Below are 72,089 nucleotides of genomic sequence, written 5' to 3'. Positions count from 1 at the left end.
GGTTCTACCGACGTTTTATCAAGGATTTTTCCAAAGCGGTGAACCCCTTGTGTAAGATTTTGGAGAAAGATGCCAAATTCCATTTCAATGAGGATTGCATGAAGGCATTTGAATTGCTCAAGTTCAAACTGACAACTACTTATATTATCACCGCCCCGAATTGGAGCTTGCCTTTTGAACTCATGTGTGACGCTACTGATGTGGCAGTCAGAGTAGTTTTGGGGAAACGTGTCAACAAGATCTTTCATCCGGTCTACTATGCTAGTAAGACCATGAATGATGCCCAAGTCAATTACACTGTGACCGAAAAAGAGCTCCTTGCTATTATTTTTGCTATGGAGAAGTTTTGCCCATACTTGATGGGTACAAAGGTGATTGTCCACACGGATCATGCGGCACTTCGATACCTTATGAGCAAGAAAGATTCAAAGGCTCAGTTAATGAGATGGGTGCTTTTATTGCAAGAGTTCGATCTAGACATCCAAGACCGCAAAGGCAGTGAAAACCAAGTGGCGGACCACTTGTCTCGCTTGGAGGAGGAGGGGAGGTTGCATGATAGCCTTGAAATCAATGACTCCTTCCCCGATGAGAAACTCTTAGCCATTTCAATGAAAGAGGTTCCATGGTTCACGGATCTAGCAAATTTTCTTGTGAGTGGTATCATCCCTGATGAGTTATCTTCAAATCAAAGGAAGAAGCTCAGACGGGATTGTCAAAACTATTATTGGGATGAACCGTACCTCTTTCGGATTTGTACCGATGGCGTGATTAGAAGATATGTGCCGGAGGAGGAACAAGTTGAAATCCTTGGGGCTTGTTATTATTCATCCTACAGTGGTCACAATGGGGGAGAAAGAACGGCAGCCAAAGTGTTGAGTTGTAGATTTTATTAGCCTACTCTCGATAAGGACGCAAGTGATCTAGTCAAGCGTTGTGATGAATGTCAAATGGCCGGTGGGATTTCAAAGAAAAATGAGATGCCCCTCACCACCATCTTGGAAATTGATATTTTTTATGTGAGGGGTATTGATTTCATGGGACCATTTGTAAGCTCTTGTGGGAATACCTACATTTTGGTAGCTGTGAATTATGTGTCAAAATGGGTTGAGGTTGTTGCTCTATCCAACAACGAAGCTAGAAGTGTGGTGGCATTTTTGAAAAAGAACATCTTCACAAGGTTTGGTACTCCGCGAGCCATTATAAGCGATGGGGGTCGCATTTTGCAACAAAGCTTTTGATACCTTACTTAGAAAAGTATGGTGTCACTCACAAAGTCACGACCCCCTATCACCCTCAAGAAAGCGGACAAGTGGAAGTCTCCAACCGGGAGATCAAGAGTATTTTGTCAAAAACAGTGAATGCCAACCGGACGGATTGGTCAAAGAAATTTGATGATGCTTTATGGGCTTATAGGAAGGCTTACAAAACACCGATTGGGATGTCTCTATACCGGTTAGTGTTTGGAAAAGCTTGTCACCTTCCGGTGGAACTTGAGCACAAAGCCATGTGGGCTTTGAAGAAGCTAAATCTTGAGTGGGATGTCGCCTCCAACTTAAGGGTGGCACAATTGAATGAGCTAGATGAATTTCGGTACCATGCATATACAAGTTCATCCTTATACAAGGAGAAGATGAAGCACCTCCATGACAAGTACATTCGGAACAAGGAGTTTAAAGAAGTTGATCTTGTGTTATTGTTTAATTCTCGGTTACGAATGTTTCCGAAAAAGTTGAAGTCTAAATGGAGTGGCCCGTTTGAAGTTGTGAGTGTGACACCCTTTGGTGCATTGGACTTGAAGAATAAAAATGATGAAGTGTCGATCCTCCGCATTGTTAGATTCGTGGGAATCCTGGGAGGGATCGAATCTCGTATGTTTGCATTATTTGAAGCTCCTGACAGCGCCTGCTTCAACTCTGTCATAACTTGTGGCCTAGAATGATTGCTTCTTGATCTTGCAAGACCCTTATTGCGTCGACGACATGCTCTTCATCAACGTCATCGAGAGTGGTCCCCCGAACATATCGAGGATACTGTCTGTCATGCACTAGTATAGCGTCACTGATAAGTGCGAATTTTGACTACTTATTAGCGCATTTTAGATTTCGTTTTAGTCCAAAAGTGTCTAATTGTATTCCCGAAAACTGATGAAATATGCATACCTGCAGGAGTATTGAAAAATGAGCCACTACGATGAAATCCAACTCAAGGAGGAGTGATCTGAACAAGGACAAAAATCAGGCACAAAAGCTGAAGTGCGGACCGCATATTTCTATATGCGGCCGCAGAATGTGAAGGAAAATCAACAGAGCCCTAGTGCAAAGTGCGGACCACACAATTATTGTGCAGCCACAGAAGCTACGTAAGGGCCAACGTTCATAGAGTTTCATTTCAAGCTCAAGAAGAAATGCGGACCGCACAATAATTGTGCGACCGCAGAAACAGCTATGTGACCGCACTCAGGAAATGTGCGGTCCGCAGAAGAGCCCAGTGCGGCCGCACTCAGAATTGTACGGACCGCAGAATATGAGAGATGAGGTCGCAATCTAGAATTGTGCGGTCGCAGAGTCAAATCTTGTCAAGATCTGAAGAGAAGTGCGGACCGCACATATAATTGTGCAGCCGCAGAACCTCCGAAAGGGCAATTTTATCCGAAAATTCCAGCTTTATATGAATAGACTACTTTCACGAAATTAGGGCAAGTTTTGGATATTGAAAGTCCTATAGTCATTTTTACTTGCCTCTTTAGGCAACTTTAGCTTACTTTAGTGATTTAACATTGGATTTTTATCTTTTAATCTTGCAATATAAGTTTTATCATCTTTTCTTCTTTATTTTCTTCTATACCCATTATGAGTAGCTAGATTTCTAACTAGGGTTGTGACCCAACCCTAGTGTGTAAACCTAATGGGTATTTTATTTATGGCTTGTTTATGGTTGAGAGTTTATTATTTAGCCTTGTTCTTACTTTTGATTGTAGAACTAATAGTTGCAAACATTAGTTCATACCTATTTGACTTAGTCTGTTCTTGAGAAAGAAAGACTTAGTTTAGGAAAACTTGACTAACAAGAGTTTGAGATAAAATCAAGAGATTGATAGTCCCAATTAAAGGGTTGAACCTAGAGATAGTAAAATCCGATTTGAGCATTTTATCAATTATTTTGTTCAATACTCATTTGGACTTGAAAGTCAAATTGTCAAAAATCACTATCTTACCGAGAGGTATTAAGTGGGTACTTGAGTGTTGATAGCTATAATACACCCCGACCAACGAAACAAGCTTTACAGTTTACAACCCATTAGGCAAACACCTAGGTGAAGGTCATAGTCCTAGACCTTTTACACTATTTGAAAGCAACAATAAAAATAATTTCTTAGTTTTAATTATTTATCTTGCAATCTTAGTTTAAACTAGATCTAGAATCAACCAAATCTTGTGAAAGTGTAATTTAAGATAGTTCAAGCTCATTCACCATAATATATACTTCTAAATCTCATTCATATAGTTCCCTGTGGAATTCGACCCCGACTCTCTATTGGGTATTACTATTGTATCGACCATTTCATAACCTCAAGTAGAGGTGTGACTTGGACGAGATCAGTCACTCCCTTCGTTATGGTTGTCGCTGATTGAGTCCTTAGAATGAGGATGATCCCATCGAATCTCGGGGTTGAACATGTCGTTAACAGTGTTATCTGCCATTTCTTATGATTTTTCTAAGACAAAAACGATCAAAACACGTTAGTAAAAAAGGCAATCAATTTAATTACACGACTATCTAGTCCCCACGACGGGTGCCAAACTGTTTACATGTAAAATGATACAGTTGAATTTATACATAATTTCTAGATAAGTTAATTAATTTGATTCTGAAATAAATAAATAATTGAAGAGTTACGCAATACTTAGCCTTAAGATATAGACAAAATAGCAGAAGCAACAATTTCGGGAATAAGATTTCCGGGCACAACAAAAGAATCGAGAAATCATAAGTTAAGATTGGATTGAGCTTTGTATAAAATATAGTGTAAGTTTGCCAAAAAAAAGTCTTGTCCCTTACAATGACAACTAAGCTCACTATTTATAGCAATGAAGAAGGTCCTAGGGTCGTGCCCTTCTTTAGTGTTAATTATGAGGGGAATTGATGAAGATGTAACAGTGAACATAAATGTCAAATTCCTTGTAATGGGTAACTGCTCTTAATACTATGAATATTCTCTATTGAATGCTACCGGGAGAAGATCATTTATCACATCTTTATGAGCATTATTCTTCCTGGTGACAAATGAAATAGTTGTCTTCAGTCTTCAATCACCCCCATGTATCGACTTGTATTTGTTCGCGCAACGAATACAACTAAGGCGAAATATAAAAATACAGGAAAATAAAATGTTCTTGTTGAGATTTGAACTCAAGACCTTTGCTAGCTAAGCAAAGGCTCTAACCAATTGACTTATGAGAGCTTGTTGCTCTCTTATTTCAGTTCAAAAGAATTGTTCTCTTATTTCATTAATTTTCCATAAAATTCAAATATAGCTACGAATTGTTGACTATTTTAGTATAATGTCATGACTCATCTCACATTATTTTTATGTTATTTTCTTGATTAACATCTTATATAGTTTTATACTACTAGGACCAACGAAATATTGGAGTACAAGTTATATATTTTATATTATGAAGATTTTAATGGAAAAAAATCTGAAAACCTCGAGAAAACCGAAAAAATTCGAGCAAAACCGAGATTGAAAATCTCGATTTTTGTTGGTTTGATTTGGTTTAAAGATTTAAAAACCCAACATAATTGATTTGGTAATTGAAAAATTGGAACCAACTCGACCTATGTATACATTTGTTTGCTCTCGAGAAGAGAATTCCTTTTGTTAGAGGCTTCATTGAGCAAGCAATTCACAAGCCCGATTATCACCTCATTGTATAAAACAACATTGAATGAATATGAGAAGAATGGACTACTAGGACAATAAAGGGGGTGTTTGGTATGAAGAAAATATTTTTAAAAATATTTAAGCCAATTATATATGGAAAAATTGAAAAATCACTATAGTTTAGAGTCTAATAACTACAATTTGCATAATTAACATTTGTAGCTACTATATAAGGGTATATATAAAGGATACAATCAGTATTATTTGTTCGTGCAATGAATACAACTAAAGTAAAGTATATGAAAATAATATGTTCTTGTTGAGATTTGAACTCAAGACAATTCTAGCTAAGCAAAGGCTCTAACCAATTGAGCTATGAGAGTTTGTTGTTCTCTTGTTTCAATTCAAAAGAATTATTCTCTTCTTTCATGAATTTTTCATAAAATTCAAATACAATTACGAATGATAAATTTACTGAAAATACAGTATAAATATTTGAATGGTCGCATAATTTTCCCAAAATATTTTTCTCCCTACCAAACACATCAAAAGTCTCACAAATTCTAGAGCTTTACCAGAGAAGTGCAGCAAGCAAAAGCCCATTGAATTAAACAATTACACGCAACTAATGGTGCTTATAGTGTGATCAAGAAGTTCACAACTAAACTTTATTCTGTTTCCTTTTTAAAACTGAATAAATCTCAAAACCGCGAAGGTCCAAATATACTCTGTACTTTCGAAAATGATTTAAAAATACCCCTCGTTATACTATTGGATTATTTATACCCCTGCAGTCATACTTTGGGTTCAAATATACCCCTCATTTAAACGAAGGGACACGTGTCATCGTCCTGTTGGCCAATTCTAAATATCTCCTAATTAATTAAAATGACCCATTACCCATACCCGAAAAGCAATTTTCTAAAGCAATTTTTTTTTTTACTAAAAACTGAAAACAACGAAAATATTTTTTTTTCCTTTAAAAAAACTGAAAAATATTTTCTAAAACAATGTTTTTGTAAAAACCAGAAAAAAAACTGAAAAATAATTTTCTAAAGCAATTAAAAACCGGAAAAAACTGATTTTTTTAACTAAAAATTGAAAAAAAAGAAAATATTTGTTTTTTCAGTTTTTACAAAAATATTGCTTTAGAAAATTACTTTTCAGTTTTATTTTTTAGTTTTTACAAAAACAATTGCTTTAAAAATTATTTTTTAGTTTTTTTAAAGCAATATTTTTCTAAAAACTAGAAAAAAATATTTTTGATTTTCTCAGTTTTTAGTAAAAAAACATTCAGTTTTTTCAAGTTTTTACAAAAATATTGCTTTAGAAAATTGCTTTTCAGTTTTTTTTCTTCCAGTTTTTACAAAATTCAGTTTTTTTAAAGCAGATTTTTTGTAAACACTGGAAAAAAAATATTTTCGTTTTTTTCAGTTTTTAGTAAAAAAAAAAAATTAGTTTTTTCCAGTTTTTACCAAAAAAAATTGCTTTAAAAAATTATTTTTTGGGTATAGGTAATAAATTTTTTTAATTAATTAGGAGATATTTAGAATTAGCCAACATGACGATGACACGTGTCCCTCTGTTTAAATGAGGGGTATATTTGAACCCAAAGTATGACTACAGAAGTATAAATAACCCAATAGTATAACGAGAGATATTTTTAGACCATTTTCAAAAATATAAGGGTATATTTGGACCTTCGCCTATCTCATAATCATCAAGTCGAAGTAGTCAAAGTTTGTAGCTTTTGGTGGATGTACAAGGAAATGGTTTTCATAGTGGGTACTCCAATAATATTTATGCTTTTAGACCAGTATATCCCATTCAAACAATTTTCTACCTATCTTAAATGAAGTCTTGAGTAGCCAGTTTTGGCGACACCATCGGACTATTGGAGTTAGATGTGAGAGTAGGGGGCGGGTGGGCGGTGACGAAAAAAAAAAAAAAAAATCTGAAAAAAAAAAACCTTTTTGGAGAGGAGGGGCGGGGTAGGCGAGAGAATGGGGAGGGGTTGGGGTTAGATGTGAGAGTAGGTGGAGTTTTTGAAAAATATTTTACTAACTTTTTCTAGGGAAGTCATTTTCGTCCAATTTAAAGAAAATGTGATATCTAGTAAAACATTTTTCAAACTATTTTGTGCAACCAAACAATGAAAAATGGGAAAACATTTTCTGAAAAATATTTTTCGTCATACCAAACACACCCTAAATCACATCAACTTTTCATTATTAAATAAATGGTTTAATGGGATAAGAATACATATTAGTTAACCATAATTAAGTGACATAAGTTTATGCGCTAACACATTGATTTGATATAAACATGAGTGTGAATTAGTTCTTACTGTTGCACCTTTTTCTTTTTTCCATCAAAGATTTTAGTGATGGGGACTTGCAGCATTTCAAGTACAGATATATGTAGCAGTGTGAGAACAATCTGCATGTGTTTCATTTGATGAAAATTGTACATATCTATAACGTGAGAAATACAATGAATAAACCCATGTCCTACCTTAGAACGAATTTCAGAAGAAAAATGCTGGAGTATTTTCATAATAATATGTAAACTTTCTTTTTCCAAAACAAAAACAAAGTTTATTAGTTCCTCGCCGCACAAAAATTCTTTAAATGCTCAACTTGTGTTGACAGTAGTCCCTGAACTTTGGCCAGCCTACACGATTGATCTGTAATTAATCGATATGTTGATGGATTCTCCCATGGAACAATTCCATATTCGTCATTGAACCGTTCCATTCTTTCAACAAGGAATTGCCAGAAGAATGATCCTGCCCCGGACCTGTTTCTCTTTGCAGACTTGTATATAACATCAAGAACCATTTTGAGGAATCTATCCCGTTGAGCTGGTTCAAAATCCTCGTTATCATTTGACAAACCAAATTCAGTAAACAGGACTGGCTTTTTCAGTTCCCTGTCACCGTCTTCTATGTGAGAAAGCATCCATTTGGCAGCAAATTTCAACATCTCTTCAAAATTTTTGTGGTGAAACCTACAGAAAAATTTTCTTGGCTTTAAGTTTGATGATATATATCCTTTTTCAACGACTTGAACGCCTTATCCCTTTTTCTTCTCTTATTTATCACTAATTCACAAAATTAAGCATAATGTAAAGCTTACCAATGGTCTGGATACACGTGTACGGAGGCAAAATCAACTGTTGAAAGTATAGAGTTTCGGATAAAATCAGATCCAAGATCAGCAGCCCAAACTTCTGGATTGGCAATTGATTTTTTGGGACTTTTAGGACCATAGAATCCTTCGAGGCCCACGGTGAGCAGATGTTTCCTGTCAATTGATTTCACAAATGTTGACATCTCTTCTATCCAGTCCTGTAAATTGGCATAATGCAATTAATTCATACCAACGTGCGTAAATGTGTAAGCAAGCAGAGGAGTCTACTTTTCAAAGATTGGTTTGCTGCATTTTTTACTTAACAGAAAAAAGGAAAGAAGAAAATTTACATGGTATGCAATTATGAAATATGAAGAAGCAATGTTCAGATGTTCCGAATTCAACATGCCATTAAAACAAATCCAAAAGGGAATGAATCCAGTAAGCGTTACAACCGATTAAGATAATGCAGTCATGCTACTAATCTTTTCCTTTATTAAATCAAATGTGTGCTAATATTTAAGATGGCAATCAGAAATGCAGGTAGTGTACAAGAAATGCCAAATGAATTACGTCCTTCATACACATCGAGGACCCACGGACTAATAACGATTCGTATACCAATAAACAGTAATAAATACTCCCTCATCCCATCTTGGATAAAGTGTTTGAATGGACATGGAGTTCAAGCAACAACTGAACATTTTTGACACATATGCTAGTTATATTTAGAGTACCAAAACTACAAACAATTAAATGAGATGGTAAGAGTTCCACATGTCCCTTCACATTTCTCTCACCTAATAAACCATCAGTTTTTATATCAAGTGGGGTCATAATAAGTCATATTAGTAAGGGGATTTTGTTAAATTAAATAATTTCCAAATACAAAAAGGTATCAATCTTCTTGGGACGGAAGGGGTAACTAATTTACGAACAACAACATTAGGCCCCAAAAGCTCAGGACAAGAAGTACTTGAGCTCAGTCATGACATAATTGAATGACTTGTTCTAAACCAAAATCTTACTGAACTGCAGACATTGGACCAACGAAAAACCAATTGTTGCTTGATAAACCGGACAACATTCTCACTAAGTGATAGACTGCTCTCTTGTTCAGACATTCAAATATTGATATGAGGTCAAGTGCAGAAGTTACCTGGAGCGTATCACCAGAAGGATCGGTCATGCAGCGAGGTTCATTAATTAGCTCCCACGCGAAAATGGTCGGATCATCCCTGTACTCTATACCGGTGTATATGTTCCTCCTTGTTAGCACTGTCTGGGAAGATGAAATGGAATGATGATTTAGGTCAGTACTTTAGCATAGAGAGTAACTTTGATATCAATGCCAGGATGTTGCATGTGAGTGCAGAAAAGAGCTAAAAAAGCTCAGCTCATGGCAAGGTCTAATATTTGAACTAGTTTGTAATCCTTAAAACATATTACAAGTGTTATACTAGATCAGAAAGCAAATGCGTCATTCTGGGGACGAACAAAGCAGATGATAAAATTCAGAAAACTGATATAACTCATTTCTTTCACAAGATAAACATTTCTTCAAAGTGCTGGATGTTTATTCAGCCTAGGAAACTAAAACAGAGGAGCTCCACGGCCTTCTCAATCCCCATACCTCACCACTTCAGAATAAGTGGAGGGGGGGAAGAAAAGGTTTGTATCTTACATATGAGCTATTTCATTTAAGGTCTCTATCTCAAGTTAGATACTCAAAATTTGGAAATCCTAGTACAGGAGTTACTTGAAACAAAAGCAAATAAATAGACAGTCTCTATAATAATGTCTTGAATAGAAAATAGACGTACAAGCTCATGGAATAAATAGCTTTTTAAGGCCTTTGTAATATTGTCTCGAATAGGAAACATCAGTTCAAACTCATGAAATAAATAATTTTTCCAACTTAGGCAAAGGCTATTGCTGACTAATACAGAAAAAGATCAAGTTTTAGATGGATGTAATGTGTCGTGTTCACACGAAATACAAACATTGCCACATTTGGAAATACCCACAGCGCAAAGCACAAGGTTATCGATGGAAAACCCATTTCAAGGGAAAATTACCTTGACATAATTTTTGAAATAACGGCGGATGGATGGATCATAGAAGAACGAATCATTTGAAGAGCTTAAAGCAACACCTTCTTCCCATGCCCACTTTACATACTGAGTCTTCCCACCGTAAGCTTGTAGATTGTTAACCAAGCTGAGTATCAGCCTGATCCCATTTCTTCTGGCTTCTGCAATAACATGATCCAATGCCTGCAGCAACAGATTTCTATATTAAATAAAAGAAGCCAGAGGGATAAAATGTATGGATAATTTTTACAACATGCGCTAGGAGTAAGCTACTTGAGAGGTAGTAGATCCAGAAATTAACAACAGTCTATGGACCAGAAAAAATTGCTGAAGAGATGTACAATCATGAAATCTACTAGATTAAGTAGAAGACTTGTGGAGGCAATGGTTTGGGGATGAACCAAAAGGAAACTGGAAAACGACGGATTGGATGCAGTTTCCGTGTTGGTAATATCTTCCTCTAAAAAATTCTTTTTCATGGGCATCTTCTATTCAAAAGGATCTTACTCAATTCAATAGAAACTTAAATTCCACCCCACTTTTTTTCTTTTAAGGCTAAATTGTTCCGCTCATTCAATGCAAAGGGCGAAGAAAAAAAGAAATATTTTGTCCAAAAAAAAAGAAAACATGCGGTTTTGTTTCTTATCGAAGAGGCAAGAGCCCTTTCTACATTTTTTTCTATAACATTGTAGAATAATGAATTGAATTCGTATAGGCATCTTTGTTTTGATTAGGTGACTTCAGATATATGTAACTAAATATAGCTATGTTGCACGGACTCTTCAAAATATTGCCGCACCCCTGTTGGATCCTCCAAAAATGCACTATTTTTTTAATATCCGACATGCACCTAGCGGCACTTTTTTGAGAGTCCGAGCAACATAGAACAATAGTTTACAAGACATCATATTGTAGAATTTAATTTAATAATAAGTCATAATTAGAGCCCATACTATATATATACAAGAGATCATTATTGACTAACAATTATGTAATAATTGCTCTAAAAAAGGCTTAGCACTAAAGTAGAAGTACATAACTATCCAAATGAGACAAAAAAACAAGATTTTACTTACCCTGAACACTTTTTCATCAAATTTTCCAGGGGAAATCTGGAGAGCATTGTAACCACCATCATTGAAAGCCCAAGTTCTACAAACAGTAAGACCCATCTTTGCACTAGCTTGAAGCATAGTTCTAATTCTTGGTCTAGTACTATAATCAGCAGCATGATCCATTAACCAGTAAGAATTCCATCCATTTACATAAAAAGCTTTACCATCAACATAGAACTGAGTCCCATTCCTCTCCACAAAACTGAGATTTATTTCTTTACTGTAATTTACCCACAAGTCCCCAAAGGACAAATATAGGAAAGCAATAAATGATGCAAAGCCAATTATTGGATAAAACAAGCCATTTCCTGCTAACATTCTGCTCATAGATGATTTAACCATTACAGTTAACAGGAAAAAAATTACCACACTGCCGACAGTAACTAGTGATAGTGAAAACAAAACCCCAAAGGTGCTAACTTTGAACTCCAAATCTAGGTATTTGATGAAAATAGAATGTAAAAATGTGATCTTTATACCTTAGATCTCTTTAACTCCCCAATCTTTAGGAACCCCACCTGGGAAAAATGATTTCAAACAATAATCAGATCCCCTTTTGGAAATATACCAAAGAGATAACTTCAAGATTAGCCAAAGTCCAAGAATTGCAAAAATGGGACCTTTTTTGGTTCCAAGAATGGGGGAGTTGAACTGAATGTGTTCTAATGATTTCTCGTGATGGCATTTATAGATTTAGAAAAAAGTAAGAAAGTATACCTAACAATGTAACCTATCAAAAACCTGTCAAAAACATCATGAGAATTGAGAAAACTTAAGGGAAATGATGATATGAAGAAGAACAAGATGGCAGTGAGGTGGAATGTTGGTTTCAAAAAAAATGCAAAGTGGTTTGCTTAATTAGATCTGAAATCTTGATTTCATGGCTTTTATTTTTTCTTGAATATTAAAATTGTAAGGAGCAAGTCATACCAAAACTCCAAACTTTGGGCCATTGTTGATTTAAGCCTTTCATCTTTATGTTAATTTCATTTTTTTATATATATATATATAAAAAAAAATAAGGTGTCCCCTTTGGTCATGTGCCTACTCCACTGGTTAGCTTCACTAGAACCAAGATACTGTGCAGTAATTAGTAGTATGACTTTTTAAAGATTTTCTTTAGCATATTATTTGCTGGACTTTTGATAAATTAACTGACAAAAATGGCTTCTAAGATTTCCAAATTGTCATTGCCCACGTGAGTACTGGGTATCCTTTTTGTAGTTTCGTCATTTTTAATCCACATGATTGATTCCATCATTCATGTACTTTCTTTCCTCTTTTTACACTCCTTCTCTTGCCAAATTCCAACTAGCGAAGCTTCAATCTACATTAGACCTGCACAAGATTATATGAAGCTAATTCATTTAGTTTTTTTTCTATAATTCTGGTGCTATAGATAGCTTGAGTACATTTTAACTAATTTTACAGTTATTTATTATTTTTTACCAGGCACAAATATCACACAATTCTGTCCACAACAAAAAAAATAAAACAGAGTGAGGCTTATTACAGTAGACGGACTCAGAGAAGGATGTAAGATTTCTAAAATATGGGTGCACCACTGAAAAAGCGAGAAAAAAATATTTAGTGGAAATATCCAAGTTCTTTTGGATAAATAACTAAATATTCAACTCAGTGCATCGATCAACCTTTTGGGGGGCAACTGACAATATTAGATCAATTTTACGCAATAATAGAAGTGGTAGAGTTATTTAAAGTACGGAGTAGATCCACTCTATATGTTTATGTTTACTGTAACAGAAATTCCTCCAAATTTAGGGGACATTTCATTTACTACTTTAAATTAGTAAAAGATTAAATTATTCAAAATAGTAACGAGTTTTTTACCGACAAGTTACATAATAATACAGCTAATAATAATTTTATGATTATCTAAGACATATATATTTCTTCTTTGATATATTGTCACAGACTGACAAACAATACTGAGAAGAGCCAAAGTGAAATAACATGCTCCATACTAGCACATACTGCTTTCTCTCCGCGTTAGTTTGCTTTGCCTCCGTACTTTAATAAATATGACTTATTAGTTATTAGCGTATAATATTCGAGATCTATAATATGCGTAATAAATTTTGTTTACGTTAATTGAGGAAAGTACTTACAAAGACATTTTCGCTGTTGGTAGTCAACGAATTAAGCAAATTAATATTTGAATGTTCCGTCCATTTAACACCAATCAAGCCCATCTTCTAGGCGTGTCTTATGGAAATTTGATATCAATTCAAGTAACCCTTTTATGATATTTTTATTACTTTGAATTAAAAAAAGTTGGACGGAATGGTCCATGAATAGTGGAGAAAAGAAGTTAAGAATTTTTTTTATTGGAATCCTAACTTTAAAGCTCTTCTTTAATTCCTTCAAAATCTGTAGGTTATAATTAGAAAACAACAAGTGTAAAGTCTTTTTCTTCTTCCTCTTTCTTACCTTTCATTTTTATTTTAAGAACGAATGAATTTAAATGAGAAATGAGTTAGGACTGGAAAAAGCGTATTCACATTCTGTGTGTATACCAATTCAACAAATACAAAATATGTATCTTTACATAAAATATTATGTATTACTTAACCACAATTACTTAATACACATTCTCACTTCAAACTTGTTCTTAATGTTGATAGAATAATAATATTAACGTAATTGATATAAATACTGAGTGTGAGAAGTTTTTCCCAAGCTAAACATGTCAAAACACTATCCTAAATCCAAATTATGAACAATAAGGAACAAAATGTGGATATTTTACCAACTATATATAAATGCCGTCGGACTCTAAACAATCAAATAATGTGTCTCTAAGACTCTAAACTAAAAATTGGAAAATAACGATTTCGAACAACAGTTTGGCACAAGGTTATTCATTCCACTTTGAACACACTCAATTAAGTAATTGATTATTCCTTAATTAATAGGTTCCTCAGTCATAGTAGTCAAACGTTGTCTATGGTTCAAATGGATTAATCATAGCTTGATCATTATCGGTTCTTTTAACTCAAGGTTAATAATATTCCCTAAAAATATTAATTATTTTTTCCCTCTTTTTTATGTGGGGCAGCATTAATTAATGCACAAATTACTAGCCTTTTTGGCCAGATTTTCACATAATGATATACTTTTCTAAAAGTAGTATACTACTTATAATATAAAAACCTCAAAACAATTTCCAAACAAAAGCTTAATTATTCTCCAACTTGCTACCTCAAGTATCATCACTCTCCGACAACAATTTCATTATAATAATTCCATGGCAGCAGAAATGTCGTCTGATATTGTTAAATTAAAGCTTAGGCAATAAATGTTGGTAATAGAATCTGACTTTACCTCTTTATTTTAATTCTTTGATTATGATGTGCCTAATTGACTGTTCCTCTTTTCTTTCCCCTTTTTCTTTTCTTTCGTTGTGGTCAACAAATGTGAGTGTAGAACATTTCTTTATATTGCAAATAAAGTTTAGAATCTAGATATGAAGAGTCAATCACGTTGTTCTTTTCTTCATCATGCTTTGAAATATATGACAATTTTGACCACAAAGACCACCTTACCATTTTTTAATTAGCCTCATTTCTTATGAACTTCAAAAACGAAAAATTGTGCTCAATTATTAATTTCAGATTGTGATTTTTTCATATCGATTTATTTGTATGAAAAGTTAATTGTATATCGATTTTTTTTTTTTAAAAAAAATAAAAGTTTTAAGTAGTTAGTGCTAAAGCTTGTGACTTTTTTCATATTTAAATAACTAGATATTAGCCAATACTACTTTATACTTTGACTCGCTAGTAGTGAAAATAAGAATAATTTTAAGAATAGAGTGAATACTATTTGGAAAGAAGTCAAATATAATTTGAACAACATACACAAAGTGCTGTTTGATTATTGAAAAAGAAAATTTTCACAATTGACAAAAAAAATCGAAATATTTGAGACGATCAGAAAATAAGAGGATCTAATTCAGTTATGAAATATGGCTTGGAAAACATATAATGGGGCAAAAAGTCGTGCACGAAATTCATTAACATAAAATTTGACGCCGAAATAAGGGATGGCAACTTTCTTGTAGCATGCTAGTATTTTTTGTGACAAGAAAAGAAAAAGGCACCGACAGTAAAGCAGTAATTATCAAGCAACTGCTCAATTGCTCAGTCTGATTTAATTACGTACAAAAAATAAAGGTCTAAAGATATTTTTAATCTACTTTATCTAAATAATTAGAGAGTAGAAACGAGCCGCATAATCCAAACAAGCAACCCTGGCTCTATCATTTGGCTCTTTTCTCCTTTGCATTATTCCCCCTCTTGCACATTCTTTTCCATTTTGTTCTTTCCTTAGGAGGTCAATCGAGTGATCAAAATGGCTCAGTTCGACTCCGTGATAGAGTTAGGAATTTTTTTTTTAATTTCCAACAAATAGCACCGGATCCGGCTCCGGCTCCGCTCCTGTATAGAATCTCTCTAATTTCAGCCTAATTTAATGACATATGTCATTTTTCAAATCTAAAGGCCAAGAAATCAATCTCTAAACTAGGGTTAAAATTAAATATTCCTATAATTTAGCCTTTCCTTAAATCTAAAATCCTTTACTTACATGTAGGGGTATACATAGGTCGGATTGGTTCGAATTTTTCAATTATCAAACCAAACCAATGTGTCGGATTTTTAAATTTATAAACCAAACCAAACCAACAAAGTCGGGTTTTTCAATCTCGGGTTTTTCGAATTTTTTTCGGTAAAGTTTTCGTAGCATAAAATATGTAACTTGTGCTCCAAATATTTCTTAAGTCCTAGTAAAATTCAACTATATAATGTATTTTCCAAGAAACTAACACAATAATATGAGATAAGTCATAGCATTATACTAAAATATTCAATAACAAAGATAAAATAATAAAATGACATAAAACAAATATTGTTAATTAATAAGCCATAATAAAAATTAACATAATCTAAAAATACTATATAGGTCATGCTAAAATAAATATAGCTAATAAGTACTAATATTAATTACATAACTAAGCACTAAAGAAAAAGATAAACTTAGTTATGCATTTTTATTATAAACCAATGTAAAACTAAAATAATTATCCGACACTATCGTCATTCATAGTATTGAATTGAATTTCTTTTGTTAGCATTAGTATTGATTTGAACTTTGTTTGAGTTACTACATTATGGGCTTTAAAATTTATTTATCATTCAAGAATGTTAAGTCAAAACTTGAAATAATACATTAAAAGATAAAACTGTAAAAAAGTTTAAGAAATATTTATAAATTACATTACAATAAATATTTATATGTATAAAATATTTTTAAAATTTATATAAATATACTATCGGGTTGGTTTTGTTTCGGTTTGACTTTTTTTTAGTTAAAACCAAACCACAACAATTATGGTCGGGTTTTATTTTCCAATACCAAACCACATCGATTTTTTATTCCAGTTTGACTCGGATTATCGGTTTGGTGCAGTTTATCGGTTTCTTCTTACACCCCTATTTACAGGGATAGTGGGATACGGTATCAGCAAATCAAATCCTTTCATGGATTTTTTATTTTTACTATTCTTTCATGAATCAAATCTCCAAATTGTTAAACTTTTTTCTCCCCAAATTCCAAATTCCTTCAAATGAGATATTATTTTCTTAGGCATCGTAACTTTTTTATTTTCACAGGGACAATTTCATTTGTGTTCTTCCACCTTTTTTGTTTCTTAGAAACCAAATAAATAGATTTTTTTTTTTGTAGCAGGCAATTGGTTGCATTGATAAATTTTTTTGATTGAAGTTAATGTGAAGAAGAAATAACGAAAAAGGCAAATTGTTAATTCAGAAGAGGAAACTTGAATACAAAAATATTTCAATAAGGTTAATATTGAATCATATTACATATCTGGATGAAAAAGATAGTTTCTCTATTATTGCTTAAAGGAACTAACAACATCGTACCAATTAGAAATGGTCAACATAATAATTTATAATAGCAAGCTGGTACTAAATTATTGTAATGTCACGACCTAATTTAGGATTATGACCGGCACTTAGGAGCAAGTACCCCTAAGTAAGCCTCATCAATATTTTACGGGAAAATCGGACAGAGTTTTCCCTATTTTAGGACCATCCAAAATAAACCTGTCTTAGAATCAACAACACGATCAACCAATATCACCAAAACGAATTATAATTCTCATCAACGAAGTATTTCCAACACAATAATACTAACTCTAACTCCAAAAATACGATAAAAAAGTCTAATACGAATCGCAAGTTTATATCAATAAAAGAATATTCATGACACTAATAAAAATGACTATGGAGCGACTCTAAACTCCATAGTACTGGACATACAAATTCCAACATATGTGTGTTACAGGCTTACAGCCTTGATGCAAAAATAAAAGCTCAATTCACAGCGGAGAATGCCAAACTTTTCTAAGCTCCTTTGAGCCTTAATATCATGTGCTACCAAACTGCCTTAAACAATACTTCTGGCGCTTGGTTCCGCTTTTTTATTGCGTACAACCTATCAAACAAATCAAGTTATAATATCAGAAAATAACAATTATAATGAAGCCCACATTTGAATTTTGATATCATAGTCTACTTGCTGATCAATTTGACGATGAGGAGAATTTGGAAATGAAGTTTGATTTTTCCTCTTGGCTTTTTCCATAAAACTCTTTAGTCTAGTATTAGAACGACGAGTTGGTTGCTTTCTTTTTAACCCAGTCACCTTCGTGATATTTGTATTATCAACAAATACTATCTCATTTGGCTCATTTTGAATAACATTGCTTGGAATTGACTTTTGAGATTCTTTTCTCTTTTTTACATCCTTTAACTTTGCAATTATCTCATTCGCATAATTTGCAACCAATATCCTTCGATAGATTCTGAAGCTTCATTTGAAATCTGAACAAAAGTTTGGCATATATGTTTATACCTCGCAGTAACTTCAACTTTTGGATCAGTTTCTGTTTATCCTAAAATTCGAGTAACAATTAAACTTATTTAGTGGTTTTAAGGATACATAATTTAATCCAATACCAATTGATAAATAAGGAATTGAGTAGATAATCTGAATAGTAAAATAAATCAAACCAGTGTTCTAGCAGTGCTTTCGACCTCGATTCGGGATGGTCTTGAGGTTGAGTAAGAAGAACAGTAAAGAACAAAAAATAAACAATGATGAACAGTAATAGATAGTAAGTGAAATAGAGAGCAATATTTTTGTATATGTTTTTCAGTGAATCAATCCCCCTTACAGATGAGTGGGGTCCCTATTTATATAGTAGATGAATCCTAAATAAGGTACAATTCTAATAACGGAAACAAATCCTATGATTGACGTTAATAACCGCTTGATTCGATCTGTTCCGGGATTTCCGCCGAGATCTTCGGTCGGTTGCTAATATTTCGCCATTCCGTTATTATGCCTTACTCGAAGTCGGTCATGCTCGGTCTCGATCTTCAGCGAGCATTTCGATCTTCATGCTCCATACTCTGCCATTGAGCTCGAGCCTGGTCTATTACGAGCTTTCTCTCGAGGCAGCTCCTCGTGCCTATGAAATTTGACATGCCCGATTTCGACCTTATACAGTTTCCTTTGCTACCAAAATGACATCCATCTTATTCAAGTTTGTAGCCTCTTTTGTCCACGTCTTTAGTATATAGTGTTCATGTAATAACCCGAATTTTTTTTATATACTTATTAATTATGAGATTAGAGAATTAATGTTTATTCATAGCTATTGGGTCAACTATTAAGTTAGTGGGAGAAATTTATTATTAATATATAAAATAGTGTATTAGTTAATTTATTAGTGGGCCAATTAATATTATAGAGGGATAGTTGGATAATTCTGGGCCCAGCCACCCCAAATTGTTGCTCTCGTTTTAGAGAGTATTAGGGCAGTGGAGTAAGAGAGCATTGTTCCAAATTGCTGCTCACGTTCTTGGTTCACAAACACATAAATAAAAATAGCTAAAGAGCATTGGGTGGTTGAAGCACATCAGAGAGCTGCTATTTGTGAAGATTCTTCATAGCTTTATAAGGTTCAGGTACAGATGCTATGTTGTATGTACTTTTAATTAAATGTTGGCAAGTAATTATGGAGAAATATAGTGTAGAAGTTAATTAAGATGCCATAATTGAAAGTAATTATTAGGTAATGATTATATTGTAATTATTATAATAATTAAGGGATTAAGGATATGTTTCATTGTATAGTTTTTGAGGAAAAGAATTACTGACTTCTACAGCTACAAAGTCTCGATTTTTACGGTACTAGATTGGACTTTCAGTGATTAAGTAATGATTAGCCCATAATTTATAAATAAAGTAATGATGATTCAATAATTAGAATGGTTTATAATGAGATTGGGTGGATTAAGGCATTGTCATGCATTCTACAACTGCACTGCTGCGGCATTCATGTTCTGCGTTTGCTAATTTGTACAGATTTTTAGTAATTTGATCGGGGTTAGACTTTGATTTTGATTTGTTCTAAAATTATGAAAATATTTCACCTAGACTAATTAGGACGTGTTATTCAATATTTTAAATAGATTGAGGCCATTGGAGGCCGTTTGGTTGGTGTTCTAGGCGTTGCAAGGTTGGGGAACTTCCCATTAGCGAGGTAAGTGAGACTTTAAACTTTGATGCTTGCTTTTTCAAAACCTGTTTTGAAAAATATTTTGTCTGTCTAGTCCATGTGTTAGGACGAGCTTGCGCTTGGCAGAATCGGTGGTTTTTGACCGGCCGCAAATATATATTATTTTGTAAAAAGCTAAAACTATTTAATAAGTGATTTATGATATGGTGTGATGTGGCGTAACCTCGTGCTATGGCGTTGGGGCGTTAGAATTTATTTCTTCGCTACCGTAATATATTTGGGGCATTGTGTATGCCGCCGTGATAGATTTGGGGCATTGTGTATGCCGCCGTAATATATTGGGGCATTGTGTATGCCGCCGTGATAGATTTGGGGCATTGTGTATGATGTCGTGGACTCGTCAAAGTGTTTGGTTAATTTCCTACACTGCCATTAATGACAAGTCCTTAGTGTAGATTGAGTTGAGATATATATAATGTTGTTGTTGAATAATTATTTGGGCCTTATAGAGTAATTATATGGTGAAAGAATTTCTGTGCTCGTTGTGTGTTTGTATTTTCTAACACTTGTTCCAGGGGTATTTAAAGTGGCGGGACAAGGATCTTACTGGGTTATATTTACATATAACTCACTCCTTACCTGCATGTCTATGCAGATACTATTGGTGAAGACGGAGCTAGTAACTGACAAGTTCGCTAGAGTTGATTCAGTAATTGAGGTGAGCCGCCGCATTGTTCGTGGAGGCTGTCAAAAGAGTCTTTATTATTTATTCACATGATGTCTTTCGCAATTCTCTTAGATGCTCCATGGTCTAGTGTAGGATTTGGGCTAGAGTTTCAGTATTATATTTTGAGATATTAATTGTTCGTAATGGTTATCAGATTATGTGGATACTTATTTAATTAATCAAATATTGTAAATCAATGGCTAAGGTATGAAAGTATGATTCGCCTAGCGGGTGGTATTAGTTGGGTGTCAGTCACGTCTAAGAGGTAGTTTGGAACGTAACAGTTCAAGAATCATATCCTTTACATTTAGTATGTCCAAGATCTTTAAGGCATGTCTACATAGTATACTCATAAACTCAAACAGTTTGCAGCTGCAAGAAACTCTAGTTAATGATCGCTTAACAGTTATTATGTGCTCCTTAACACTTCCCTGAGTGCTAATATTATATGTACATAATTCCCCTTCATCATTGGAGCTTTTATATAAACAAGGATCTTTCCCACTCATTTTGAAACGTATCAAATATAGTTGGGGTATATACTTCCCTAGCATGAACCAATAAAGGAAATTTAACCTTTAAAATAGATATTCTTTAAGTCATACAAAATTTGGTTTATTCTCATTGGCACGCTTATCATCAACTGATCTTTGAAAATGCTTAAATAATTATACAATATCTAGATTAGATTTCGAATATCCCCTTAAAGATCCATTGAAACTCTCACTCAATTGTGTGATGCGCATACCTGCTGAGAATGTATTTCTTCCATATGTCATGACCCATTCCTCCCTTATAGCAAATGTATTTTTCAACCAACTATTATCCCAAGGTCATATTTCTCTAGCATTTCCTGCCATGCACTTAAAAAATCCTCTTCATACTCATAATCGTAAAGCAATTTGCTAAAATCTCCTGAAAATGATGCATGGGCTCTAAAGACATGATTTAAATGCTTGAATGCATTCTTTTCCAAGTGCCATATACACAAGCGATGATATGTCTGTGGCATTATTAATGAGACAACAAAAGATATTACGGAATCTTGATCTGTGATAAATGTTTGTGGTTTCTCTGCAGACATAATCTTAAAGAATGCATTAAAAAGCCACTCAAAAGATTCAGCAGATTCTTCATATAGAAGGGTTGCACCAAATATGACCATTTCCCTATGATTGTTCAAACCAACAAATAATGCCAATGATCGGTATTCTTTATTTGTTCTATATGTTGTATCAAAGGACACAACATCTCCATAAATCTTAAAATCTCTTATCATCTTTCCATCTGCCCAGAAAATATTAGTTATCAAACCTCCATCATCTAATTGTAAAGAAAATCGAAAAGCAAGATCCTCTAGAGTTCGTTTCTCAAAATAATTCACCAAGCTACGAGCTACGTCATGTTTCAAACTATCTGTTTTTTTGTCACGAAGATAATTCTTATGATTTCTCTTACTGTAGCCTAGAAAATATTATCCTCCGGCTTGACAACCAGCATAATCAAATGAAGCTTTAGGACGTATCCCTGAATCGTCTAATAAGTCAATTTCATATGTTTGAGCCATTTTTATCTATTTGTGATTGCAACAGATGAACTAAAGATGGAGGAACAAGAGGATGGTTATGTTTCTCTTCGAATGAAGTTATGCGAAACCTCCCATTTGATTGACGACTAACAATAACATGAGCCAAGCAACCGGTTCTAGTTTCCTTTATATGTGTTTGAACAGTAGGATCTCGTTTGTCTTTACCTCTGTAACCTTCTTTATAACATGTTAATTTTCTTGAAGTCACATACCCGAGTACTCTATTTTTCTTTGCATATTCTTTTCTAATATTAAAATCAATTGCAGCTGCGTATTCATTGTAACAATCATATGAATGCTCATCTTAATCAAATTCCATGACAAGTTTTATTGGCATGTTATATCCACTTTGAGAGTCATTAGATATCTCCATAAATCTACATTATAAAAAATATGAATATGACAAATAATTTGTATTCTTAAATTTTGGAAAAACTTGAAAAAATCAAATACTGAATTACAAGACATGGGGTCATCTGCAATCTTATTCATAACTTTTAACTTTTTTGAACCTTTTTCACTTCGAAACTAAGATTGGAAGTCTATACAAGGTTGAATAGAGTCTAATTTTCAAGTGATAAATGTAGAGCAAACTGCTATCATGTTGCCTTTTGTGTTTGAAAGTAGGCATAGCTACTAGGAAGAAACATGTTCTTCTCGATCAACATTTTATGAAACAGTTTGTAATCTTAATTATTCAACTTGTTATGTGTGTTTAATGAATGCATTTTCTCATATTGTTAAATATTGATTTCCTACTTTATTCTCAAAAGTTTAGTTGAGACATATTATCAAGCACATCGTAGACATTTTTTAACACGGGCAATTTGACACTACCAAAATCACAAGAGGTTTAATTTTACACTACAGAAATCACAAGAGATGTAAGATTGAAGAAGAATCTATTTTGTTGCCGTCGCTCTTTGCCCACAATAATATTTTGCTCAACAACTTCTTTCGTGTTTGTTACGACCCAAAGTATCACATGTCGTGATGATGCCTATCTCAATACTAGGCAAGCCGACAATCTAAATAACTCACCATATCTTTTAAGTTTTATAACATAATATTTAAATTTAACGGAAGAAATCTCATAAATACAGATATAATCACTCCCAAAATCCAATGTCAACGAGTAGATGAACATCCAATATGAATACAAAGTCTGACTGATAAAACACTATCTGAAAGTAAAGAACACTACAATAACTGAAGAAAGAAAGTCAAGGTCAGCGGACTCCAGGCAGCTACCTTGATAGTCTTCAACTGATACCACTCTGATATCTAACAGTCGCCGTGTCTGTAAGCACCTGGATCTGCACACGAGGTGCAGAGTGTAGTATCAATACAACCAACTCAATAAGTAACAAGACTAACCTCTGGGCTGAAAATAGTGACGAGTTTCGCAGGTACATTCTAGTATAAATAATAGTACAAAAATGTAGGCATGCTTTCAAGTTCAACAGTTAAACTCAATACAAGTGAAATAGATCAATACTGCATGATATGAGGAATATGTCATCTCAGTGGAAAGACCTCATGTAATACTGGTCACAAATTATTCGGTCACTCGGTACTGTTTATGGCCAATTCAGCCCAGGGATATTCCATCCCGTATATATATACACATCGACTGACAGTCAGTCACTTAGTACCGTATAAGGCCAATCCAGACACTCAGTCACTCAGTACCGTAAATGATACGGACAAGATCCATGTCCAGGGAAAACTTTATCACAATACAAATAAGTAAGGAAAGTCCATGCCCTAGGAAGTCCATCCCGAATATACAATCATTTACGCTCACTGGGGGTGTGTACAGACTCCGGAGGGGCTCCTTCCGCCCAAGCGCTATATAAAGCCGATATGGCCTACTCCGGCATGCAGTACGATCCCATAATAATAATAATAAAGAATATAGGGCATGCTGCAGGCGGACAACTCCGATCCATATAATAGTAAAGCCTATAAGGCCTGCTGCAGACGGGCAACCCCGATCAATATAATAATAATTTATATAAAGCTAATATGGCATGCTGCGACGCACAACTCGATCCCATAAATATCCTCACAATTGATGAATATGACTGAGTATGAAATGTACATTTTTAAAATAATTAATTTAATAGCAACACGACTCCATGGGTCCCAAAATATCGGCTCGTAGCCTAAACGTGATCTTTAATAAGAGCCTCAGCTCAATTTCTCTAACACGTGGGAAATGTTCAGACAATAACATGATTCTTTATTTTTTACAACTTCACATAATTTATTCAAGTCACAATTTCAATGGTTCACGTCCACACGCTCATCAACTATCGTGTGCGTCACCTCCAAATAATTTATATAATACTAATTCGGGGATTTATACCCTCAGAACCAAGTTTAGAAGTGTTACTTATCTCAAACTGTGTAATTTCTTACTCCGCTATCCCCTTGCCTCGAGAATTGGTCTCCGAAAGCCTCGTATCGAGCCACAATTAATTCGTTTCAGTCAATACAAATTATAGGAATCAATTCCATATGAAAATATAAAGTTTTCCACAAAAATTCAAAATTTAACTCAAAAATCGCTCGTGGGGCCCATGTCTCGAAATCCGAAGAAACTCACAAAATCCCACAACCCATTCAATTATGAGTCCAACCATACTAGTTTCACTCAAATCCGACTTCGAATCGACATTCAAATCCCCAAAATTAATTTTATGAATTTTCTACAATTTTCCCCAAATTTTCATCTTAAAATACTAATTGAATGATGAAAACAATGATATATTCATGTATATTAACTAAATCTATGTTAGAATCACTTACCCCGATGAATTTCTTGTAAAATCCACAAAACATCGTCACAAATCGAGCTTCCAACGTCCAAATGTGAAATAATACCCTAACCCTCGGTTATATAGTACCACGTCTGATCTCCCAATGTGCGGTCCGCACATTTTCAAGTGCTATGAGAACATTTCCATGTTCTGCGGCCGGAATCCAAATTGTGCGGCCGCACTTTAACTGCGGTCCGCACATCTTCAAGTGCGGTCCACACAATTCATACTGCCCCAGCACTTGGGAGTTTGCGGCCGCTCTTTTGCACTCTAAAATATGCCCTCCGTACTTCAATTGTTCCATAACATCATCAGAGTGCCGAAATGCCCGGACTCGCTCAAAACTCACATCGGAACTCATTCGAGCCACTCGGGATCCCATTCAAATATACCAATAAGTCCTATAACATAATACTGACTTACTCGGGTGTAACGACTCGGCCGGTCGCTTCGAGAATTATAACCCCATTTCTCCCATTTCTACTTCTTTTTGTGTTACTCGTCTAGATTGTGTTATACCGGATTAGTCAGTTCGGGTCCGGAGTAGTTTCAGAGTGAATTGAGACACTTAGTCTCTAAAGTAGAAGCTTAAGTTGGAAAAGTCAACTGGACATTGACTTATGTGTAAATGACTTCGGATTTAAATTTTGATGGTTTCGTTAGCTCCGTTAGGTGATTGTGGACTTGGGAGCGCGTTCGGAATGAGATTTGGAGGCCCGTGGTAGAATTGGGCTTGAATTGGCGAAAGTTAGAATTTTGGCGATTTTGGTCGGTAGTGAAAATTTTGATATCGGGGTCGGAATGGAATTCCGGAAGTTGGAATAGTTCGTGGAGATTTTGGTCCGCACATCTTTATTCGGACGTGGTTTAGCGGGTTTTGGCATCGTTGGTGGAATTCAGAAGTTTAGAAGTCCTTAGGCTTGAATCCGAGTGTAATTTAGTGTTTTGATGATTTGTCTAAGTTCTTATAATGTTGTGGGATATGTTGGTATGTTTGGTTGAGGTCCAGAGGGCTTAAGAGAGATTCCGGGTGATTAACGGAACAAGTTTAGAAATTGGAGGAATTGCTGAAGTTGAACTCAGCTGTCATAATCGCACCTGCGGATGTCTCATCGCAGGTGCGAGCCCGCAGAAGTGAGCGGGAGATCGCAAATGTGAGATTGGAGGAGCTGGGCAGAATGTATAAATTGAGGACTTCGTGATTTTTGCTCATTTCCACCATTTTTAACTCGGACTTTGGAGCTTTTGGGGTGATTTTTGAAGGGGATTCAAGGGTTTTCACAGAGGTAAGTTGCTTGAGCTCTAATACTCCTAGCTATGGTGCTTTCCCGTTGATTTCTCATCTAATTAGTGGAATTTTGAAGTAAATATTGGGGGCTAGGGCTTGGGATTTTGGAAAGTGTAATTTGAGGATTTGAGGGACCAAATGATGTTGGATTTTGATGAATTTCATATGGTTAGACTCGTGAGTGAATGAACTTTTGGGTTTTGTGACTTTTGTCAGATTTTGAGACGTGGTCTCGGGGGTCGGATTTGAGTCGATTTCAGGTTTTGAGTCTAATTTAGTAGTTTTCTTATGGAATTGATTCCTTTAGCATATATTAATGGTATTGTACTGCTTGTGGCTAGATTCGGGACGCTCGGAGGCCGATTCGAGAGGCAAGGGCATTGCGAAGTAGAGATTTGCTCGGATTGAGGTAAGTAACAATTGTAAATCTAGTCCTGAGGGTATGAAAATCTGAATTTTTGTGTCATGTGACTATTTGGAGGTGACGCACATGCTAGTTGACGGGCGTGTGGGCGTGCACCATTGGGGATTTGTGACTTGGTCCGTCCCGTAGCAACTGTAAAGTTGAACAACCTGTTGTAGCTATATGCTCTTTATGTGCTTTAGAAAGATTTACTGTAAATCATGCTTGATACCATGTCTAGGCCTTATTCCAGTATTGTTTGGATCCTTAGAGGTCGTTTCTTGTCGTCCTCTCACTGCTTTAGTTGATATCCTGTACTTAGTCATGTTCATGCATTCTTAAATCATAGCTCAGCCTCTGTTATTCTATTTGTTGCATCATGTTAATGTTGTTTGGGCTGATTTCTTTGATTTCTGAGAGCCCGAGAGACTGGAGAGGTTTATGACTGAGTGAGGCCGAGGGCCTGTTTGTGAGGTATTGTACCTTAGCACGTGAGTTGTCTGTGCGGATACTGATATGATATTATAGCACGTGAGTTGTCCATGCAAATTATAGCGCTTGGGCTGTAGGATCCCCTCCGAAGTCTGAACACCCCCAGTGAGTGCAGGTACCTATTGAGTGCGAGTGTCGAGTGTTGAGTGATTGTGAGGCATGAGTGATTGTGAGGCATGAGTGATTGTGAGGCTTGAGTGATTGTGAGGTCGGAGTGATTGGGAGGACTGAGTGATGTTAGCCCGAGGGGCAGTACATGATTTCATCATCCATGCTCATAGTTGCTTTGAGTCCTTGTTTGAGAACTGTTGAAAGATATTTCTGATTGTCTTACTTGAACTTGATTTAAACAAACTGATTTGACTTAAACTCTGGTTGCATAGCATGCCACACTTTATTAAATTCTTATGATATGAACGGTACTTCCATTTAGCTCGTCACTACTTCTCAGCCTTTATTTACTTATGTTGCTTACTGAGTTGGTGTACTCACGTTACTTCCTGCACCTTATGTAGATCCAGGCATTTTTTGTCACGGTAGCGGCTGTTAATATTCCTGTAGTTGATCATTGGAGTTAGCAAGATAGCTGCCCGGCGGTCGCAGCCTTGTTTTCTTCTTCTTTATCTTCCCATTAGTTGTATTTTGGATTTTTCCTAGACTATGTTAGTCTTGTTGTTGTCGGATCAGTTTTTAGTAGTTGCTCATGACTTAGAGACACCCCAATGTTTGGGGCTTTTCATTCCGCATTTCTATTTTTTGAGTTCAACCCTTGTTGTAGTATTGTGGGAGTCGGCTGGCCTAGTACCATCGATAGGCGCCATTACGACAGGTTTGATTTTAGGGTCGTGACATCGGGGTTTCAAATCACATCAAGCAATATCGAAATTACATTCACACCTCGATTCGGATTTATGAGTTTCAAATTTTTCAATTTACAAAACTCGTGCCGAAACATATTAAATGAATCTGGAATGACTTTAAATTTGGCACACAAGTCATAAATGACATAACAGGGCTAATCCAATTTCCAAAATCGAATTCCAATCCCGATATCAAAAAGTCAACTCCCCGGTCAAACTTCCAAACTTAAATTTCTATTTTAGCCATTTCAAGCCTAATTTAACTACGGACTTCCAAATAATTTTCCGGACACGCTCCTAAATTCACAATCATCATACGGAGATATTGGAATCATCAAAACTCTATTTCGGGGTCGTTTACATATAAGTCGACATCTGATCACTATTTCAACTTAAACTTTAAGCCTTGGAACTAAGTATTCCAATTCATTCCAAAACCTCACCGAACCCGAAATAATCACCCCAACAAGTCACATAACAACTGTAAAATATAAATTAAGCAGTAAATTGTAATACTCAAAACAGCCGGTCGAGTCGTTACAATTTTTCTCCTTGCAAATTTGTGTTGTTGTTGTTGTAGTAGTTTGTAAATGGCTTAATCTTTTATTTTTCTTCATTCTCGCGCCAAATAATCGTTTTCATTGATCCAAAAATATTTTCCCAGTCAAAATGAAATTCCCAGCAAGATTTTTGGATAGTTGATTTTTCTTTCTAATTTTAATACTAATCCTGCAAGAAAATGTAGTTTAATCATGGTTTAGTCTAAATAAATTTTGACCCTTGGATTTGAAAGATGACAGATGTCACTAAATTAGACATGCACTTATGGAAATGGAGAGATACTGTACAGGAGTTGAGCCAAATCCAATAGCACCGCCTCTTAAAGATAAAGTGTTTCAATCTGCATCAGAAAAGCCTTCGAGTACAGCAGGATATTTTTTATAAAACAAGCCATAGATTTTTTTTCTAAGTAAATACCTCATAACTCTTGTTACGTCATGTCAATGTTCATTATCTGGATTGCTTGTAAACCTGCTAAATACTCCTACTGTGTATGCAATATTAGGCCGAGTGCAATCTGTCACATATCTCAAGCTTCTAATTAAGCTAGCATATTCCTTTTGATTTATCACATTATTGTCACTTTGTACAGGAAATAAGTGAACGGTTGAATCAAAGGGATTTACAACATGCTTGCAATCAATAATATTATATTGTTTCAAAATTTTCTCAACATAATGTAACTGGTCAAGAAAAATTCCATCAAATATTCTAGTAATTTTTATTCCAAGAATAAAATTTACCTCACCCAAATCTTTCATATCAAAATGGCTACTAAGCATGCTTTTAGTTTCTCAATAACATTCATGTTAACCAAATATTAATAAATTGTTAATATAGAGGCAATTAATAACATGTGAATTATTCCAAGACTCATGATAGATGCACTTATCACATTTTTTAATTTAATCAACTTTCTCTCGTGCGTGAATATTCAAATTTTTCATGAATGAAATGTTTTTATTTATTTTACCCCAATTATTTCTAGAATTATAAAAATTTATTTTTCATGAAAAACATATCACATGTTCATGAAAAATCTAAGGTAAAAAGTTTATACCTTTCCTCTGCTTGAATTAAGCAAGTAGAAAAATATTTTACCCTTCCATCTCTTAAAGAGAGTGAACTTCTACTTTGATATTCCCTATTTTTTCAACTGCATAAAAAATTGAATGTCTCCTTAAAATTGTTGGTGAAAATATAATTACAGTTGAAAAATAAAATAAAGAAATTAAAATATCTTCAGGCTGAGGCGCAGATATCTCGCTCTCTTTAAGGAGATTCAACCCCGCTGCAGTAAAGTTGTCACGACCCAAAATCCACTATAGGTCGTGATGGTGCCTAACTCCGCCGTCAGGCAAGCTGACATTGATTAATCAACTTAGTTACTCATTTTATTATTTTCGAAATCATGAATCCCATTGAATAAGTAGTGTAAAATCTAGTACTCGTAGAAAACCCGTGATTTTATTTTTTCAATTTTCGTATAAGGTATAAATTACAAGGTGAAATAATTATAATTACGCGAACTAAAATAATGAACACCCAGTAGGTGCCCTCAAAACCTGGTGTCGCAAGTACATTTGCATTTACTAAGGAGTAAAATAACAATACAACATTCGACCAGAATGTAAAACAGGATAAAATAAATAGTACGATGGAGACTCTGTGGACTGCGATGCGTAGCTTGGAATGCAGCTCACATGAAGTCTCCTCAAAAGTTGCGCATACGCGCCAAGATGATCATCAAATAAACCTGCCAGATCCCTCATATTTAGTGCAGCATGAGTACGTAAATCAACGCGTACCCAATAAGTATCTAGGCTAACCCCGAAGAAGTAGTGACGAGGGGTCGACATCGACACTTACTAGTGGTCCAATAAATCAATATGGCAAATCATAAAGAGATAAGAGTACAACAATAATAGTGAGGTAAATCTGTAATTAACACAATCTTCCAAAATTTCTTTTAACAAAATCAATTTTTCAATCTCGTAGTCTATCTCGACAGCTCGAAAATATCAAGTGCCAATAACAAATGGATAAAAATTTCCATATAAAATGCAAGGCATCACTGGAAGGAAAATCTCGCGAATATTCGGACTGCTAGCGATATAACGCGCGATTATGCCGAGGTCGTACGACCAGATCTCAGAAGGAATATGATATTGTCGAGGCGATCGGCCCGATCCCATCATAACGTGTACACTGCCGAGGGTCAAACGGCACGAATCATAGATGCATCTATTATATTGCCGAGGTGAACGTCCCACTCCCGTGAGAGTGTGGTACATAATCCTATCGAGGAGTTCGGCCCGCTCCACAAGAAAGAAAATAAATTATCGAATTACGAGACACGGGCTTACGATACAGCATATGAACACAAGGTGAGTATAGCCTTTACCGTTACTCAAATAACTTGCCACCAACTCACTGTAATAAGGCTCGGCCTAATATATATATATATATATATATATATATATATATATATATATATATATATATATATATATATATATATATATATAAAAATCAAGTTCAATTAAAATTTCAATTAATTAAGCAACCATAATGAATTCAAATATTACATGATAAAGTCCTAAGTCTAACCGGACATAAACATATTTTTGCTACGTACGGACTCTCGTCACCTCGTGCGTACGTAGAACCCACAACTAATAGTACATAACAATTACATCACCTAGGGGGTAGTTTCCCTCTCACAAAGTTAGACAAGAGACTTACTTCGCTCCGAAGTTCCATAACTGGCTCCAATGCCTCTCAAATTCTTCAACTCAAAGCCAAACGACCCGAAACTAGTCAAACAATGTGCAAATCAATCAAAATATACTCCAATGCTTATAATTAATTAATTTATAGCAATTCTCAACTCCGCTCGAAAAGTCAAATAAGTCAACCCTCAAGCCCACGTGCTCGGATTTCGAAAAATTTCGAAGATAAACTTTACCCATGACGCCACGAACTCAAATATATGATTTATTTCAAATTTCATGTCCAATTTCGTGGTCAAAATCCAAAAATATCAATTTCTAGGTTTTCTACCAAAATCCCAAATTTCTACTAATTTTCATGTTTAAATCCTTATAGAATCCTTGTATTTAACTTACAATAGGTGGGAATAACTTACCTCACCATAGATGATGAAATTCTCCCCTCCAATAGCTCTAAAAGTCGCCTACCTAATGAAAATGTGAGAGAAATGGGCTAAGTCTCGAACTAAAAACACCCCATTGCCCAACGACTTTCGCACATGCAGACGAATTTGTTGAACCTGCGATCTCGCTTTTGTGAGGCAAAGCTCGCTTCTGCGAAGTGCACTGCCCAGCTGCTCCATCGCACCTGCGACAGAATGTATGCATCTATGCAAACGCAGGTACGCGCCACCATTTCACTTCTGTGCTCCTTTAGCCCAAGGCCTCTTCCCGCTTCTGCGACCAACAGCTCGCAGGTGCGAAAATTCTCTCGCATCTGTGCAACCACAGCCTCTCACCCAGCACTGCTTCTGCGACCCCTTCTCTGCATCTGCGACTTTGCAGGTGAGGAATTTCCCTTGCACATGTGCCCCCATACCTTCTTCACGAAAATCACACCTGCGACGACCCCCTACGCACCTGTGTGACCGCACTTGCGGTCACTCCTTCCGCAGGTGCTATTACACCAGTCTTCAACATCAACAACACATCCTCAAATTCGAATTCCAATCCATTTTCAATACGTTTCAAACCCGAGGCCCCCGGGACCCCATCCAAACGTACCAACACATCCCAAAACATGATACAAACCTAGTCGAAGCCTCAAATCACACAAAATAATATCAAAACTACGATTCGACGATCAAAACCTTTTTTAAAATTTTCAAACATTCAAACTTCGCCGAACGCGTGCGAATTATACTTAAACATTCCGTACTGATGCCAAACTTTACGCACAAGTCACAGATCATGATACGAACCTATTCCAAGGCTAGGAACTCTAAACGGATATCGATAACATCAAAATCCACTTCAAACCAAGCTTAGGAAATTCTAAAACCTTCAAAATGCCAACTTCCCACAATAAGCGCTGAAATACTCCAGGTCGGCTCGATACTCAACCCGAATATACGCCCAAGTCCGGAATCATCATACGAACCTATTGGAACCTTCAATTCCCGATTCCGAGATCGTTTACTCTAAATTCAAACCTTAGTCAACTCTTCCAACTTAAAGCTTCCGAAATGAGAACTTTCCATCTGAATCAACTCCGAATTTCCCGAAATTCAATTCCGACTACTCGTACAAGTCATAATACATGAAGTGAAGCTACCCAAGGCCTCAAACCGCCGAATGACGTGCTAGAGCTCAAAACGACCAGTCAGGTCGTTACATTCTCCCCAACTTAAACATATGTTCGTCCTCGAACATCCCAAGAACTATTCCGGAGTTGTCTAAAATCACTGTTTAGCACCTCGTGCATCTACTCGTGCCACCACAACCATGTGAGTACATTGGCTCGAGCCAAACTGAAGATCCTCCCTATAACTTTAGCTAGCAAGCCTTAGAACCAAATTCCAACACCCGAAATTCTCCACGAGACCTGATTCTAACATACGAACACCGCATCAATCATTACACATTGTACCCAAACATGATCATGCACCTATGCTGAAATCACACCATGCACCACATAAGTCGTTTGCCTATATAACATCCTCCAACCGTAGAAGCTGCAAATTCTCTAACTTGATGCACGTAGTATACCTCATATGCGCATAAGCCCTGATCCAACCCTCGCGATACAGCAACGATGAAAACGACGAGTAAAAGCTCATAGCCACCTGCCAAATATATAAATCATGGAGTCTCTCCTCCTGACAAGAACCATTACCTCATTCTAAACTGAATAACGATATTTGCCCTTGAATATACCCTACATAAAGCTGATCGCACTGATCCAGGTCCAATAATCTCATCTCACCCAGTACAAGCTGCTCATGCAATAAGCCATCTCAAACACTACCAAAATCTCATATGACGCCATCAATGCGCCAACAAGCTACAAACTCAAATGTGATACATCAGGAAAAATGAACTCTGGAAAAGAACTACCCAGCCCGCGTAGCGAATAAAATGGTAGAACAGATACTATGAACCCTTCTTAGAGAACGAGAAACAAAATACACAAGAATAGATATAGGGAACCGTACTCAGCATGTCATTGTTGTGGCATGCAACCCGATCCACACATGATACCATTGCGACGTGCAACCCGATCCAAACAATATACCCGTGGCGACGTGCCACTCCATCCACACATAACAATATATAAGGAAATACCTACCAAGCCAGAATGCTCATACCCACGAAATGCCCGAATATCGACCACAAGCACGCCACGTGCATAATATAATCCCTAGGGAGACGGGTAGCGCCACATGCTACAAAACCCAAGCACAACTAAGGTGAAATAAATGACCTACATCTCGAGAGACATCTTGCTCATATAACACCACAATCTACACGGGATCACAACACATGTGCGAATAATCAAGTTGTCTCACAACCCACCTGGCACAATAGAGTATTACATGGAATACATGACGACGGGAATAACATTCAACGCCTGAAGACTCCTTCGTAAGCAATGTTATGCCGAATGAACGCATCCAACCTGAAGTAGAGCACACATTTAAATTTGACCCATCAACGGACCTCAAGCCGATTCTTATTATACCATACTGGGCCAATAACCTTTCGAGGATCCACAATGGCCCTATTCATGACACACACAAGCAGTCGTCCCAATTCAGAACAAACTCCCACAGTTCATAACCCAAGGAATAGAGCGCCTTCCAGGCATAAACTCTCATATTAATGATAGTACCAAAAATCTTCATACTTGGTTTCAATCTTTAACAATCAAGTGACTAACATGTCACACTTATACAAAATTTCCCGTGGGATATGCTCCCACGACCTTCCGCACCAAGTAGCAAAGTCTGCATCTCCACACCACCAGCCGTACAAATTCTGTAAAGCCAACCTAGAGTCCGCAAATCAAAACACAAAGTCTCTAACACAGGACACCCTTCTCATGTGACATTAAAGAAAATAGCAGATTACTCTGAACATCTGAATTATTTTTTGCTCATCCGAGCTCGTGATATTCTTTTCAACATCGAATCGCAACCATGATCCTCAACTTTTAATTCACATGCTGCTCACTGCACCTATCAAGCCGCTACACGAGAGTACAAGAATTCATCATAACCCATGAACTACTAGTAGAATAAACACTTCATTGGCTAGAAACCTTGCACTTAACTCATTTTAGAAGAACCATTGCAACACGCAACCGAATTCCCAAATCGCAGAAAATACAAACCTCAAGTCGTGATCTAAACCGCCATAACTCCTCCAGAATCCATTTTCACAACAAGGCCATTTGAATGAAATACCTCTCAAATCCATCAAGTTATGGTGGTTGTCAAGCCCGCACATACCGCCACAAATCATTTGTATAACATTAACACGCTGAAGGAACTGATCATTGCCTCAATCACGTTGATTCAAACCATTACCAACCGACCCAACTTCCTCCGATTTACTCTTGACCTGTCTTAGAATTAATAATAGCTCCATTCAAAAACATAACGAAACTCGATAAACACTCATCCCAAGTGACCCAAATCACGTGATCACATTGTCTCAATACCCACTGCAAAAACTCGATCTTTAACCACAAAACGGACCCAAAATCCTTAGACACCGCGCTTACATCCTTGAACCCATTAGAACCACTATTGAGAGTCACTCACTCTATCCTGGTCCCGGATATAACCAAACCTCAATGCTCTTCTAGCACATGAACACCCTCTCAAAGAAGCAATTGCTGAATTCCTTTCTTTGTATATCACATCCACAAGAAACATAAATTCCGAGTCTTCCCAAAACTATACATGAATCGGTAAGGTGAAGTATAGCACACATTCATCAAGTTCTTCTCTCGAATTACTCCTGATGTTTTCTTTCCTTAGTCATAATAACCCACCAATACACCGATAACCAAAAATCGCACAAGCAGACAGCAACGCGATCCAATCGTAGACGGTAGGGCTCCCCCAATTAGCTTTAAGCTACAATTACATAAACCTAGAACCCATAAGGATTCCTCCTTCTCAATTAACATGATCTTTCACCTTTAACCTGCCAAATTTCTCAAAATATTTTGTTAAACGTTTCATGAACATTCTGAATCATCAGCCACCATCACTTATTCGACCTCTTACCGGGTAGCAAGTAGAATTCTTCGTATAAGCTTCACCAATATCACGCAACCGCTAACCTGCTCACATGAGATAACCCACTTGTGAAATTCCATGCCGACATCTTCCAACGATGATGCACTAGGTACAGCTACCATGCATTCAGTAAACCCTCCTGAGCCCATGCTCGTCCACCAGTTGTACAAGTATGTTCTATCCCCATTGACATCAACTGAAAGTCCGACAATACGTTCCAAACTCGAAGTCACGTTGCATCCAAAAACGGTAATCAAGTTTTCACACCCCTATTCATTTCAAGCAAACTCCTCTTTGCCATACTCAATCTTCCTCAGTGCAATAGCTTCCATCTCAAATAAAATTCGTAGACCTAGTCGCTTCCCATCACGATTCCTGAATCACGCTAAACTTTTCTCAAGGCATGTGGCTATCCTACCACATAATCCATATGTTGCCCTGCCACTCTCACTTCGATTAAACCATCTCCTATAAGCAACTTCTCAACCTCTACTCTTCATACTTGACCTGCTAGTAATTCAACCACCGCGAGACACCTCCCGTCATGTCCTTCCTCGTACTTTGCTGCCCAAATGTTGCCTCAAATCAAATCCATACCTGTAGCACCTGAAATAATAAATTGCTACCAACTCTAAACCTCCTAAAAGATCATCTTTCTCGAGCCATCAACATTAGAAACACCAATTCGTTTCTGAAACTGATACACACCACTATCTCTGACAACCGATTCTCAGTCACCATTTCACAACACCTTGTCCCGAAGGTAACTTAAAAAAGACTATAACACCGGCAGACCTTAATACGTTCAAACAAGGACGACGACACCACCTCACAAATGAGAATTTCACCTGTCTTGAAAACATCAAGTCTCGTTACTCCATTACCCAAAGCCTGAACATCCATATTGTGATTGCCTTTCCTCCATTTGATTTAAATGCCGAACCTCTAAATCGTGCACTGAGAAATCCTCCTTCCAAGTCATTCAACGCCTCGACACATAAACAAACACCCTACCATTACAACAACATTGTGAAATAACAATGCATGAACCTCATAATAATCCGTACATAGCCCCGAAACCATAGAAAATACAAATACTGGGCTGAAATGACAGAATACCCTTCCGCAAGGTGATGATAATAGCCCACTCGAATATGCAAGGAAAAATACCTTGCATCACGTCTGTAGTACCACCACAACTCCTCGATGCCCAATTGATAACAAGCGCCCCACGTCGCATAAGATTGAGTAGAAAGGAAATAAAGGCATATGCCTCAAAGGAATCAAATCGAACGATCAGGAATCAAGAAGAGAAGTGCTCCTTACAGCCCTGTAGGCGGCTATAGCCCCTCGAAGATAAGTACATATGTCTCTGTACCGATCTGCAAGACTCTACTAGACTTGCTCATGACTCGTGAGACCCAAGTGAACCTAGAGCTCTGATACCAAGCTATCACGACCCAAAATCCACTATAAGTCGTGATGATGCCTAACGCCGCCATCAATCAAGCCAACGGTGATTAATCAACTTAGATACTTATTTTATTTTTTTCGAAATCATGAATCTCATTGAATAAGTTGTGTAAAATCTAGTACTCGTAGAAAACCCGTGATTTTATTTTTCCTATTTTCGTATAAGGTATAAATTATAAGGTGAAATGATAATAATTACGCGAACTACAATAATGAACACCTAGTAGGTACCCCCAAAACTCGGTGTCACAAGTGCATGAGCATTTACTAAGGAGTACAATAATAATACAACATCTATCCAGAATGTAAATAAGATAGAATAAAATAAATAGTACGATGGAGACTTTGTGGACTGCGATGCGTAGCCGAAAATGCAATTCACATGAAGTCTCCTCACAGTTGTGCCTACGCGCAAGATGATCATCAAATAAACCTGTCAGATCCTGCACATTTAGTGCAGAAGTACAACATGAGTACGTAAATCAACGAGTACCAAGTAAGTATCTAACCTAACCCCAGAGAAGTAGTGACGAGGGGTCGACATCGATACTTACTAGTGGTCCGATAAATCAATATGGCAAATCATAAACATATAAGAGTACAATAATATTAGTAAGGTAAATCTGTAATTAACACAATCTATCAAAAAAAAAATTAACAATATCAATTTCTCAATCTCGTATTCTATCTCGACAACTCAGATATATCAAGTGCCAATAACAAATAGATAAAAATTTCCATATAAAATGCAAGGCATTAGTGGAAGAAAAATCTCGTGAATATTCGGACTACTAGCGATATAACGCACGATTATGCCGAGGTCGTACGACCAAATCTCAGAAGGAATATGATACTGTCGAGGCGATCAGCCCGATCCCATCATAAAGTGTACACTGCCCACTCCCATTATATTACCGAGGTGAACGGCCCGCTACCATAACAGTGTGGTACATAATACTGCCGAGGTATTCGGCCCACTCCACAAGAAAGGAAAGAAATTCTCGAATTACGAGACACGAGCTTACGATACAGTATATGAACACAAGGTGAGTATAGCCTTTACCTTTTCTCAAATTACTTGCCAACAACTCAAGGCTCGGCCTAATATATATATATATATATATATATATATATATATATATATATATATATATATATATATATATATATATATTTCTAAATCAAGTTCAATTAAAATTTCAATTAATTAAGCCAGCATAATGAATTCAAATATTTCAAATATTATATGGTAAAGTCCTAAGTCTACCCAGACATAATCATGCTTTATTTAAGTACGGACTCTCGTCATCTTGTGCGTACGTAGCACCCACAACAAATAGCACATAACAATTACATCACCTAGGGGGTAGTCTCCCCCTCACAAAGTTAGACAAGAGACTTACTTCGCTCCGAAGTTCCATAACCGGCTCCAATGCCTCTCAAATTCTTCAACTCAAAGCCAAACGACCCGAAACTAGTCAAACGATGTGAAAATCAATCAAAATATACTCCAATGCTTATAATAAATCAATTTATAGCAATTCTCAACTCTGCTCGAAAAGTTAATAAAGTCAACCCTCAAGCCCACGTGTCCGGATTTCGAAAATTTTCGAGGATAAACTTTACCCATGACGCCATGAACTCAAATATATGATTTATTTCAAATTCAATGTCCAATTTGGTGGTCAAAATTCAAAAATATAAATTTCTAGTTTTTCTATCAAAATCCCAAATTTTTACTAATTTCCATGTTTAAATTCTTATAGAATCTATGTATTTAACTTACAATAGGTAGGAATAATTTACCTCACAATAGATGATGAAATTCTCCCCTCCAAAAGTCGCCCAACCAAAATAAAAATGTGAAAGAAATGGGCTAAGTCTCGGATTAAAAATACCCCACTGCCCAGCGACTTTTGCACATGCGGACGAATTTGTCGCACCTGCGATCTCGCTTTTGTGAGGCAAAGCTCGCTTATGCGAAGTGCACTGCCCAACTGCTCCATCGCACATGCTGAGAATGTCCTCTTCTGTGCAAACACAGGTGCGAGCCACCATTGCGCTTCTACGCTCCTACAGCCCAAGGCCTCTTCCCGCTTCTGCGACCAATAGTTCGCACCTCCGAGCTCGCAGGTGCGAAAATTCCCTCGCACGTGCGCAACCTCAGCCTCTCACCCAGCACCGCTTCTGCGACCCCTTCTCCGCATCTGTAACTTCACAGGTACGGAAGTTTCCTCGCACTTGCGCCCCCAGACCTTCGTCACAAAAATTGCACCTGCGACGACCCCCTACGCACCTGTGGCCACTCCTTCCGTAGGTTTGATTACACCAGTCTTCAGCAGCAACAACATCTTCTCAAATCTGAATTCCAATCCGTTTTCAATCCATTTCAAACCTGAGGCCACCAGGACTCCATCAAAACGTACAACACATCCCAAAACACGATACAAACCTAGTCGAAGCCTCAAATCACTCAAAACAATATCAAAACTACGAATTGACGATCGAAACTTTTTTTAAAATTTTCAAACATTCAAACTTCGCCGAATGCATGCGAATTATACTTAAACATTCCAAAATGATGCCAAACTTTACGCACAAGTCACAGATCATGATACGAACTTATTCCAAGGCTCGGAACTCCAAACGGATATCGACAACATCAAAATCCACTTCAAACCAAGCTTAGAAAATTCTAAAACCTTCAAAATGCCAACTTCCCACAATAAGCGTTGAAATACTCCCGGTCGACCCGATACTCAACCCGAATATACGCCCAAGTCCGAAATCATCATACGAACCTATTGGAACCTTCAATTCCCGATTCCGAGATCGTTTACTCTAAAGTTAAACCTTAGTCAATGCTTCAAACTTAAAGCTTCTGAAATAAGAACTTTCCATCCGAATCAACTTCGAACTTCCCGAAATTCAATTCTGACTACGCGTACAAGTCATAATACATGAAGTGAAGCTACCCAAGGTCTCAAACTGCCGAACAACGCGCTAGAACTCAAAACAAACAGTTGGGTCATTACAAAAGTCTTCATTGGTCCAACAATAATCCTCTTGATTTGTCTCCCCAGGATACAACAGCCCAATCACGTTGTATGACTCGAACAAACTCTGGACAAGTTGTTGAGTCCAAAACTCCACCAAGATGAAGACCTTCCTTCAACAAAAGTAAAAATCTCTCTTCTTCTTTTTTCCACAACTTTAACCTCACTTTATCGAAACTCTACAATTATTTTTTACACCACATTATGGAAGAAAGACTCCTATTTATAGGTGTAGGAATTCTTCCTCGAATTAAATTGGAAGAAAGTGGGGTAATAAGTTATGAAATCATGGAGAACATGGGATAATGGTTAAATTAGTATGTAATTAGTGGTAGAACATGGAAGAAGAGTTATAAAAGAGTTATGGTCATTTTCTATATCATGGAGTAGTGAGAGTTATAGGAGTTATGGCAATTTTCTACATCATGGAGTAGTGGGAGTTATGACATATTTTATTTTAATAATAAAATGCTAATATACTAACAATTACTACTATATGAAAGAGAAATTTATTGTTGGCAGTATAATCAGTGATTTTGTGGACTAGCTACGCCAGGGATAATTTGCACCAATATGACACCTTTGTGCCACTAGATTTCTTGACCTTGCTTGCATCACAGGTAAAACTTCACTTTTAACTTTTGAATTTAAATTTTAAAAGTATACTCATGGGGAGTGTTAAAAAATCAAGACATTCCATTTTTAAGGTCATTTTGTGCAATTTCCTGTGGGCCAAGCATGTCAATAAAGCCCATCAAAACATGGACACGCCCAAGATTTCACCCCTACTCCTCTTTGGACAAATGTTTACCTCGTATCATATGGGGAAGTTGAAGCAACTTGAGTAGTTACAAGTCTGGTAGTTCACTGTCTACACGTTTCTACAGTGAACATTTCAAACTTAAGCCCAGAATGTCCAATTTGATAGTGGTCTAACTCAATTATATATAGCTTGTAGGAACACTAATTGGTAGTGTTTGATGTTTACACACCAAAATTTTAACCTTAAGAGCTAGTGACATACTAAAGTGAAAATAGGGCGTGACTTGCATTCATTATTTTAATATAAATACGAAATACACATAAAGTTTTTGCTTTTACAGTACTAACCGAAAGACCAATCACACTTCCCAGCAATACAACTTCAGCCAGGGTGATAAAGTGTCACGACCCAAATCTATGTCAGGCCGTGATGGCGGCCAGCACTGTTGCTGGACAAGTCAACAGCGAACAACTTAGTGATTTCTCACTTTTTTTTGTTTATTAAGAAATTCCAACATTTAGTTTTACTTACATTAAAAACATTTAATAAATAAAGGATTTTTAAGGCAAACAAACGAAAACATTTAAAAGCAGTCATAACTATTGAATTACAACCCAAAAATCAAAATCTACTAATAAGTGCCAAGATTTGGTGTCACAAATGTGTGGGCAACTAGTAGAATATACAAAAGATAACTATCATACTGTCTGAAACAGAATAGACAGCTAAAAACAAAAGTAAAACTCCGGCATGCTGCTGAACGGCTCAGAATGGGGCAGCTCACCGTGAAGTCTCGGTCCAAGATCAGGTATGCGCATCGGGCGGGTAACTAGATGCACCAGCCTCAGATCCTATGTACCCAATTAAGTACAGAAGTGTAGTATGAGTACATAAACAATATGTACCCAATAAGTATCCCGTCTAACCTCAAAGAAGTAGTGACGAAGGGTCGACTTGACACTTACTAGGCCAATAATAATATAATTAAAGTACTATGCTAAGCGTGGATATCATGAATGATACTGTCAGTTCAACAACAGGAAGAGATAATTCCTTTTTTCATAATTATAACATAAATTTCAGTAATACTATTTAACAACTTTCATTTCAAGGCGTTTAAGCAGAATAAATCATGGAGAATTTCCAAATAATTAGCATGCGCAATTATGCCGAGGTCGTACGGCCCGATCCAATAAAATATATAAATTGTGCATTGCCGGAGGGTCGAACGGCAATAACCATAGATGCATCTATTTACTACCGAGGCGCTCGGCCCGATCCACAAATAATATTTATTTTCAAGAAAAAACAAGTTTCTCATTTACAGTCAAGTATTTCATACAAACCTTCAAGTAAGTGAATTCAACTCTATAAAGTTCTTTTATCAATTTTCATCATGACTAAGTGATTATATTAGCAAGTAAGGGCACAAACATTCCAAGTATAGCATGATACGGGTCCTAAACTACCCGGATAATAGCATAATAGTAGCTACGTACATACTCTCGTCGTCTCGTACGTACGTAGTCCCCCACAAGTAGGTACAAACATTTATTTAATTCACCTATGGGGTTGATTCCCTCTTACAAGGTTAGAAAGGAGACTTACCTCATCTCAAAGCCTACTTCCCAATTCAAGAACGCGTTCAAACCTCCAAATTTGACGCCAAACGACTCGAAGCTAGTCAAACATTATATAAATAAATCAATCTATGCTCAAAAGTTTATAATTCCACCATTTAAGTGATTACCCAACCTAAATTGCAAGATTCTAAAAAATTACCCCGGGGCCCACGTACCTGGATTCCGAAAAAATTTGTGGAAAGTTGTTACCCATAACCTTAATAACATAAATATATGATTTTTACTAAATTCCATAATGAATTTCGTGGTTAAATCCCATTTTTATCAAAAACCTAGGATTTTCATCTAAACCCAAAATTTTCACTAATTTACATGTTATAATCTACCTATAAACCATGTATTTAACTCACATTTGATAGGAATTAATTACCTCAACTAGTTGATAGAAATCCCATCTCTAACCAGCTCCAAAATCGCCCCCAAGAAGAGTAAGAAGTGAGCAAAAGTGCTCAAAGATCGATTTAAAACACACTGCCCTTCAGCGACTTCCGCACCTACAGTTAAATTGGTGCACCTGCGGCTCCGCTTCTGCGGACAACTCGCGCAGGTGCGGACCAAAGCCAGGCTGCCTCGTCTCACTTCTGCGCCCAGGTGATCGTACATGCGGCCACGCATCAGCGACAAACGACGCGCATCTGCAACACAACCTGCTCATGCGATGTCTGCCTTCGCACTTGCGCTTTCGCAGGTGCGGTCCTTCTTCCGCTTCTGCGATGGCTAGGCAGCCTATGCTGGGACGCATCTGCGATCGTGGGCTCACACCTGCAAGCTCGCATCTGCGGCTGACCAAGAACATGTGCGATTATGACTGTAGCTGGAGCTTCAGCTTTGGCTTCCAAATTCCAACTTGGTCTGAGCCTCGTCCGATTGACACTCTGGACCCCCGGGGCCCCGTCTGAACATACCAACAAGTTTAAAATCAGAAAACGGACTCGCTCGAACTCTCGAAACGCCCAAAACAGCATTAAAACTAAGAATCACACTCTAAACCAATTGAATCAAACTTAAGAACTTCAAGTTCTTCAATTTACTTTCAATGCGCCGGAACGTGCTTACACTACTCGGAATGACACCAAACTTTGCGTGCAAGTCTTAAATGACATTACGGAACTATTCTCATTCTCGGATTCCTGTTTGGACCTCAATAACACCAAAACCCGCTCCAAACCAAATTTAAAGAACGTCAAAAACCTTTAAAAACCAACTTTCACTATAATGCGCTGAAAAGCTCCCGGGTCACCCAAAACCCGATCCGAATATACGCACAACTCCGAAATCATCATACGAACCTATTGGAACCGTCAAATCCCGATTTTGAGGTCGTTTACTAAAAATGTTGACCAAAGTCAAACTTGGCCTTCCAAGGCAACCTTAAGGAACTAAGTATTCCGATTTCAACCCATACTCTTCTAAATCCCGAACCAACCATCCTTGCAAGTCATAAATTAGTAAAAGCAAGTACGAGAAGTCTTATATAGGGAAACGGGGTTCTATAAAGCAAAATTATTGGTCGGGTCATTACATTCTCCACCTCTTAAACAAACGTTCGTCCTCGAACGGGTTTAGATTCATACCTGATGTGCTGAATAAGTGTGGATATCTGCTCCGCTTGTCCTCCTCTGACTCCCAGTTCGCCTCCTCGACTGGTTGGCCCCTCCACTGAACCTTTACCACGGAAATCCTCTTGGATCTCAACTAGCGATCCTTTCTAGCAACAATGGCAACTGGCTCCTCCTCATAGCCCAAGCTCTCATCAAGTCGAATAGTTCTGAAGTCTAAAACATATGACAGATTGACATGATACCTCCAGAGCATAGACACGTGTAAAACTGGATGAACCCCTTATAGGCTGGGAGGTAAAGCAAGCTCATAAACAACCTCCCCAACACGCCTCAACCCCTCAAATGGGCCTATAAATCTTGGGCTCAACTTGCCCTTCTTTCCGAATCTCATAATCCCCTTCATCGGCGAGACTTTCAAAAGAACCTTCTCGCCGACCATAAATGATACATCACGCGCCTTCTGATCCGCGTAGCTCTTCTGTCTGGACTGTGCTGTGCGAAGTCGCTCCTGGATCAACTTTAACTTTTCCAAGGCATCCTTTACCAAATGAGTACCATATAACTTAGCTTCGCCGGGCTCAAACCACCCGATGGGAGAACGACATCGCCAACCATATAAAGCCTCAAATGGAGCCATCTCGATGCTGGACTAATAACTGTTGTTGTTAGCAAACTCGGCCAATGGCAAGAACTCGTCCCACTGTCCTCCAAAGTCAATCACACATGCTCTGAGCATGTCCTCCAATATCTGAACTGTCCGCTCTGACTGCACGTCGGACTGTGGATGAAACATTGTGCTGAGCTCTACACGGGTCCCCAACTCGCTCTGTACGGCTCTCCAGAAATGCGAAGTAAACCGAGGGTCTCTATTGGATATGATGGAAACAGGCACACCGTGCCACCGAACTATCTCCCGAATATAAATCTGGGCTAACCTTTCTGAAGTATAGGCAGTCGCAACCGGAATGAAGTGTTCCGACTTGGTCAACCTATCGACAATGACCCAAACTGCATCAAACTTCTGCAAGGTCCGCGGCAATCCAATTACAAAGTCTATAGTAATGCGCTCCCATTTCCACTCAGGTATAGTCATCTGCTGAAGTAGGCCACCTGGCCTCTGGTGTTCATACTTAACCTGATGGCAATTTAAGCACCAAGCCACATAATCAACTATGCCTTTCTTCATCCGCCGCCATCAATAATGCTGTCTCAGGTCACGATACATCTTCATAGCACCTGGATGAATGGAATACCGAGAACTGTGTGCCTCCTCTAGAATCCTCTCCCTCAAGCATCGACACTAGGAACACATAGGCGACCCTGGAGTCGCAGAACACTATCCTCGCCAATAGAAACCTCCTTGGCACCACTCTGTAGTACTGTCTCTCTGAGAACTGCCAAATGCGGATCATCAAACTGTCAGGCCTTGATCTGCCCCAATAATGAAGACTGAGCAACAACACATGCAAGAACTCGGTTGGGCTCTGAAATATCCAACCTCACAAGATGGTTAGCCAAGGACTGAATGTCCAAAGCTAGTGGCCTCTCCTCCGCTGAAATAAATGCCAAGCTACCCATACTCTCCGCCTTCCTGCTTAAGGCATCCGCGACCACATTTGCCTTGCCCGGATGATAAAGAATGGTGATGTCATAATCCTTCAATAACTCGAGCCATCTACAATGCCTCAAATTGAGATCCCTTTGCTTGAACAAATGTTGTAAGCTGTGATGATCAGTATAAACCTCATATGACACCCCATACAGATAATGCCTTCATATCTTAAGAGCATGAACAATCGCGGCTAACTCCAAATCGTGTAGAGGATAATTCTTCTCATGAATCTTCAGCTGATGCGAAGCATATGCAATAACTCGCCCCTCCTGTATCAATACACAACCCAAGCCAATGCATGAAGCATCGCAATATACCGTATATATCCCCTAGCCGGAAGGCAATACTAGAACTGGTGTTCTGGAAGCTTGCCTCAAAATCCTTGGACCAACGGAACGGAGCACTCTTCTGGGTCAATCTAGTCAAAGGTGCTGCAATGGATGAAAAGCCCTCCACAAACCGGCGATAATAGCATGCTAACCCCAAGAAACTCCTAATCTCAGTCGCCGAAGTGGGACGAGACCAACTCTGAACCGCTTCAATCTTCTTGGGATCCACTTTAATACCCTCTCCTGATACAACATGCCCCAAGAATGCCACAGACTCTAGCCAAAACTCACATTTGGAGAACTTAGCATATAGCTCCTATTCTCGCAATGTCTGAAGTACCACTCTCAAGTGGTGCTCGTGCTCCCCCAGGCTACGTGAGTAAATCAAGATGTCATCAATGAAGACAATAACGAAAGAATCAATATAAGGCCTGAACACCCGGTTCATCAAATCCATAAATGTCGTTGGGGCATTAGTCAAGCCGAAGGACATCACTAGAAACTCATAATGACCATATCTGGTACGAAAGGCAGTCTTCGAAACATCTGAGTCCCAAATATTCAACTGATGGTACCCTGATCTCAAGTCGATCTTAGAAAACACCCTAGCACCTTGCAACTGGTCAAACAAATCATCGATACGCGGCAACGGGTACTTGTTCTTGATGGTAACCTTGTTCAACTGGCGGTAATCAATGCACATCCGCATAGTCTCATCTTTCTTCTTCACAAATAACACTGGTGCACCCTAAGGTGATACACTTGATCTCACAAACCCCTTTGTTAACAACTCCTCAAGCTGCTCCTTCAACTCCTTCAATTATTTCGGAGCCATACGGTACGGTGTGATAGATATGGGCTGGGTGCCTGGAGACAAATCAATACAGAAATCAATATCACAATCTGGCGGCATGCCTGGAAAGTCAGAAGGAAACACATCGGCGAGCTCCCGGACTACTGGCACTGAATCAATTGTCGGAGACTCTGCGGTGGTGTCCCGAACATAAGCTAGATAAGCCAAAACAACCCTTCTCGACCATATGTCGAGCCTTCAGAAAAGAGATGACCTGACTAGCTGTACTAACGGAGGAACCCTTCCACTCCAATCTCGGCAACTATGGCATCGCTAAAGTAACAGTCTTGGCATAACAATCAAGGATGGCGTGATATGAGGATAGCCAGTCTATGCCCAGGATGACCTTAAATTTGATTATATCACGTAACAGAAGGTCCTCTCTAGTCTCGTAACCACAAAATGTAACCACACAGGAAGGGTAGATCCGATCCACAACCATAGAATCGCCCACATGATTGGACACATAAACAGGAGTACCCAAGGTCTCACGAGGAATAACCAGGAAATGAGAAAATAAAGATGAAATAATAGGTAGACCCTGGATCAAATAATATCGAAGCATCCCTACTGCATACAAAAATAATACTTGTGATCACGGCATCTAAGGCCACTTCATCTAGTCTGGCCAAAAAAGCATAGAATCTAGCTGGAGCGCCGGCCGGCTGGCCTCCACCTGGCTGAACAATAGCTGGCTGACCTCCCCCTGCCTGGCCTCCACCTCTAGGACGACCCCTACCTGCCTGTCCTCCGCGTCTGGGCGGCCGGACAGTTGGTGTTGTAATCATGGGCTGCTGACCCTACTGCACTGCCTTGCCCCAAAGCCTGGGGCAGAATCTCCTCATGTGACCGAGATCTCTGCACTCGAAAAAGCCCCTTGGTGCGGCGATCTGCTGCCCTAATGTCTTATCCTGATGGCCTGTAGACCCACTGGAAGAAGCCTGGATAGCCGGTCGGCGGTATGAACTCTCCGGCATGGCACTGAGATAGGAGCTGGAAGAACCCTGGTGACTTGAATACCCACTGGAAGAAACCTGGATGGCTGGTGGGCGGTATGAACTCTCTGGTGTGGCACAGAAATAGGGGCGTGCTGGAGCACCTCGAAGAGGTGGTGGTGATGAATATGGGGGCTTGCTAGGCTGAACCCTCCCAAACTGTCCTCTACCCCTAGTCGGGCCACCTCTAAACTCTCCAGAGAAACGGGCCCTCTTGTCATGTTGCGTCTGCTCTCTCCCTCTCTGACGGTAACCCTTAATCCTCCAAGCAATCTCCACTACCAGCTGATAAGAAGTCCCTATCTCAACCTCTCGGGCCATATTGGCTCTAATATTGGAGTGAAGCCCCGCAACAAACCTCCGCACTCTCTCTGCATCCGTAGGAAGTATCATAAGTGCATGGCAAGACAACCCAGAAAACCTCGTCTCGTAGTCGGTCACTGACATCTGACCCTGCTCAAGATGCTCAAACTTATACCGCAACTCTTCCCTCTGGGAGGGAGGGATATACCTATACAGGAAAAGCTGTATGAACTGGCTCCAAGTCATGGGAGGAGAACCCGTTAGTCTTCCAAGAAGATAAGACTTCCACCACCTATGGGCCCTGCCCTCCAGCTGGAAAGTAGTGAAGTCAACCCCATGAGACCCCAGTATCCTCATGTTGTGTAGTCTATCCCTGCACCTATTAATGAAATCCTAGGCATCCTCATGACGCTCGCCTCCAAAGACATGAGGGTGTAACCTAGTCCATATGTCCACTAATTTCTGCGGATCACCGTCCGCAGTTCGTTTATGCTCAGGTGTAGCCGCCGTAACTGGCTAGGCTCCGCCCACGGGTAGTGTACCCGGAGTCTGATATACCGCAGCTGCATGTCCGGAAGCCTGAGAAGTAGGGGTCTGTGCTCCCCCTCCTGCCTGAGATGCGTCTAGGTCTGTGGAAATAAACCTACCTGAGACATGGTGTCCATGAACCGCATCATACTGCCCATGACCTCCTGAAAGCCCGGTGCTGTCATGAAATCTACCGTGGTTGGCTCTGCGGTAGGCACCTCGCCCTGCTCCTCAAAAATGGGATCCTCTACTGGATCCGCTGGTGGTGCTACTGGGGCAGCTCTGGGACACCCTCGTCCCCTACCTCGGGCCGGTGCCCTCCCCGGGCCTCTGCCTCGGCCTCTAGCAATGGGGGGAGCAGCTCCTCCCGGGTCTGGAACGTCCTCCGTACACGTCCTCATCGTCTGTGAGAGAATATAAGAAAGAAACTTAGTGTACCATCAATTTCATGATAGGAGATGAATAAAGAGTAGTTTTCTAACATCATATAGACTCTCGAAGATAAGTACGGACGTCTCCGCACCGATCCGCAAGACTCTATTAGACCTGCCCATAACTTGTGAGACCTACGTGAACCTAGAGCTCTGATACCATGTTGTCACGACCCAACTCCATGTCGGACGGTGATGGCGCCCAGCACCATGGCTAGACAAGCTAACAGTGAACAACTTAGTGATTTCCCATTTTTATTTTTATTTTATTTGTTTATTAAGAAATTCCAGCATTTAGATTTATTTATATTTAAAACATTTGATAAATAAAGGATGTTTTAGGCAAACAAACGAAAACATTTAAAAGCAGTCATAACTATTGAATTACAACCCAAAACTAAAAATCTACTAATACGTACCAAGATCTGATGTCACAAGTGTGTGGGCAACTAGTAGAATAAACAAAAGATGAATATCCTACTGTCTAAAACAGAATAGACAAATAAAAACAAAAGAGAAACTCCGGCATGCTGCTGAACGGCTCAGAAGAGTGCAGCTCACCGTGAAGTCTCGGTCCAAGATCAGGTATGCGCGTCGGGCGGGTAACTAGATGCACCAGCCTCAGATCCAGTACAATTAAGTACAAAAGTGTAGTTTGAGTATATAAACAATATGTACCTAGTAAGTATCACGTCTAACCTAGAAGAAGTAGTGACGAGAGGTCGACTTGACACTTACTAGGCCAATAATAATATAATTAAAGTACTATGCTAAGCATGGATATCATGAATGATACTGTCAGTTCAACAACAGGAAGACATAAGTCCTTCTTTCATAATTATAACATAAATTTCAGTAATAATATTTAGCAGCTTTCATTTCAAGGCATTTAAGTAGAATAAATCATGGAAAATTTCCAAATAATTAGCATGCGCAATTATGCCGTGGTCGTACGGCCCGATCCAACAAAATATTTAAACTGTGCACTGCTGGAGGGTCGAACGGCGTGAACCATAGATGCATCTATTTACTACCGAGGCACTCGGCCCGATCCACAAATAACATTTATTTGTAAGAAAATACAAGTTTCTCATTTACAGTCAAGTATTTTATACAAACCCTCAACTAAGTGAATTCAACCTTATAAAGTTCTTTTATGAATTTCCATCATGACTAAGTGATTATATTAGCAAGTAAGGGTACAAACATTCCAAGTATAGCATAATACGGGTGCTAAACTACCCGGACAATAGCATAATAGTAGCTATGTACGGACTCTCGTCATCTCGTACGTACGTAGACCCCCACAAGTAGGTACAAACATTTATTTAATTTACCTATGGGGTTGATTCCCTCTTGCAAGGTTAGAAAGGAGACTCACCTCGTCTCAAAGCCTACTTCCCAATTCAAGAACGCGCTCAAACCTCCAAATTTGACGACAAATGACTCAAAGCTAGTCAAGCATTACATAAACTAATCAATCTATGCCCAAAAGTTCATAATTCCGCCATTTAAGTGATTACCCAACCTAAATTGCAAGATTCTAAAAATTCACCCTCGGGACCACGTGCCCGGATTCCGGAATTCTTTGAAGAAAGTTGTTACCCATAACCTTAGGAATATAAATATATGATTTTTACTAAATTCCATAACGAATTTCGTGGTTAAATCCCATTTTTATAAAAACCCTAGGTTTTTCATCTAAACCCGAAATTTTTACTAATTTACATGTTATAATCTACCCATAAACCATGTATGTAACTCACATTTGATAGGAATTACTTACCTCAACTAGTTGATGAAAATCCCCTCTCTAACCAGCTCCAAAATCGCCCCCAAGAAGAGTAAGAAGTGAGCAAAAGTGCTCAAAGTCCGATTTAAAACACACTGCCCTTCAGCGACTTCCGCACCTGCCGTTAAATTGGCGCACTTGCGGCTCCGCTTCTGTGGACAACTCGCGCAGGTGCGGACCAAAGCCGGGCTACCTCATCTCACTTTTGCCCCCATGTGATCGCACTTGCGGCCACGCATCAACGACAAATGACGCGCATCTGCGACACATCCCGCTCCTGCGATGCCTGCCTTCGCGCGCTTTCGCAGGTGCGGTCCTTCTTCTGCTTCTGCGATGGCTGGGCAGCCTATGCTGGGACGCATCTGCGATCATGGGCTCGCACCTACGGCTGACCAAGCGCAGGTGTGATTATGACCGCAGCTGAAGCTTCAGCTTTGGCTTTCAAATTCCAACTTGGTCTGAGCCTCGTCCGATTGACACTCGGGGCCACCGGGCACCCGTCCGAACATACCAACAAGTTTGAAATCAGAAAACGGACTCGCTCGAACTCTCGAAACGCCAAAAACAAAATTAAAACTAAGAATCACACTCTAAAACCAATTGAATCAAACTTAAGAACTTCAAGTTCTTCAATTTACTTCCAATGCGCCGAAACGTGCTTACACTACTCGGAGTGACACCAAACTTTGCGTGCAAGTATTAAATGATATCACGGAACTATTCTCGGCCTCAGATTCCCGTTTGGACCTCGATAACACCAAAACCCGCTCCAAACCAAATTTAAAGAACTTCAAGAACCAACTTTCACTATTATGCACTGAAACGCTTTCGGCTCACCCAAAACCCGATCCGAACATACGCCCAAGTCTGAAATCAGCATACGAACCTATTGGAACCGTCAAATCCCTATTCCGATGTCATTTACTAAAAATGTTGACCAAAGTCAAACTTGGCATTTCAAGCCAACCTTAAGGAACTAAGTGTTCCGATTTCAACCAAACTCTTCTAAATCTCGAACCAACCATCCCCGCAAGTCATAAATCAGTAAAAGCAAGTACGGGAAGTCTTATTTAGGGAAACGTGGTTTTAGAAAGCAAAACGACGAGTCGAGTCGTTACATAAAGGGGCAGGAATAGAAGCGGATCAAGGATTTGATATTTAGAGGCTTCTACCTTAATCCCAAATTAATATGCAATAATAACTTGGTTCACAGTTAGATATTTATAAATATTTAGTGGATTTCTGAATATAAATACAGAATCTATGCAAAAGTCACTGGATTTCCAAAAACCTGTATATAATGCTCTAGATCCACCACTGGACACAAAGAATGAAGAGCATGAGAAGCAAGGAAACGCTGAGAGTGGAGAAGATTGGATGAATAGGATTCTAATTTCTTTTTCTTTTCTTGTTTGTCAAACAAGCAAGTGGAGAATGGTGATTGATCCTTAATTATTAATTTTCATGACTCCAGAGTGTTAATATAGACGTTAATAGTAAAATTAAGAATGTACTTTGGACGCAACTCAATTATTTCACTGAATACTTTTACCTTCTACTAGTGTAAGTATCGAATAACTATGTTGAAAAAACTTGGACATTCTATCTTAAACGCTTGAACATGTTCTTTAAATATATATTTTTTTCAATTATAATATATTCAATTCTGAAATAGAAATATTGTATAAACTTGCATTAATTAAATACCAGCGCAGTCTCCCTGCCAGTCTCTCTTTTTTCGTTCTTCTTATCCTCCTCTAATAGTCAGATCTGATCGTCCCCCACCACCGTCGGCGACCAGGTGGGGTTTCTCTCATCTCTTAATTCCCTTCTCTCCTCTCTTGTTTCGCTTTCTTCTCCCCCCCCCCCCCCCCCATGCTATAGTCTTCCCTCGCCTCTAGGAACCCTAGCACTAGCAATCACCGGCGGCGACTGCACTGCGGACGGAACCCTCGGCTCTTTCTCCTCCTCCCCCTTTCTCTTTCCCCCTTATGTTTTTTTCCGGTTCATTCCCCTCATCTTTCGTCTCCCTTATATTTTTCCTACTCGATCCCTCTGCTGCTCTCGCTGGCGAACCGGTCCAGCGAAGTCCCCCCCCCTTTCTACAATGTTCTTTTTCATTGCATCCCACACTCCCAGAACACTGTTGTCAACAGTGGTAATGGTGACATTGCCCCATTTCCCTATGATTTGGCCGCGCTGTTATTTTTTGTTTTTTAGGTACATAGCAATGGCTTTTGGAGACGAGCGTGAGGCGAATAGGTTGGTGTCACAAGGCAGTGGCAAGTGGGAAGCTAACGCATCAAGTGTCGTATCAAAGTCACATACTCTACAATTTATTCCAAGTTTTTTTTTCGCGGGAGTTCGTACCACCTGCCCACTTGTCGACCCATTCCCTCTCACTCTTTTTAGTTAAGAAAATTTCGTGTTAGTTTAGGCATATTACTAGTGTGCTTATTTGGTGTCTTGATTAGGTTCTTATAGTTGTAGCTTATTATCTTGCATATTACCACTTTCTAGCGATTTCTAGTATTCATCTTCTTAAGCCGAGATTCTATCGGAAACAACCTCTCTACTCCCTCGGGGTTTAGGTAAGGTCTGCGTACACACTACCGTCTCCAAATCCTACTTGTGGGATTTCACTAGGTTGTTGTTGTTGTTGCTAGCGATTCCTAGTTTATCGTAAATTATTATGGTTGTGGTCTATGGTGGTAGAGTGAGGCCAATGTCCTCGGGTGGGGTGGGAGGAAGGGACGGGAGGCAAGGGCAGTAAGGGGATCAATGGTGTTGCTAGGCTAAGAATTAGGTCTTGGAACATAGGGACTTTGACGGAAAAATCTATAGAGTTGTTAAAAATTCACCAGAAGAGAAAGGTCAAAATAGCTTGTGTCCAGAAGACTAAGTGGGTGGGGACTACGGTTGGGGATGCAGATGGGTATAAATTGTGGTATTCAGGAGGCGTGAGGGGTAGGAACAAAGTATGTATTCTGATGGAGAGGGAACTTAGGGAGTCAATACTAGATGTTAAGCGGGTGAACGATAGGCGGATGACTATTAAGATAGTTGTTTGAGGGTTTACTTTAAACATTATTAGTTCTTACACACCTCAAATGGGCTTGGACGAGGTGGTTAAAGGAATTTTTGGGAGGGTCTAGATGAGGTTACGCGTGGTATTATGCCCACCGAGAAAATATTCATAGAAGGGGATTTCAATGGCCGCATTGGGAGGACTGATGGAGGTTATGATGAAGTGCATGGCGACTTCGATTTTGGGGAGAGGAACGGTGGAGGGACTTTACTTTTGAATTTCGCCAGAGCTTTTGATTTGGTGATTACGAACTCTAGCTTTCAGAAGAGGGAAGAGCATCTGGTCACCTACCAAAGTGTGGTGGCTAAGACCCAAATTGACTATCTACTCCTCAGAAAGAGTGACGGAGGCCTCTACATGGATTGCAAGGTTATCTCGAGTGAGAATCTCGTGACACATCATAGGCTCTTAGTGATTGACTTAAGGATCATAAGGAAAATGAGGAAGAGGGTGGTGTGGGGTCGACAAAGATTAGGTGGGGAGTCTTGACTAAGGCCAAAGCTCAGTAATTGGGGGAGAAGTTGATGTCTTTGGGAGCCTGGATGAGTAGTAGTGACGCGAGTGGTATGTGGGACACGATAGCAACATGCATTAGGGAAGCAGCGAGAGAGGTTCTAGGGCTCTCGAAGTGTTACCCTGGTGGTCACTATGGGGACTGGAGTTGGAATGAAGAGGTCAAAAGAAAAGTGAAAGCCAAGAAAGTGACATATTTGAAGGTGGCGGAGAGATTAGACGAGAAGGAGAAGAGGAAGAACAAAGAAGGGTATAAGAATGCTGAGAAGGAGGTGAAGTTAGCGATCATAGAGGCTAAGGCTCCAGTTTTAGTCGTTTGTATGAGCAACTTGGGATATAAAGGTGGGGACACGAAGCTTTTTAGACTGGCCAAGGTGAGAGAAAGGAAGGCACGTGATCTGGACTAAGTGAGGTGGATTAAATACGAGAAGGGCACAATCCTGATAGAAAAGGCATAAATTAAACGAAAATGACAGACTTATTTTCATAAACTCTTGAATGAATAGGGGGACAGGAACATTGAGTTGGGTGATTTGGCATATTCGGGGAGTATTCATGATTTTGGGTAATGTAGGCGTATTACAATTTAGGAAGTCGAGACGGCTATACGTAAGATAAGAAGAGGCAGGGCGACCCGGCCAAATGAAATTCTAGTGGATTTTTGGAAGAACGTGGGTAGCGCAGACTTGGAATGGCTCACTAAGTTGTTTAACATTATTTTTAGGATGAAGAAGATGCGTGAAGAATGGAGGTAGAGTACGATGATTCTATTGTACAAGAATAAAAGTGGCGTTCAAAATTGCAACAACCATATGGGTATTAAGTTGCTTAGCCGCACTATGAAAGATTGGGAGAGGGTGGTGTAAAAGTTAGGAGAATGGTGTCTATTTCTGAGAACCAGTTCGAATTCATGTCGATACGTTCAACTTCGGAAGTTATTCACCTTGTTAGGAGGTTGGTGGAACAGTACAAGGAAAGGAGAAAGGATTTGCATATGGTGTTTATCGACTTAAAGAAAGCGTACGACAAAGTCCCAAGTGAGGTACTATGGAGATGTTTTGAGGCCAAGGGTGTTCCTGTGGCGTACACTAGAGTGATTAAGGACATGCATGATGAAGCTAAGATGCGGGTAAGGATAGTGGGAGAAGACTCGGATCATTTTCAGGTTGCGATGGGGTTACACCAGGGATCCGCGCGTAGCACATTTTTATTTGCCTTGGCGATGGATGCACAGACGCGCCACATTCAAGGGGAGGTGTCATAGTGTATGTTATTCAGATGACATAGTACTGATCGACGAGACGTGGAGCGGTGTTAACGACAAGCTGTAGGTGTGAAGACAAACCCTAGAGTCTAGAGATTTCAAGTTGAGCAGAACTAAGACTGAATAATTAGAGTACAAGTTCAGCACGTGCGGAGGAAGCAGACACGAATGTGATGCTCGATTAACAAGTCATCCCCAAGAGAGAAAGTTACAAGTATCTCGGGTTAGTTATTCAAAAGAATGGGGATATTGACGAGGATGTCACACACCATATCGGAGCAGGGTAGATGAAATGAAGGCTAGCGTCTGGTATTTTGCGTGATAAGAATGTGCCACCAAAACGTAAAGGCAAGCTCTACAGAGTGGTGGTTAGACATACTATGTTGTATGAGACAAAATGTTGGACAGTCAAGAATTCTTATACCTAGAAGATGAAAGTAGCGGAGATAAGGATACTGAGATGGATGTGCGGACATACCAATTTGGATAGGATTAGGAATGAAGATATCTAGGTAAAGGTGGGTGTGGCCCCAGTGGAAGACAAGACGATGGAAGCGAGGCTTAGATTGTTCGGGCATGTGAACAGAAGAAGCCCTGACGCCCCCAGTAAGGAGGTGTGAGTGATTGACTTTGGCAGGTATGAGAAGAGGTAGAGAGGGGCCAAAGAAATATTGGGGAGAGATAATCAAGCAGGACATGACGCGACTTCAGCTTACCGAGGACATGATCCTTGATAGAATAGTGTGGAAGTCGAGAATTAGAATATGAGGTTAGTAGAGAGTCGAGCACTTCTTGATCCGTACAGGGGAATTAGGGTTAGTTTGGTAGTGTTTTCTTGTTCTTAGATTGCTAATTTTACATGTTTTCCTATTACCATTTGCGTTGGTTTCTTAGTTTCTTGTTGTGGTTAATGCTTGTTGCTACTGCTTCCTTCCATTTATTTTCTAGCTCTTAGTTTACTGTGATTATCTTTTTGGCACTTCATGTTGGTAATACTTGTTTATACTATTTCTTTTTTTTCTTCTTGAGCATATGATTTATCGAAAACATACTCTCTACCCTTTCAAGGTAAGAATAAGATTTGCATACAGACTACTATCCTCGTACCTCATTTTGAGGTCACATGGTTGTTGTAAGATTTAAGACATGGCATACCTTCAGATATTGCACTTTTTTAACACATGCCTTGCTTGTTCATTCAACCAATCCTTACTCAAAGATATACTCCAGAATCCAAGAAAGAAAAGATTGAAAATTTAAATGGCCAATCACAAATCAATATCAATGACCTCTGGTCCACAACTTCCATAAAGAAGGTCACAAGACTTTCTTCTTTTAGTACATTACAAATAATAACCAAAAACAAAAAGAAATTACTCGAGCAGCATAATTGAATCCAGTTCACGGACTATATGATACATAGACATTTATGATAATCTACTGTTAAGATACAGCTTCTCAAAGAGATCCTAACTAACCAAAAAGGCATTTCGGTGCACAAATCATTCCGTGTTAAAACAGGATTCGAAAAAAAATAGCACCCTAAAATAGTGTGACGTAAGCATACAAACATCAATAGTTGATTCCACGATTCGAACCGTGATCTATAAGTCTCACGGAGAGGCTACCCTTCAAAACCAAATAACTTGAACATTACATCCTAACTAACCAAATAAACTTAAAAAATAAGAAAGCAAAAATAAAAATAAAAATTCTACAAACTATTTTGTTCCTGATTGCCCAATTTCAAGTTCAAGTCAATAATCAACAACACGATCTTCTTTACTCCTTCTAACAAGAGCAAAATAACCAAGAACAGCACAAAAAGCAGCTACAACATTCCCTTCCTTAATCAAAACCTTAACAACAAATCCAGTAATATCAGCAGTCAATTTCTTGCCTTCTAAAACCAAATCCCTTCTCGGTTTTCCAGCAAAAGTCAACAAAACCAAAATTGTAATCCAAGTAACTAAAGTAGCTGGAACTGCAACAGCTAAAGCTGCTACCATAGACAAAACCCCAAAAGCTACACCTAATAATACAGATGCATATAAAGCAGGCCAACCAGCTGAAGCTGAAGTTGAGGAATTTGACATAGTGGATTCATACCAAGAAAGCACTGTTTTAAGAAAATTCCAAGAAATTGATAATAAAATTGTGTAAACGGAAACAAAGAGAAATACCCATGTTCTCCTTTTGCTCATGATTTTTATGAGAAACATAGAGGAGATTATTGATTGATTTTCTTGTTGTTGTAAAGGTTCTTCTTGTTTGGTTTCTGCCATAGATTGGTGATTTTGGGTATATGATTTGATGGCTTTTTTTGACTTTGATTTTTCCCTCTATAGCTTTCTATTTTCTTCACTTTCTACCTATTCTGTGTTGTTTTGGTTTTGTGGACAGTTTGGTAAACAAGGGGATAATACTAGAATGCTTTTTTACCCAAACGACGCATAACGCGCTTGATAGTGCGTGGTGTCAGTGGAAGCTTTTTTTGCTTTTACATTGTGCAACCCCCTCTTTACTAAAATGAAAAATGTGACAAAATTATTTTTGCCTTTTAACTTTGTGTCCAAAATCAAATATTTTTATTAACTATAGCATAAAAATGTTTTTTTCTTGAACTTCAAAATCCGGTCAGTTTAAAGGTGATTGGAAAAGAAAATTATCTATTTTACCTTCTAAGTTATCCAGCTATCAAAAAGAAATGTCCGACGAAAATAAGGTCACAAAAACCTTTTCAGCTATGAAATTAATCCTAAAAGAAGATAGTTTAAAATAGTATTAAAAGTTAACAAGAGTTTGATATCTCTCTCAGTCAACGGACATCTAAAGTCTAAAAAACAATTCACAAACGGTGAAACTACATTACTCAATACATATACTCATCTTTCATCCATAAAAACAAACTTAGGGCTGTGGATATAGGCATCGAATCTTAAACCTAACCTACAATTCAATCAAAACCTAGTGCGTTTGGACATAGGAATTGTAAAATTCCCAAAAGAAACTGAATTTTTCTTTCAAGTGAAAATGGTACATGAAAATTATAGTTATGTTTGAATATGAATATATAGAGTCCGTTTGGACCTAAAAAAAATTTTACTTTTTTCCGAAAAAATTTTACTTTTTTTTAGAAATCAGTGTTTGGCCATAAAATTTTCAATTTTCACTTGAAAATGAATTTTGGAATTTTTCAAAAATTTGAAAAACTCCAAAAAACTGTTTTTCAAACTTTTCACTCATATTACTCACAAAAATTCAAAAACAACCCAAAATTATATTCATATCCAAACACAACTCTAATTTTCAAATACCATTTTCACTTGAAAAATAATTTCACTTTTTTTGGAATTTTACAATTCTTATGTCCAAACGCCCACATAATTTTGGATTGTTTTTTAAGTTTTGTGAGTGATCTGCGTTTTTTAAATTTTTGAAAAATTCTAAGTTTCATCTTTAAGAAAAAATTAGAAATTTTATGGCCAAACATTGATTTCGAAAAAAAATTAAAAAGAAATCGAAAAAATGAAAAAACTCCTATGTCCAAACGGACTCCTAGAGTTGGCATCATAATTTATTAGTTTATGTCCCACATTATTATCATAGGATGGGGCTAACCCAGTGACTACTTTGCCAAGATTAATACAATTAAGAGAGAAATTTTTAAAAATCGCTATTGTTTAGAGGTTATTAACTTTCTATAGTTATCATATATATAATTATTTTCTGTAGCTATTATTTAGTTGTTACGCGACTGTATTTGTTGTATTCATGCTACTGTATTCATGAATACAATAGTAAAATTTGCCTAAAATTTAGGGGAGTCCAGTCGTGCGACTGTATTCGTTGTATCCGTGCTACTGTATTCATGAATACAGTAGCAGAATTCGCCTAAAAAATATGTGAATCCAGTTGTTTAATAACGTAAAGATGATCAATTAGCGTGTATCACTCCTAATTTAACTCAACAAAATCAATTCTACATAAATTTCGCTACTAATGTGATGTATTCCATGTACTGGTGTGATTGTATTTACAAATATAATGACGTAATCAAGAAATAACGTGTATACCGTTTTATTCTATTCAACTGTATGCATTGTATTCAATTCACATATATTCATTATTCACTATTATACATTATATTCAATTCACCGTATTCAATTCGACTGTATTCAAATAACAAAATATCACAAAACACGGTAATATTCGGTTATATTAAAAAAAAATGCAGACCTTCGAAATACATAAATATAGGCAAAAAATAATATATTTATACAAAAATACAATGTATTTGAGTGTATTTGTACATAATACAATATATTTGTACTATTGTATGTGACTAAAAAAGCAAAGAAGAGAAGAAAGTTCGTCGGAGATGACTTTTTCCGGCCAAGCAAAATACTGTATACATTGTATTAAAATTAAAAGTGGAGACGAACAAAATCTGGCCTTCAAATCTTCTTCGGCGTAGCCATGGCCAGATCTGTTCGCTTAAGAGGATGATCCAATAATGGATTATGACGCCGACGATCAAAATTGAGTGCTTTAGTGGGTATACCTCGTGTAATGGCAACACTGTATTTACCTCTTGATTTGGCATCACGCCAATTACAGTGACCTAACAATAGCGATTTTTTTTATAAAAAAAAAAAGTGAAGAGAAAAAGAAGAATGGCAGAGTAATTTGGCGTGAACCGGCCAAAAGCTTTACCAATTACCACGAACTTTTGGAGCAAAAACGTTGAGAATCAATTCTAAGAAATTTGTTCCTACAATCTTGGTGTGTGAGAGAGAAAAAAGAAATATCTTGGTGTGATTTGAGAGAGAACGTATGTTAACTGAAAGAAAGAGAGAAAAAAAATAAATAACGTATTTCACGCCTATGTGGTAGGGTATACAATAAATATCTATTTTTCTATAAAATATAAAAGATAGTTATAAATAATAATATTTTAAAATAGTTTTGATTTATAATAAATAGGGTATAATAATTTGTTATAGGAGTTAAAATTTCTTACCATTAATTGTAATAATTTTCAGCTCCTTTGGAATAGATATCAAGGAATTCAAATCTCCTTAACTAAAACGAGCAAAATAAAGGATTGACATAGTTTGCTTAAGTTATCAGTTTAAGCACTAAATAAAGCAACGTGTTCAAGAAGAAGAATTCACAGTCAAATAGTAGATTATATAGTTAACAAGAGTATGCCTAAACCTCGCTTATTGTGCCCTAGATAAACATGGCAACGACCTTCCCCCGAAAAATTGAATGCGTTAGTACACTAAATAGTGTAAATATTATTTATATTATCTTTAACTGTTGATAATAGATTAGCACTTTATTAAATATTTATCATAAAAATTTACTTATAATTATTTTTAATATAATACGATAGCGTAAATATTTTTCATATCGTCAAATGCATATAACTTAAATTTTCAAAAATATTTAGACGAGTATCATCTAAAAGATTCTGTTTTAGCGGCAAACAATGTATGTTCTCAAAGCTTTAGTAGACGCCAGTTCGTCTAAAAAGTAGAGATACAAAGGAAAAATTTATTGGATACCTGATAATTTCCACTAAAAGAAATCCTGCCATTAAGCTCTCAATAATCTATAACCATTGTATACGAAAATTTTTGCACAACTAGTGTCATTGTATACGCTTTCAGTTCTCTCTCTTTGTATATATTAGGAGTAAAATATTCATTTATAGAATAGCAGGTGTAGTGATGCTTCACAAATAGTAACTTAAAATCTTTAATTATCTTCATTACTACATCAACTGACATAAAATTTTGAAATTAAAGTTTCCAATATTTGACTTTTTTTTTTGGGGGGGGGGGGGGGGGGGGGTATTGTATGTGGATGGGGCGATGGGGCTGGGACATCACAGAGAGGAAGTAAATGGAGTAAAAAAAAAATGGCAGGAATGGGCACAAAGACATGGTTTTGGAGATGGGGTCCAAAATTAAAAGATAAGTGGTGGCATTGTCACTCTTTTGGAAACCTTTGCTTTTGGAGAACTCTCACGTCTGTTTGTGGTCCAAGATTCCTCGTGCTGCATTTCGCAAGCCAACTTTCAAACACATCATTTTTTAACGGAAAAAGACTCAAAATTGCCCTTGTGAGCTTCGAAATGGCTTATCTGTATCCTCCGTTTGAAAGTGAGGTCATGTTTAACTTTGCCGTTAAACAAGTAGTTCACTAGTATCCTTTTGTACTAACGGCTCCGATTTGGGCCTTTTTTTTTTTTCTCGAAAAATCTGCAGCACCACACTGCCCTCCTAAACCACCCACCTTAATTTTTTTTACCTGCCCCTACTTGTTTTACGTACCTTCCCCACCCCTTCCACACGAGATGGGTCATTGTCATTACCCATTTTGTTCCTTCTTGCCTTTCACCATTCTAAGAATCTAGAAAGTAAAAAAGTAGTATACATATTATAAAATTTAACCCAAAAAAAAAAATATTTGATCTACACGAAGATAGTGATTACGTTGTTCTCAATTTTGCATTAAACGCAACGGAAGTCTTTGACATGACAAGGAATGGTGTGATAGTACGCTTTGATTCTAGAAGCCAAATCCAATACCGCTAGTGGCCACCCTTCTCCGTCTTACGTCAATTATGCCCAGTTGAATTATATTACGTGCAATTTCATTTGCAAATATTTAAGTCTCATTTATTATCAAGTTAAAGTAACTTTGCTCCGACAAAGATGAGAGACTAATGAATAATAATTTTGTGGTAAAAGTGTTGGGGAAGGTAGGTAAAATAAGTGAGGGGGCAAGTAAAAAAAAATTAAGGAGGGTGGTTAATGCCGTGCTATAGATTTTTTGAGGAAAAAATAGGCCAAAACGGAGCCGTTAGTATAAAAGGGTGTCAGTGGGCCACTTGTTTAACGGCAAGGTTATACATGACCTCATTTTCAAACGGAGGGTACAGATAAGCCGTTTTGAAGAACACAAGGGCAATTTTGAGCCTTTTCCCTTTTTTAATTATAGCGGTGTCCGGACCAATTTGTGTGCATCTCAACTAAAACAAACTTTCAACACAGTAGGTCGGTGCACGAAACAGCTCGCGTTCAGCGTTCATGCGGGATTCGGGAAGGGTGAGGTAGGTAGCCTACCCTACAAGGAGTTAAAATAAAAAGGAAAGCAGTAGCTATGAAGCCTTCAGGATTTTTTTTTTCCCAGCTCTCTTGAACTTCAATGTTTCTTCTCACAATCTATTGAGTTTATGTTGTTACATGTAGCTTTTTAGTCTAGGATTCAGAAGAAGAGATAGAGAAAGACACAGAAAAGATGCACGTTGTCCTTGCATTGTTTAGACAGGAAAATTTGTGCATCTGATAAACTAGGACAAATTGAGCGACTCCCATTTGATTAATAAAGTAATAGTCACAGAACAAGAAACATCTACAGTATTGTATTCTATCATATATATACTCCTAGAAAAGACTCGAGAGTTGGTTTGGCCGTGAGTCTTTTAACTTTTTATTCCATCAAAATATCAAATAAACAAACAAAAGCTTAGAAAAGGAAAAGAAGCGCAAAAGCTACAAATTCACTACTCCATTAACATATGCAGAAGAAGTGACGTGAAAGCATCAGCCTATGTATATAGGATTATTAGTTATACACCAGTACGTACTATTATACATAGCATATCATGTCACTAGTAGCATCATAATTTTTGACATACGAATAAGCACATATAAAGACATAATTGTACTTTCAAAACCTTTAATACACCAAACTTAACTGTCAGATTAGAAATAATTCTAGCATAACTAATCCCAAAATAACAAATTTTAATATTATTAATCTCAATATTAGTAATACATTATCTTCAATACTATTCTTATACATGATACATGAAGGAGGACTACATAGGAAGTCTTCCAAGTTTAGAACATTTGATTATGGATGGAAATCCCAACAGCCTTAGGACTACATAGGAAGTCTTTTTCTGATATAGCGATCCAACTAAGGCTGTTGGGATTTCCATCCAGAATCAAATGTTCTAAACTTGGATTTACTGATGTGGTTTGATAATTGAGCAAAAGAAAAATACAATAAGCTAATACACCTAAAAAAATTCGTCCTTGTCGAAGTTTAGTCTTAAAAAGTGTCAAAATTGCCACATTTCTTTCATTTCTAAATATAATCAAGTACAATAAAAGAAACGGCAGCCCGGTGCACGGAGCTTCCGCTATGCGCGGGGTTTGGGTAAAGGCCGGACCACTAGAGTCTATTGTACGCAGTTTATTTCTGCTAAAGGCTGTTTTCATTGCTCGAATATGTGACCTTATTATATGAGGACAACTTTACTCGTTACACCAAGACTCCCTTCGAATACAATAAAAGAAAAAGAAGGAAAAATCAAGGATTCCTTATCTCGTGAGCCCTTTTATTTACATGAATATTCAGGCAGAAAAAGTACCTCCAATTTGCACCAAACAACAATCTTTTTAAGTAATCAAATGCATAACCATCCCAAAATAGCAATTCCAGTTGTGCAATTTCTCTAATCATACTTCTCCCTCCAAGAATTAACAAGAAAGAACACCCAAGAAAGTGCCAGAACAAAATCACCAACAAGTTGTCTTGGCCAATCATAAGCCAAATCCTCAAGCTTCCTCTCAAAATAAACCCTCCACAATCCCATTGCCACATGAAGAAGGATACAACCCTTAGCAAAAAAGCCCTGAAACTCCCTGTCCTTAACAAAAGATACCATGAATAACAACAACCCAATTACACATAAAAGCAATCCAACAAATGAATCAGATGTTTTTATCACCAATTGGTCATGCGGGGTTGATCCTAGCAGCTTTCTTGTTGTTTCAATCCCATGTCCCAAAACAGATATTTCATTCAGATAGAACATTATCAATGTACCACTAGTAGTGGCTATTACTGAATGGAGAATGCAGATTGTGAAAAACCCAGATGATCCCATTCACTAAAATCACTATAACTCAAAAAACCCTTTTCAGATTTTACAAATTCAGAAGCTATTTATCTTCTGTTTTCCCAAAAGATTGAATTTTTAACAAGAATTCAGACTAAAACCCTCAAAACTCATCTCAGCTACTTATATAACAGTGAATTCATGGCTCAAAAGTTTGCTGCATATTCACGTGATCTAAAATTGGGAAGTGAAACTCAAAGCACTAGATCATGGTTTTGTACAAAATTGCAATTTTTACAGAGAGAAGTAAGGTGCAAGTTGGTTTATAAATAAAGACACATTTGTATGCATGTATTGAGAGTATCGAGGGGAATTGAGAAAGAGACAGAATTCAGAGAAATAAGAGATCTGGGATTGGGAATGGAGAGTGTTAGAAACCCTAATGCTAGATTCACGGGGGAAGAAGGCTGGTGACAGCTGGCGATATGTTATTGGTAAGCGTGCTTTTGGAAATTTGGATTGGCAGGTTTGTTGGATAAATTTGCATTTTATTTGCGGATCGTTTTTTTTTCTTGTTTGGAGGCCAGTAATAATAATAGTATGACTTTATCTACAGTATTATTTGTTTCCAAAATATCTGTAACTATTGTAGACAACAACAATTATGTCTTAATCTCAATTTAGTTGGTCCATTTAGAAACGTCTCAATCCAATAGTATTAGCAAGGAAGATGACTCTTTTATTAGCAGTGATGAATCGAGCCAGGGGAGATTAATCTTCATGCTGTTGCAACAGTAGCTGCTAAAATTGTGAATTCTTTTAGTATGTGATTAATCAGAATATTAAGCAATATTGACCATTTGTAACCATAAGTGAGTGGATGCTTAGCATTTCCGTGGAGGTTAATGAATAACTTATACAGCCTCTTCAATTTTGCTGAGCAGCAAGAATATTTTGTTTCATTTAGGCATCCAGTATCCAAAATGTATTGACCCGACTAATTCAAATTCGCACTAAGGCCATTGAGAGGGATAAACCTCTAGTTAAGAATGACAGATTCTCAACCATCCCACCAATGGTTTATCTCAATTGCACATGAGGTCAGTAACAAAATAAGTCTTGATTTCTGAAATTTTCTAAGGTTTCTAGAGCAGGCCAGCACTTGATAATCAGAGCTATGTAAATGGTATGCTAACTTAATCAGGCCAAACATAGCAACCAATAAACAGCAATGCACCAAAGCAAAGAGCAATGCAATGGCAAGTACTAGCTACATGATGCATTTACTATCCAATTGATAATTAAATATCTCCAGTACTTATGGATGAATTTTTTCTGCAATATCTATATATAAATATTTTGCAGATCTTGTTTGAGATCTCGACTTCAGTACAAGGCTGACCAATTAAAACGAGTGAATTACCCATAACCAATTAAAGCAATAGTTCATCATTTAGAACAATTATCAGAGACAACAGCAGGATGGCAGGATCAACCACAATCACAACAATGCTACATTTAGCTACAAGTACTGCCACCATATATCATGGCACAGATAATACAAGATGCAAAGCAACTTAATTTCTTCTCATTAAACTAAGGTTTTTGTAGTTTCAATAAGATTTAGCTGACACCAGCAATCCAATTTTTCATTAAAAAGGTAAAAGAAAATAAAAACAAACTATAGTACTGTACTCTACATATCCCAGTCAATGACACAAATTATCAAACACCTTCAAGGCGACCTACGTTTCAACAATCTCGGCGAAGTTCTTGGCCCCGATCCAACCTTCAAACCCTCCTTCAATTTCTCACTCTTAGATTTCACATGAATTACCACTTCAGCCACAGCATCTTCATTCCGCCGGCTCCTCGTCCTCCTACCAACAGCCTCCACAGCTCCACCACACTTCAATCCACTCTCCTCCGCAACCCTATCAAACTCATCTACCAGCTTCCTCCCCACGCGCTCCTTTACTTCAGATTCATCGATCAAAAACCTCTTCCGCTTCAATACATACGGAGCAGGAGGAGGCGATGGACTGTCAGGAAACGGAGTCAAACCCTTTTCAGGGGTTTCTTTACCGGTCTTCTTCTCGACCTTTTCAAGCTCGGTGCGTAGCTTCTCGATGTTGCCTTCAATGCGGCCCTGAAGACGGTGGCGCGTGAAGCTCACACCACCCATGGACCAGTGAGCTTCCTCCGCCCATGACATTAATGGATCAATAACGGAGACTGGTGGGTCTACTCGCTCTTCGTTGGGCTTGTAAAACCGTGGCCTAGGGAGGGTGCTACCATAGAATTTTGCTGGTCCTAGGGCTTCTACCATGCTGCAGAATGCAGACCAAAATGTAAATGTAAAAAGTATAGTTTACCTATAAATCGAAATGAGATTTAATGAATTTCGTTGGCTATTACTTCTGAATTTATAAATAGCGGCTTAATGTGAGTTGAAATGGAGGGAAATACTTTTTGGAGCGAAACTTGGCGCCAAAATTTACCGCGCTGCTCTTATTATAAGGATTAAGGACAGTTAGTTGTTACGAAGATTTATGTAATCTTTGATCAAGGCTGTGGGCCTTTGGGCCGAGTTAAGGGGTCGCAAATCGCAATTGCACATTTGGACCTTTAAGCCCGTTTTATGGTAAAAATTGCATCGGGCGTCCTATTTGGTCGTCCTCTTTTAACTTATACCCATTTTATTTTTTTGTTTGCATCCGTATCCATTTTTTTTGGTTAAAAGTGCTTTAAAAAGACGATTTTGCCCTTCAGGACTATTGACAAAACTGTAGACTGCAGGACAACACTTCAGCATGTTTTGGCATGAAGTTTTTATTTTAGTAAATGAACTGAATAACTTAAGCATGGTTAGTCTGAGATTTTAGCAAATGAACAAAATAACTTAAGCATGATAAATCTGAAATTTTAGCAAATGAACTAAATAACTTCAGTATGCATTAGCAAAAACTCATTAGAAAATTACATATTGCAAGACAAAAACCTAAGCATGTTTAGTCTAAAATTTTCGCAAATGAACTAAAAAACTTCAGCATGTTTAGTCTGAAATTTTAGCAAATGAACTAAATAACTTAAGCATGTTTAGTGTGAAGTTTTAGCAAATGAACTAAATAACTTAAGCATGTTTAGTCTGAAGTTTTAGAAAATAAATTAAATAACTTAAGCATGTTTAGTCTGAAGTTCTAGCAAATAAACTAAATAACTTAAGTATGTTTAGTCTAAAGTTTTAGCAAATGAACTAAATAACTTAAGCATGCTTAGTCTAAAATTTTAGCAAATGAACTAAATAAGTTCAGCATGCATTAGCAAAAACTCATTAGAAAATTACATATTGCAAGACAAAAACTTAAGCATGTTTAGTCTAAAGTTTTCGCAAATGAACTAAATAATTTCAGCATGTTTAAACTGAAGTTTTAGCAAATGAACTAAATAACTTCAGCATGTTTAGCCTAAAGTTTTAACAAATGAATTAAATAACTTCAGCATGTTTAGACTAGAATTTTGGATAAAACTCATGATAAAATTGTTGACTGCAGGATAAATAACTCCAGCATGCATTAGCATGAAGTTTTAGCTTCAATGTAAAACAACTTCAACTGATACTGTAACTGGCTGAAGTTTTACACCATCTCGCATGCTAATGAATAACCCTTGGTACTGTAAAACAACGTCATCTCCAAACGTTAGCATGCTACTACATTTATCAGGGCTTGTTTTACAGTATGCTAATGCGAATGAGGTCATCTCCAAAGTAGCATGCTAATGCTAATACTATCAGGGGTGTAATTGCCATATTATTACGGATTTTTTGTCAACTGGCTACCAAATCAATAATTTTTAAAAATAGGGTACAAGTTAAAATGTGGCACAAATATAGGGTATGGCTGCAAATCCCCCCTGTTTTATGTCATGGGATATAATTGGGTCTTCGCTGGGAGATTGACGGGAATGCCCTCGCAAGGGACTGATCTTAGCAGAATATTCCCAAATTAACTCTATTTTAAAAATAACCCTTGACCCTGCACACATCTCTTCAAGGGCTTCTCTACTGGATTAAATTATTCATCGAACTCTACCCGATTGTCATACTTTTGCCCTTTAAGATTTTTTACTTAATTGGTAGAGTTAATGTTATTGTTACCTATCTGTTAAATTCACCAAAGTCTACATTATTGTCATGCTTTCTCTTAGGGATCTCTTTGTCGTGTTGGTAGATTTGATGCTATATTTACTTTACCTATATGTTTAGTTGTTCATCGAAGTCTACCCGATTGACATACTTTTTTGGGTTATTTTAACGAAGTGTTCTTTGAATTTGCAATTTCAATTTCGATCAAACCACCCCAAAATTTCCCTAAATGATCTCAAGTTTAAAACATATTTTCCAATTACCAATACAAATAATCCCTAATTACACCAAATAAAAAAGGTCCACTTTGTCTTTTTCAGTATTTTCTAAGGTCCAATAATGGTGTTTCGCATTTTTTTTAATAATAAATCACATTTTTTTTTGTTGAACTAAATAATTAAGTACAAATTATTAACATTCAAATGAATTTAATAATAATTGATTATTAACTTCTATTTTCCACCACCAAACAAGAATTTCAAGTTTTAAAAATTAAAGAACTATGGTGTTCAAATCAAACGCGAGTACATCAGAACGGGGGCATTCCGCCAAGACCAATCCCTTTGGTGGCCAGCCATGCAAAATGGTCGTCATATTCACTGTTTACTTTCCTTTATGATTATATATATGTTATATATCTGTTATGTTTTAATGTAAACAATTAGGTGAGAAACTATTAAGGTTAATTCTTCTATGAAAAAAAGCTAAAAACTTTCACCTTAAAAGTCCTTTTTAAGGTCCCCTCTTCAATATGTTCGGTTAATTGCAATGGTATAAACTGAAGCGTCGGGCAAAACAGATTCAAAGAATTTAGGCATTGATTTAGAATGTTCGGCTAAGCTTATAAGTTGGTCAAATTGGCTTATAAGTATCTTTTGGCTTATCTACGAGTTTGGTAAATATTCAAAGTGCTTATAAACTAAAATCAGTCATAAGTTGGTCACTCACAACTTATGATTTTTTAGCTTATAAGCACTTTTAGTTTGACAAATACTTTTACTAGTTTATCCTTAATAAATTTTTCTAATTCACAAAATATATTTTTTTTTCAAAATAAATTTTCTGACTTTCTCTTCATTTCATATTCACTGTTAATTCTTTTCTTTACAATTTTTTTTAATTTATAATCTTTTGAAAAAAATCAAGGGTATTTTAGTCATTTTAACTAAAGAATCGCTTATCAACATTTATTTATCAAACATATCAACTGTTTATTATCAGTTTCAACACTTCTATCCAAACACGTAAATGTTTATTTTAAAAATTGATTTCAGCACTTAAAAAAGCTTTTTAGCACTTCAAACTTATCAGTTATTTACAATCAGCTAATCCAAACGGCTCTTAGTCAAACTTGCGTATAAGTATTTTTTTGGCTTATCTATATGTTTGGTAAATATCCAAAATGATTATAAGCCAAGTGCTTACAAGCTAAAATTAGTTATAATCATAAGTTGGTCACCCCCAACTTATTGTTTTTCAGCTTATAAGCATTTTTCGTTTGACCAAGGTTTTTACTAGTTTATCCTTAATAATATTTTTTAATTTACAAAATACTTTTTCCAAAATAAATTTTTAACTTTCTCTTCATTTCATATTCATTGTTCATCATTTTATTTTTGAAGAAACTTTTTAATTATAATCTTTTATAAAGTTTTTAAACGGTTTAATAGTCATTTTAACAAAAAAAAAATTATCAACATTTTTTTACGAAACACATCAACTATTTATTATCAGTTTCAACACTTACATCCAAACACGTAAATACTTATTTAAAAATTCAGTTTCAACATTTAAAAATATTTTTCAGCTCTTCAAACTTATTAGTTATTTATAATCAATTAATCCAAGCGGGCTCTTTAGGAGCTCATTGAACAGGTTAGTTGCAAGGTCTCTGGTCGTGGAATAAAATTATCCTTAAGATTGGTGAAAATCCAACCATTAAGGAACGCAAAATGGCCTAATCATATGAATTGTTGCTCTTTCCCAAAAGAATGACAATGACAAGTTTGAAGTATGAGTCGAAACATCTAACCTTTAGTGTAAAATAAGACACTGATTTTGCTATTTTTTTAAAAATAGCTGTATAAACTATAACGTACTCATTATTATAGTACTTAAAAAGAATCCAAAAATTGTAATGCGAAGGAAGAACTAATAATAATCTAATATGCTTGCACACAAAAAAATTCATATGCGATGGAAATAAAGAAATTTCCCTTATGTTTCCATTGGATTCATTGGATCTTTCAATCACTTTTCTGGAAAAAGGGAAGGTGTCATTTTCAAAGGTCATAGTCCTATGAGCTGTAGACCCCTAAAAACGACACAAGACTTTGCAACTTGCATTTGCCTATTAAATTTGTTCCTAAAAGACAAGAAATTTCACTTCCGAATTATATTATTCTGTTCCACAATAAGCGAATATTTTTATGTTTTCATACAAATTAAGAAATTTACCTTTTAACATTAATTAGTAATGAAATTGATCATATTTAAAATTTTTATTTTTTCACATAAACACTCTTAATACATACTCTAACACTATTTACTCCAAGGACAATATAAGAAAAAAAAGTAATTAATTCATTTTTGAAAGTCATTAATCTAGTGTAACATTGAACTTTGCTTGCTGATGAGGATTTCAATTTCAACATTATTTTTGTTGAAATTGCTTGCCCTCATTCAACACTCATATTGGACCTACTCCTTTTGTCCTTAGCAAACTGAAATATAAATAATATTGTGATATGTATGTATTGGAATTTAGTGTAGCATTATTTCAACCAACTACTTAGAAGCTTTTTCATGTTCAATTTATTTTTCCAGACACTTGTTTACCCAACTAATATTAAGCTTGTCAAACAAGCTTTTCTACCAAGTAAATGTAGTATAAATGTACGGATTCATGATT

At 37.3% G+C, this 72,089-nt stretch overlaps 7 protein-coding genes and 1 long non-coding RNA gene across 8 annotated transcripts; 3 read left to right on the top strand and 5 right to left on the bottom strand.

The window, feature by feature from the left end:
- Positions 1 to 7,314: 7,314 nt before the first annotated feature.
- Positions 7,315 to 12,206, bottom strand: LOC104087445 (mannan endo-1,4-beta-mannosidase 2-like). Its single transcript, XM_070181399.1, has 5 exons — positions 11,186 to 12,206; positions 10,095 to 10,292; positions 9,176 to 9,298; positions 8,023 to 8,234; positions 7,315 to 7,894 (listed from the first exon to the last, which is right to left on the bottom strand). The coding sequence occupies exons 1-5, from the start codon at positions 11,564 to 11,566 to the stop codon at positions 7,486 to 7,488; spliced, it is 1,323 nt and encodes a 440-aa protein (XP_070037500.1). The 5' UTR covers positions 11,567 to 12,206; the 3' UTR covers positions 7,315 to 7,485.
- A 6,920-nt stretch (positions 12,207 to 19,126) lies between these two features.
- LOC104087446 (uncharacterized) lies at positions 19,127 to 20,787 on the top strand. The gene is made up of 3 exons (XR_001967521.3): positions 19,127 to 19,302; positions 19,810 to 19,880; positions 20,512 to 20,787. It is a non-coding gene; the product is annotated as an uncharacterized lncRNA (long non-coding RNA).
- A 27,204-nt stretch (positions 20,788 to 47,991) lies between these two features.
- Positions 47,992 to 48,846, bottom strand: LOC138895364 (uncharacterized). The gene has a single exon (XM_070180046.1). It carries the CDS (start codon positions 48,844 to 48,846, stop codon positions 47,992 to 47,994), a length of 855 nt encoding a protein of 284 aa, XP_070036147.1.
- Positions 48,847 to 54,415: 5,569 nt separating this feature from the next.
- On the top strand, positions 54,416 to 54,817 carry LOC104087452 (uncharacterized). Its single transcript, XM_009591924.1, has one exon. It carries the CDS (start codon positions 54,416 to 54,418, stop codon positions 54,815 to 54,817), a length of 402 nt encoding a protein of 133 aa, XP_009590219.1.
- Positions 54,818 to 55,718: 901 nt separating this feature from the next.
- LOC138895363 (secreted RxLR effector protein 78-like) lies at positions 55,719 to 56,105 on the top strand. The gene has a single exon (XM_070180045.1). It carries the CDS (start codon positions 55,719 to 55,721, stop codon positions 56,103 to 56,105), a length of 387 nt encoding a protein of 128 aa, XP_070036146.1.
- Positions 56,106 to 57,380: 1,275 nt separating this feature from the next.
- On the bottom strand, positions 57,381 to 58,513 carry LOC104087447 (uncharacterized). Its single transcript, XM_009591914.4, has one exon. It carries the CDS (start codon positions 58,388 to 58,390, stop codon positions 57,863 to 57,865), a length of 528 nt encoding a protein of 175 aa, XP_009590209.1. The 5' UTR covers positions 58,391 to 58,513; the 3' UTR covers positions 57,381 to 57,862.
- A 5,733-nt stretch (positions 58,514 to 64,246) lies between these two features.
- On the bottom strand, positions 64,247 to 65,630 carry LOC104087448 (uncharacterized). The gene has a single exon (XM_009591915.4). The coding sequence runs from the start codon at positions 65,077 to 65,079 to the stop codon at positions 64,645 to 64,647; it is 435 nt and encodes a 144-aa protein (XP_009590210.1). The 5' UTR covers positions 65,080 to 65,630; the 3' UTR covers positions 64,247 to 64,644.
- A 967-nt stretch (positions 65,631 to 66,597) lies between these two features.
- Positions 66,598 to 67,533, bottom strand: LOC104087449 (uncharacterized). Its single transcript, XM_009591917.4, has one exon. The coding sequence runs from the start codon at positions 67,358 to 67,360 to the stop codon at positions 66,767 to 66,769; it is 594 nt and encodes a 197-aa protein (XP_009590212.1). The 5' UTR covers positions 67,361 to 67,533; the 3' UTR covers positions 66,598 to 66,766.
- Between the last annotated feature and the right edge of the window lie 4,556 nt (positions 67,534 to 72,089).

The sequence above is a fragment of the Nicotiana tomentosiformis genome, chromosome 7 (genome assembly GCF_000390325.3).
Source record: "Nicotiana tomentosiformis chromosome 7, ASM39032v3, whole genome shotgun sequence".
NCBI classification, from domain to species: Eukaryota; Viridiplantae; Streptophyta; class Magnoliopsida; order Solanales; family Solanaceae; genus Nicotiana; species Nicotiana tomentosiformis.
This window is presented reverse-complemented; position numbering and strand designations above follow the sequence as displayed.

What these genes read in the sequence shown, in the direction of transcription:
- LOC104087445 (XM_070181399.1), bottom strand. Translation starts at nt 11,566, where the DNA reads ATGGTTAAATCATCTATGAGCAGAATGTTAGCAGGAAATGGCTTGTTT. An exon ending in TTGATGAAAAAGTGTTCAGG is followed by an intron (nt 10,293 to 11,185) that starts GTAAGTAAAATC and finishes CTGTTGCTGCAG; the next exon opens with GCATTGGATCATGTTATTGC. An exon ending in ATTTCAAAAATTATGTCAAG is followed by an intron (nt 9,299 to 10,094) that starts GTAATTTTCCCT and finishes TCATCTTCCCAG; the next exon opens with ACAGTGCTAACAAGGAGGAA.
- LOC138895364 (XM_070180046.1), bottom strand. Translation starts at nt 48,846, where the DNA reads ATGAGGATACTGGGGTCTCATGGGGTTGACTTCACTACTTTCCAGCTG.
- LOC104087452 (XM_009591924.1), top strand. Translation starts at nt 54,416, where the DNA reads ATGCCCACCGAGAAAATATTCATAGAAGGGGATTTCAATGGCCGCATT.
- LOC138895363 (XM_070180045.1), top strand. Translation starts at nt 55,719, where the DNA reads ATGGTGTCTATTTCTGAGAACCAGTTCGAATTCATGTCGATACGTTCA.
- LOC104087447 (XM_009591914.4), bottom strand. Translation starts at nt 58,390, where the DNA reads ATGGCAGAAACCAAACAAGAAGAACCTTTACAACAACAAGAAAATCAA.
- LOC104087448 (XM_009591915.4), bottom strand. Translation starts at nt 65,079, where the DNA reads ATGGGATCATCTGGGTTTTTCACAATCTGCATTCTCCATTCAGTAATA.
- LOC104087449 (XM_009591917.4), bottom strand. Translation starts at nt 67,360, where the DNA reads ATGGTAGAAGCCCTAGGACCAGCAAAATTCTATGGTAGCACCCTCCCT.